At 42.6% G+C, this 72089-nt stretch overlaps 2 protein-coding genes across 2 annotated transcripts; one reads left to right on the top strand and one right to left on the bottom strand.

Moving 5' to 3' along the window:
- The first annotated feature begins 11710 nt into the window (after positions 1-11710).
- Positions 11711-32004, top strand: LOC311111044 (cysteine-rich protein 3-like). Its single transcript, XM_084153739.1, has 7 exons — positions 11711-11839; positions 15549-15643; positions 23153-23210; positions 26916-27041; positions 29867-29941; positions 30300-30394; positions 31579-32004. Exons 1-7 carry the CDS (start codon positions 11797-11799, stop codon positions 31654-31656), a joined length of 570 nt encoding a protein of 189 aa, XP_084009865.1. The 5' UTR covers positions 11711-11796; the 3' UTR covers positions 31657-32004.
- A 367-nt stretch (positions 32005-32371) lies between these two features.
- Positions 32372-41790, bottom strand: LOC311111043 (solute carrier family 22 member 7-like; the record flags this gene model as incomplete). The annotated part of the gene is made up of 10 exons (XM_084153738.1): positions 32372-32944; positions 33835-34047; positions 34320-34428; positions 38531-38745; positions 39091-39200; positions 39509-39632; positions 39751-39919; positions 40069-40223; positions 41011-41114; positions 41413-41790. The coding sequence occupies 10 exons, from the start codon at positions 41788-41790 to the stop codon at positions 32857-32859; spliced, it is 1665 nt and encodes a 554-aa protein (XP_084009864.1). The 3' UTR covers positions 32372-32856.
- Positions 41791-72089: the final 30299 nt, after the last annotated feature.

Raw genomic sequence — 72089 nt, 5'->3', positions numbered from 1 at the left:
CAGCCTATGTGGCAATGATATGAGTCAGAAACATTTATTCTACTGTCAAAATTGACTACAGTGTAAATACGATAATTTTGGTAATAAAGTCAATCTCGTCCAAAATGGAGTAATTTTTTTGATTTTGAGACTGCATCACAATGTAAACGAATGTTGGGTTTGTTTAAATCCTGCCCACATGCCCACAGCTGACAGCACACAAGTAATCATCAATTCGGATTGCAGCTGCATGTGACCTGAACGTAACGCTTGTTGTAAATTTCCCTATGAGGCTAGTTAGGGACCATCGCTAAATTACACACTGTACATTGGACAATATGTTCAAATTCCAATAGCTCCAAATTTCAATGACATAAAAACTAAAAGGTGTGCAACATGAAAACATTGTCTCATTTGCATTGTGTAATTTATTGACTGTCCCTAACTAGCCCCGGAGATAGGCTATCCAAAGTAAAAGTCAGGTCGCACACCAGCCGGCTGAAGCTAACTGGCAAATTAATTTAGCTAACTCTTCCCACCTGCGAACACACACACACACACACGCATGCACACACACATGAGACACCCACATCAAACCACGAACCCCGAAACCAACTCACGTTTGAATTCAGTCATGGCCGGTAGCATTTCTTAATGAAGCAAATCTAAAAATGAGGCCAAATCAGGAAGTGCAGTCACCCTTTAAAACTAACTAATGACATGTTGCACCTTTACCTTGCTACCTTTCAGATGATCCAAGGAGGAGGACAGATGAGAACAGCAGGCCAGTGGAGCACTTAGAACAGCAGCAGCCAGGGGCAACTGGTAGGGAGGAGGATGATTTAGGTGACCCAGACACAGGCCCAAAACAAGTTAAGCAACAGAAGAATAGGATATGATGGAGAGAGACACCAGACAAGACACAGAGACAGCAACAGAAGAATAGGATATGATGGAGAGAGACACCAGACAAGACACAGAGACAGCAACAGAAGAATAGGATATGATGGAGAGAGACACCAGACAAGACACAGAGACAGCAACAGAAGAATAAGATATGATGGAGAGAGACACCAGACAAGACACAGAGACAGCAACAGAAGAATAAGATATGATGGAGAGAGACACCAGACAAGACACAGAGACAGCAACAGAAGAATAAGATATGATGGAGAGAGACACCAGACAAGACACAGAGACAGCAACAGAAGAATAGGATATGATGGAGAGAGACACCAGACAAGACACAGACAGCAACAGACAAGACACATAGAAAGTGACAGAAGAGGGCCGATGGAGAGAGAACAGAGGTGGATTGAGCACACAGTAGACTGTATCACTTGAAGCTGCTCTATAGATTCCTAATTAAGTTGTATTTATTTGAATAAATTATAACAGGTGAAATACAGACAGTGAAAAATTAAACATGGTTTACAAAGAATTTGCAGGTGCGGTGAAAAGGCCTGTGAAATTACTATTAAAACAATGGTTTACTTTTACACTTTTTACAACCAGGAAAGGATGAGAGAGGAGGGTAGACAAGAGACAGCAACATAGAATACTAAGAGACAGCAACAGACGACACAGAGAAAGTGATGGAGAGAGGCAGAGAAGGGGTGAGCACACAGTAGACTATCACAAAGCTGCTCTATTGAGTCTAATTACTGCACTGTGTGTGTGTGTGGTGAGTGAGTGAGTGAGTGAGAGAGGGTGTTTGGGTACTGTGGGATCTTTAATCAGTTTTGGCTCATTGGACAGGTCAGAGTTATGTTTGAAGTTGTTGAGTGGTTTTTGGCAATACACTGTAGATGTACACAGTGTACAAAACATTAGGAACACCCTCCTAATATTGAGTTGCACCCCCTTCAGCCTTCAGAACAGCGTCAATTCGTCTGGGCATGAACGCTACAAGGTGTCGAAAGCGTTCCGCAGGGATGCTGGTCAATGTTGACTCCAATGCTTCCCACAGTTGTGCCAAGTTGGTTGGATGTCCTTTGGGTGGTGGACCATTCTTGATACACACAGGAAACTGTTGAGTGTGAAAAACCCAGCAGCATTGCAGTTCTTGACACTCAAACCAGTGCGCCTGGCACCTACTACCATACCCCGTTCAAAGGCACTTAAATATTTTGTCTTGCCCATTCACCCTCTGAATTGCACACATACACAATCTATGTCTCAATTGTCTCAATGCTTAAAAATCCTTCTTTAACCTGTCTCCTCCCCTTCATCTACACTGATTGAAGTGGATTTAACAGATGGCATCAATAAGGGATCATAGCTTTCACCTGGATTCACCTGGTCAGTCTATGTCATGGAAAGAGCAGGTGTTCCGCTGTCACGTCGGGCTGAAGAACGCTATTTCCCTGTGACTGTATTCATGATACAGCACTGCCTCACGTGCCTTATTGCTTATTTAAATAAAGTAATCTTCTTCTAATTGACCATTTTGATGCCAGAGGGCCTGGATATTGCTTTGGGGGCCTTTGTCTTCCCACCTGTAAAATCAAACTAGGAAACAACTGCTGTGGACTGTGTGACTCACCTGCAGCAGTGGGGGGATGTGGAGGGTGGAGAGAGAGGGAGAGAGAAAGAGAGAGAGACAGAGAGAGTGAGAGACAGAGAGAGACAGAGACAGAGATGGTGAAGTGGAGGTGTGACTCACCTGTATCTCCTGCAGTGGGGGATGTGGAGGGTGGAGGGTGGAGAGAGAGGGAGAGAGAAAGAGAGAGAGACAGAGCAACTAGAATGCTATTTGGCCCTAAACAGAGTACACAGTGGCCTGTTGCCACAAGAAAAGGGCAACCAGTGAAGAACAAACACAATTGTAAATACAACCCATATTTATGTTTATTTATTTTCCCATTTGTACTTTAACTATTTGCACATTGTTACAACACTTTATTGTTTATTTCACTTTTTGTTTACTATCTACTTCACTTGCTTTGGCAATGTTAACATACGTTTCCCATGTCATTAAAGCCCTTAAATTGAAATTGAATTGAATTGAATTGAGAGAGATAGTGAAGTGGAGGTGTGACTCACCTGTATCTCCTGCAGTGGGGGATGTGGAGGGTGGAGAGAGAGGGAGATAAAGAGAGAGCGAGAGAGAGAGAGAGAGAGAGAGTGAAGTGAAGGTGTGACTCACCTATATCTCCTGCAGTGGGGGGATGTGGAGGGTGGAGAGAGGGAGAGAGAAAGAGAGAGAGACAGAGATGGTGAAGTGGAGGTGTGACTCACCTGTATCTCCTGCAGTGGGGGATGCGGAGGGTGGAGAGAGAGGGAGAGAGAAAGAGAGAGAGAGACCACAGCAAAATCACAGTCTACTTGAACAGAGCAATACTCAATCATGAGGCATCAAAGGCAAAGGAACTGAATAATATTAAGAAATGCTATAGATGGAATGAAAGTAGTGTCGAAACAAAAAACAATTAGGCAACAACAAATTCAATCCCTTTTAGACAACTTCCTGGACAAAACCTTCCACTGTAATAGTGAAGGTGTAAACTTGGCAGTAGAAAACCTAAACAGTATATTTGACCTCTCAGCTTCCCTATCAAATCTAAAAAATCTCTAACAGAAAACCAAAGAAAAGTAACAACAGTGACAAATGGTTTGATGAAGAATGCAAAAACCTAAGAAAGAAATTGAGAAACCTATCCAACCAAAAACATAGAGACCCAGAAAACCTGAGCCTACGCCTTCACTATGGTGAATCACTAAAACAATACAGAAATTCACTACGGAAAAAGAAGGAACAGCATGTCAGAAATCAGCTCAATGTAATTGAAGAATCCATAGACTAACCACTTCTGGGAAAATTGGAAAACAAACAACAACACGAAGAGCTATCTATCCAAAACGGAGATGTATGGGTAAACCACTTCTCCAATCTTTTTGGCCCTATAACAAAGAACAAACAGCAAAAAAATATACATGATCAAATGCAAATCTTAGAATCAACTATTAAAGACTACCAGAACCCACTGGATTCTCCAATTACAATGAATGAACTACAGGACAAAATACAAACCCTCCGACCCAAAAAGGCCTGTGGTGTTGATGGTATCCTCAATGAAATGATAAAATATACAGACCACAAATTCCAATTGGCTATACTTAAACTCTTTAACATCATCCTTCGCTCTGGCATCTTCCCCAGTATTTGGAACCAAGGACTGATCACCCCAATCCACAAAAGTGGAGACAAATTTGACCCCAATAACTACCGTGGGATATTCGTCAACAGCAACCTTGGGAAAATCCAAGGCATTATCATTAACAGCAGACTAGTTCATTTCCTCAGTGAAAACAATGTACTGAGCAAATGTCAAATTGGCTTTTTACCAAATTACCGTATGACAGACCACGTATTCACCCTGCACTCCCTAATTGACAAACAAACAAACCAAAACAAAGGCAAAGTATTCTCATGCTTTGTTGATTTCAAAAAACCTTTTGACTCAATTTGGCATGAGGGTCTGCTATACAAATTGATGGAAAGTGGGGTTGGGGGAAAAATATACGACATTATGAAATCCATGTACACAAACAACAAGTGTGCGGTTAAAATTGGCAAAAAACACACACTTTTCTTTCCACAGGGCCGTGGGGTGAGACAGGGATGCAGTTTAAGCCCCACCCTCTTCAACATACAGTGAGGGAAAAAAGTATTTGATCCCCTGCTGATTTTGTACGTTTGCCCACTGACAAAGACATGATCAGTCTATAATTTTAATAGTAGGTTTATTTGAACAGTGCGAGACAGAATAACAACAAAAAAATCCAGAAAAACACATGTCAATGTTATAAATTGATTTGCATTTTAATGAGGGAAAAAAGTATTTGACCCCTCTGAAAACATGACTTACTACTTGGTGGTAAAACCCTTGTTGACGTTTCTTGTAGTTGGCCACCAGGTTTGCACACATCTCAGGAGGGATTTTGTCCCACTCCTCTTTGCAGATCTTCTCCAAGTCATTAAGGTTTCGAGGCTGACGTTTGGCAACTCGAACCTTCAGCTCCCTCCACAGATTTTCTATGGGATTAAGGTCTGGAGACTGGCTAGGCCACTCCAGGACCTTAATGTGCTTCTTCTTGAGCCACTCCTTTGTTACCTTGGCCGTGTGTTTTGGGTCATTGTCATGCTGGAATACCCATCCACGACCCATTTTCAATGCCCTGGCTGAGGGAAGGAGGTTCTCACCCAAGATTTGACAGTACATGGCCCCGTCTATCCTCCCTTTGATGCGGTGAAGTTGTCTTGTCCCCTTAGCAGAAAAACACCCCCAAAGCATAATGTTTCCACCTCCATGTTTGATGGTGGGGATGGTGTTCTTGGGGTCATAGGCAGCATTCCTCCTTCTCCAAACACGGCGAGTTGAGTTGATGCCAAAGACCTTGATTTTGGTCTCATCTGACCACAACACTTTCACCCAGTTCTCCTCTGAGTCATTCAGATGTTCATTGGCAAACTTCAGACGGGCCTCTATATGTGCTTTCTTGAGCAGGGGGACCTTGCGGGCGCTGCAGGATTTCAGTCCTTCACGGCGTAGTGTGTTACCAATTGTTTTCTTGGTGACTATGGTCCCAGCTGCCTTGAGATCATTGACAAGATCCTCCCGTGTAGTTCTGGGCTGATTCCTCACCATTCTCATGATCATTGCAACTCCACAAGGTGAGATCTTGCATGGAGCCCCAGGCCGAGGGAGATTGACAGTTATTTTGTGTTTCTTCCATTTGCGAATAATCGCACCAACTGTTGTGACCTTCTCACCAAGCTGCTTGGCGATGGTCTTGTAGCCCATTCCAGCCTTGTGTAGGTCTACAATCTTGTCCCTGACATCCTTGGAGAGCTCTTTGGTCTTGGCCATGGTGGAGAGTTTGGAATCTGATTGATTGATTGCTTCTGTGGACAGGTGTCTTTTATACAGGTAACAAACTGAGATTAGGAGCACTCCCTTTAAGAGTGTGCTCCTAATCTCAGCTCGTTACCTGTATAAAAGAGACCTGAGAGCCAGAAATCTTTCTGATTGAGAGGGGGTCAAATACTTATTTCCCTCATTAAAATGCAAATAAATGTATAACTTTTTTTACATGCGTTTTTCTGGATTTTTTTGTTGTTATTCTGTCTCTCACTGTTCAAATAAACCTACCATTAAAATGATAGACTGATCATTTCTTTGTCAGTGGGCAAACATACAAAATCAGCAGGGGATCAAATACTTTTTTCCCTCACTGTATATATCAACGAATTGGCGAGTGCACTAGAACAGTCTGCAGCACCCAGCCTCACCCTACTAGAATCTGAAGTCAAATGTCTACTGTTTGCTGATGATCTGGTGCTTCTGTCACCAACCAAGGAGGGCCTACAGCAGCACCTAGATCTTCTGCACAGATTATGCCAGACCTGGGCCCTGACAGTAAATCTTAGTAAGACAAAAATAATGGTGTTCCAAAAAAGATCCAGTTGCCAGGACCACAAATACAAATTCCATCTAGACACTGTTGCCCTAGAGCACACAAAAAACAATACATACCTCGGCCTAAACATCAGCGCCACAGGTAACGTTCTGAGAGGCAAGAAGGGCCTTTTATGCCATCAAAAGGAACATAACATTTGACATACCAATTAGGATCTGGCTAAAAATACTTGAATCAGTTATAGAACCCATTGCCCTTAATGGTTGTGAGGTCTGGGGTCCGCTCACCAACCAAGAATTCACAAAATGGGACAAACACCAAATTGAGACTCCGCATGCAGAATTCTGCAAAAATATCCTCTGTGTACAACGAAAAACACCAAATAATGCATGCAGAGCAGAAGTAGGCCGATACCCAGTATTCATCAAAATCCAGAAAATAGTAGTTAAATTCTATAACCACTTAAAAGGAAGCGATTCCCAAACCTTCCATAACAAAGCCATCACCTACAGAGAGATGAACTTGGAGAAGAGTCCCCTAAGTAAGCTGGTCCTGGGGCTCTGTTCACAAACACAAACAGACCCCACAGAGCCCCAGGACAACAACAACAACACAATTAGACCCAACCAAATCATGAGAAAACAAAAAGAGAATTACTTGACACATTGGAAAGAATTAACAAAAAAACTGAGCAAACTAGAATGCTATTTGGCTCTAAACAGAGAGTACACAGTGGCAGAATACCCGACCACTGTGACTGACCCAAACTTAAGGAAAGCTTTGACTATGTACAGACTCAGTGAGCATAGCCTTGCTATTGAGAAAGGCCGCCGTAGGCAGACCTGGCTCTCAAGAGAAGACAGGCTATGTGCACACTGCCCACAAAATGAGGTGGAAACTGAGATGCACTTCCTAACCTGCCAAATGTATGACCATATTAGAGACACATATTTCCCTCAGATTACAGAGATCCACAAAGAATTCGAAAACAAACCCAATTTTGATAAACTTCCTTATCTACTGGGTGAAAAACCACAGTGTGCCATCACAGCAGCAAGATTTGTGACCTGCTGCCACAAGAAAAGGGCAACCAGTGAAGAACAAACACCATTGTAAATACAACCTATTTATGTTTATTTATTTTCCTTTTTGTACTTTAACTATTTGCACATCATTATAACACTGTAAATATACATAATATGACATTTGAAATGTCTTTATTATTTTGGAACTTCTGAGTGTAATGTTTACTGTTGATATTTATTGTTTATTTCACTTTTGTTTACTATCTACTTCACTTGTTTTGGCAATGTTAACATACGTTTCCCATGCCAATAAAGCCCTTAAATTGAGAGAGAGAGAGACAGAGAGAGAGACAGAGACAGAGAGAGAAGTGGAGGGTGGAGAGCAGCAGCAGGGCACAGCTCCAGGACAGGGCGGGTTTACGCAGCTGGGCAACAGCCAATGACAGGCCCAGATGGGCCAGGACCACGCCCACTCCTTTAATCCGCAACGCACTGCAGGCCGACAGAGATGTCACTCTGAACTGGTGGGTAGGGGGAAAGCAAAAAAGCATCAAAGCTACAATATTTTGGTTCTAATTTGTCTGTAGAAAAAAATGGGGGTAAAACATTTTAAGGTCCCACTTCAGCTAGTGTTTTCCTTGTATATTATACCTTAGGAACGAAGAAGCTGGCTAGTCTGGAGACCACGGCATGGCCCAACAGAGTCCATTGCAGAGCCTTCCTAGCCAAGTGACTCCAGAAACTCCACTCAAAGTCTGTGGGGTCCTGTCAAAGAGAAATCATTTTACCATGAGCCCAGTCTGAAAACATCATGCCACTTCAAAAAAATATACGCACCTTAGGAATGGAAAAAAAATTACGCAACTATGGAAAAAATTTGAAATACATTTACGCAGCTTGGAAAGTCGTGCAATGTTTGTAGACCCCAACGGCCGTAAATGATACTTACCTTTTTATACCCACATATTAGAAAGCCTTTCTCCAGTTGGAACTGTCTCTCCAATCCTGCTTCATGTTCTAGGAAAAGAGAGCATATTTCTCTCTCACACAATGAGACTGTATAAAGCAATCATTCTATTTTCATTCCGGAGTTTTGCCAGGAGGTTTGAAGAACTCTACTATGAAGTATGACAAGCTCTGTGGGGAAATATACAATATTTATAACACACTATAATAATATAATAATCATCAAGGCTTTTTCAAGAGAGCTGGGTGTAATCATTGTGATGACAACACACCAGCGTCTCCCCTACCATTGTACATTATAGGAGGGGAGGAGTGGGCTGACACCAACACTTTCCCCCTGCCTAAAATAATTAGGCTTTAATGGGTTTCAATTGATAATTTTGGTCAAAGATGCCCTGGATGTTGATTTGGGGCCTTTGCACCCCATCTGGAAAATAACCTAGCTAGGAGAAACACGGCAAAACACAGGGAATCCCTGGGCATAGCCTAATACTACCAGTATTTCCCTCCTCCTCCCCACCTCCTTCTCTGCAATGCAGCATCAGCTTGTTTAGCATTCTTCCCTCTATCGCTCTCCTTTTCTCCATTTTTCCACTATCGTTCCATGGGGCGAATTGCCTTATCACCAAAACAAAAGGCATTGCTTCCTGCATAGAAATGCAACACAGTGAGATGGGACTGCACCTCTCCCCAGCCCTGCCCATGTAACCCCTTGAATACCAATATCATCGGCCTAGTTCAGAATGTAGAAATTCAGATCAGAATGGATACAATGAATTATTTTCACCTATCAGATTCTGTCCCCCTTCCTGCCTGGGCATTGTGGTATCATTACGATATATTTCAGCAATAAGGCCAGAGGGGGTGTGGTATATGGCCAATATACCACGGCTAAGAGCTGTGGTATTTTGGCCATATACCACAAACCCCTGAGGACCCTTATTGCTATTATAAACTGGTTACCAACATAATTAGAACAGTAAAAGTAAATGTTTTGTCATACCCGTGATATACCACGGCTGTCAGGCTATCAGCATTCAGGGCTTGAACCACCCAGTGTATTATTTGTTTTGAGTCCTATGGTTTCGTTTTAAACATAACAGGGAGGGACAGAAGTATGTAGTTGTAGCGCTATGGTATATACCAATCCAAACCAATCAGATCTTTGAGAGGGAGTCAACCGTAACAACAGAAAGGGAGTAAATTGTAATCATCCCCAGCTCACTTTTCTACAAGGCGCATGAACCACAGTGCCACAGCCCCACCTAGTGGCAAAACAACACAGTACCACAGCCCCACTTAGTGGCAAAACAACACATCACAGCTGAGGCATCAACTTAGTAATACAGGGCTAGAAAGTCTGGTAAATCAGGTAGGTATCTTGCATACAGCAGACTTAGCAAATGTTGTGTGAAATGACCCAACTGATATACTTTTTTACCAAAGAGACTGTCTTAAGTCAGGTAGAAGGAGTAGAGATGGGAGCCAAGAGGGAGAACCCAGTGTTGAGCTCTGTTTGGCCATCACTACCAAGACTGGAGCGACCCTGGTGAAGAGTAGGTGAGAGACATGTTTTGAAGTTACAGGTTACGTGTAGGCTATTTCTTAAATTTAGTTGATGCATCATTTTTTACAGTCTGCTATGACAACAAAAACAATGGTGTAGACTCATTATATGACCTGGTTATAAGGTTATGGCTATTTAAGTAATATATATATATATATATGTCAGTTGTATTTAGGTTTTGTCATATTTTTCAAAAAAGGGGGTAGCATATGTATTTAATTAATTACTTGAGATTAGTAGACACCTAACAGACTGTGCCTTTAAATAGTTTAATAAAACATCCAACTAATTTTGTGCCAGAGGTGGGATGGGGAACAGCGAGTGAGGACCACGTTTGGAGGAAACAGCCTACATATTGTGGCAAAGACTAGACCCCGCTAATGACTGATCGTGTTTCAGAAACAGGGAATAAAAAGCCCACATGTATGTGTTCGCGTGTGCAGTGCATGGAGTTGTATTCGAAATGAACCGATTTTAGAAGTTTAGCCTGCTCGTTTGACACCGTTTGCACTGTACCAACGCGTCTTATGTGCGAGTGCGACTAAGGCACGAATAGTCCTACAGCTGTTTACTGAGGCCTATTGGTTAAAACAGAGATACACAACTGCTACTCACATGCATTATACAACAAACAAATGCCTCCGGCTACATCTTCCGCCTTGTCTGTACAGTGAACACCGCTACCACAGATAGATTTGACGCTACCTTTGGAAATTGTCGGACCACTCAGGATTCAGGAAATCACTGCCCACATGTTCCTTGGCGCTTGTTCCCAAGGCTTTTGATTGGCTGTTGTAGACTTGGCGACAGTGATTTTGTTCAATTACAATGACCTGAATGAATGAATTCTGTGTCAAAGAAAATGCAGACCCTTTGATGTAATTTTAATATTTGTAATATCAATATGCCAAGATATTTGTTCATGAGAGGATAACGTAAAGCCACAGTCTGTAAAATTAATAGTAATTTCAACGAATAAATTAAATACCACAGGAAATTCCATAGGGTTATTAGCCAATATCAACATTAGGCTACCCTTATAAACATGATTTGATGCTCCTATAATTTCTTTACAAAGTCTACGATCGTATCAATCATACGCAGTTTGTGTGGTGTGTGATAGCGTTGTCCATTGAGTGGGGACAGATAGCCACACACGGTTCGGATTGTAGGCAACTTGGAGGAAATTGGCCTGACTGTAGCATCATCTTGATTTGAGTTCGTCTGTGAGAGCTGATGCTGATGGGAGGTCCTCTTTCCACTGGGCAAAGTGGATACAGTAAAATGTTTTTGTTTCAACGACACATTTAGCTTATTCTGGGTTTCTGATTGTTGATGTTAGGGTATGCCTTTACACTTTCCCTGGTGGAAACATGTTTCTCATGTAGGCTTACAAAATAAATTGGTTATGGACACAACAGCACTGGTGATTGCTGCCGCGAGCCCAGGTTCATGTCAGGGTACCACAGGTTTCCAATGTCCTGTTCTTAATAGAGTGGGTGTGATCATTCAATAGGATGGCACGGTAGGCTACACCACCCATTGCTCTGGGGTGAAATTTCCCCTATGAAGGCCTACAGATCTTGGATCAGTTTCCCTTCCCTGAATCCAAACCTTAACAATAAGTGGGGAAAATGCTAAACTGGCCCAAGATCAGCATCTAGGGTCAACTGCACCCTACTCCAGACCTCCCATTCGGAGGCGGAGCCCCGATGTCCCTTTACTTGAAGTTGAACACAGTTGAAGGCACTGCATCATTAGGCCAACCTCACAGGTCGAATTTTAAGGTCTTTGGAGTGGGAGTAGATCATCAGATGGACAAAGCTTTGTTGAAGAATGACGTCGAGGTGCCCCAGATGCACAAAAAATGTGTTTTTTGGTAAGGAATAATTTTTGTAAATGTATAGCCCGCGCCAATGAAAAATAATCTGAATATTAAAGATGATCAGAGAATTTGGATTGCATATTTTTAAGGGTGATGGTAATGATTTACGATAACTAAATGAAAATTAAATTAAAAATTGAAATGGTTATTGTAGGGAGAATTTGTGCAGATATGAATAGAATATAATTGAATCCAAACCCTGTATGTCTTGCAAATGCTTTTGTGAAGAGGAGAAAAATATGTGTTATGTAAACTGTTTGGCATTGGGGGGACACCGAGAGTGTTGGCGGGCTGCGGAGGCGTGAATGCCAAGTTGTACCGACTGATTACGTTGGATTCGTTGAGTTTTTCATCCAGAACCGTCAGAATAGGCTATACGTGAAGACTTTGTTATCATAAAATAGGACTCTTTTCACACGGTAAAGGTGACGTTTGGTGAAAATTGCGCATACATTCTTTACCAGATGTCTCTGGAATGTTGACTGATTATTGAAAGACATTCAACGAGGATGAGTTAACACTTGACATGTTCCTTTACTTTAAGGTAGCTTTACTTTAACGTAACCTATAGGCAAGGTTACACGGGTTATATCAGTTAAACCACTTGTTGAATCTTGATGATTAGGAAGGAGGCTATAGGCTGCAGCTCTTGGTTGTTTTCACTCTCGTCTCTTTCAGACATTTGTTTCAGGGCAAAATATAGCTATAACGCAAGGTTTTTAACTTGAAGTGAAAAACTGAGCTGAAATAACGTTACACTTTTGTCTATTGATTTATTGTCTGCAAATTGAACCCTTATTTATGCTGGAGCGTGGTGACCCGTTATAGGCAGAGGGAGAGGGGTCGAAATGTCCAATAACATTTCAGGGAGAGGGTAGAGTACAAAGTCTGTGTTGGTTATAGCCTACCCTGTGAAACAACATAAAGGAAACCCTTTGTATAATTTTCCAAAAAGGAGATATACAGTGCATTCGGAAAGTATTCAGACCCCTTGACTTTTTCCACATTTTGTTACATTACAGCCTTATTCTAAAATGGATTAAATTATTTTTTCCCTCTTCAATCTACACACAAGACCCCATAATGACAAAGCGAAAACAGGTTTTTAGAAATCTTTGCAAAAAAAACAAAAAACAAAAAACAGAAATACCTTGTTTACATAAGTATTCAGGCCCTTTGCTATTAGACTCGAAATTGAGCTCAGGTGCATCCTGTTTCCACTGAACATCCTTGAGATGTTTCTACAACTTGATTGGAGTCCACCTGTGGTAAATTCAATTGATTGGACATGATTTGGATAGGCACACACCTGTCTATATAAGGTCCCACAGTTGACAGTGCATGTCAGAGCAAAAACCAAGCCATGAGGTCGAAGGAATTGACCGTAGAGCTCAGAGACAGGGTTGTGTCAAGGCACAGATCTGCAGCATTGAAGATCCCCAAGAACAAAGTGGCCTCCATCATTCTTAAATGGAAGAAGTTTGGAACCACCAAGACTCTTCCTAGAGCTGGCCGCCTGGCCAAACTGAGCAATCGGGGAGAAGGGCCTTGGTCAAGGCGGTGACCAAGAACCCGATGGTCACTCTGACAGAGCTCTAGAGTTCCTCTGTGGAGATGGGAGAACCTTCCAGAAGGACAACCATCTCTGCAGCACTCCACCAATCAGGCCTTTATGGTAGAGTGGCCAGACAGAAGCCACTCCTCAGTAAAAGGCACATGACAGCTCGCTTGGAGTTTGCCAAAAGGCACCTAAAGACTCTCAGACCATGAGAAACAAGATTCTCTGGTCTGATGAAACCAAGATTGAACTCTTTGGCCTGAATGCCAAGCATCACGTCTGGAGGAAACCTGGCACCATCCCTACGGTGAAGAATGGTGGTGGCAGCATCATGCTGTGGGGATGTTTTTCAGCGGCAGGGACTGGGAGATGAACGGAGCAATGTGCAGAGAGATCCTTGATGAAAACCTGCTCCAGAGCGCTCAGGACCTCAGACTGGGGAGAAGGTTCACCTTCCAACAGGACAACGACCCTAAGAATACAGCCAAGACAATGCAGGAGTGGCTTCGAGACAAGTCTCTGAATGTCCTTGAGTGGCACAGCCAGAGCCGGGACTTGAAACCAATCGAACATCTCTGTAGAGACCTGAAAATAGCTGTGCAGCGACGCTCCCCATCTAACCTGACAGAGCTTGAGAGGATCTGCAGAGAAGAATGGGAGAAACTCCACAAATACAGGTGTGCCAAGCTTGTAGCGTCATATACCCAAGAAGACTCGAGGCTGTAATCGCTTCCAAAGGTGCTTCAACAAAGTACTGAGTAAAGGGTCTGAACACTTATGTATTTTTTTTTTTTTTTTTTATACATTTGCAAAAGTTTCTAAAAACCTGTTTTTGCTTTGTCATTATGGGGTATTGTGTGTAGATAGATGGGGGGGGGGGGGGGGGGGGGGGGCTGTAATGTAACAATGTGGAAAAAGTCAAGGGGTCTGAATACTTTCCGAATGCAATGTACACTGTAAAGGGGTTACCGTGATTTTGACAGTAGCTTACAGGCAGCTTGGTGGGAAGTAAAATTCTGTATTTAATATTACAGTACACCTACTGTAATATAAATACGGTATCAAAGCAAGTACTGTGTAAGGTACAATACTGTAATATTGACTGTATTATACTGTAAAAATGTAGACGGTACCATAATCGGAATAAATGTAAGTCGCTCTGGATAAGAGCGTCTGCTAAATTACTAAAATGTAAATGTAAATTAATTAATGAATAAATAAATGGATTAATTAATTAATGAGGGGAGGGGTTTGTATTTCACAGTATTTTAGTGTAATTATAGGGGATTAGTGCAGGCAGGTTGGCTGCTAGGTAAAGTGTTTACAAACATTAAAGCATATTTATGAATATGTTTTATATCTCTTGCACTTCTAGAGGCCTTAACAAAGGCTTCCAAACTGGCAGTGACTACATGGCAAAATGCTCAACCATTTAAGGTTTAAAGGTGCTACAGATACCATTTAGTAAAACAATTGCATTGCAATTTCTGAAAATGTCCATAATATATCTGCAGTAATAGTTGAATGATAGTGTTTCACAGTATTACTAACCTGCCAGTGTTGTGATTGGCTGTGATATTTGCCTATTGTTTTTTTCAAAATGGGAAAGCTGTTTTGACCTTGTGGCTGTGTTATCTAGTGGAAATCGGCTCAAGTGGCCATTGTAGAAATCGCTCTGTCATTTCCTGTTTACTAAAATTCTACACTGTTCGCTCAATTTCAGTTTGTGTGAGAAAACAAGCACTGAATAGTGTAGCGAATTATTGTACCATCTAAATTGCTGGGAAATATATTTTCAATAACAAAAAATATAGTTTTTACAGCTGTTTGAAGCTGGTGGAACAAAACCGAAAGTAAAAGTCTCAAGTGCTAGTCTCCGCCATGTTACGGGGAAATGGGATCCGGGGGAGATGGAGATTGGTTTTGAATGCAGCCTAGCTTCCACACGGGGGAGATTCTAGGTGTAGCATCTTTACTCCTATCTGTCCCCTATACATTTTAAATTGATGAGGCACTATAACCACATTGGAGTTATATTTGTACAGCATTCTCACTCAGGGGTGCAACAAAATATGTTAATTACTGGAAACAATAACTCCATTGTTTATATTTTGTTGTCATTTTCTCTCTCTTTCTGTCCTGCAGCTGAGAAAGTGAGCTCGCTGGGAAAGAACTGGCACCGGTTCTGCCTGAAATGCAAACGCTGTAACAAGACCCTGTCGGCTGGCAACCACGCTGAGGTAAAGGGAACCCTGTGGCCGTAATATCCTATCTACAGAGAGAGAAGGAAGGGAGAGCGAGAGAGAGAGTGTTAGGGAATGGGTGTGCTAACTTACCCCAGAAGGAAGGAAGGAAGGAAGGAAGGGAGGGAGGGAGAGAGGGAAGGAGAGAGAGAGGGAGAGAGAGAGAGAGAGAGAGAGAGAATGTGCTATCCTACACAAGAGCATGGGAGAGAGAGGGAAGGGGTTGCATGGGGACGGAGGGAGTAGGACAGGCCACTAACCCCCATACAATGTAAAGCTATTTGAGCATAAACTGTATCACAACTAAGGGGTGTTGTCAGTTAAGTGAGTTGCTTTTAGACCCATATATCAACTCAAAGTAAAAGTTGCTGTGGCGCATCTGCAGTAGAAGTCAGATAACAGTGGCTGTGAAATTCAGTGGCCTAGAAATTCCAATCATCTCAAGAATGACACTGATTAGTGGCTATGTCTTTGTGTGTCCCTTTGATTGTAGCTGGTCTGTGAACCAAAGCGTGGCTTTAGAATAATCTGACACTCATCCTTTGTCCACTCCGATCCCTCACCAGGCATCGTGACCCAGATTCTTTCTACTGTGTCTGCGTGGCACCATATTCCCTACACTGTAAAAAATTAAATCCTGTTGTTTTTTTACGATAACTTACAGTGAATATAGGGCACTACATAGGGCACTATATAGGGAATATGGTGACATTTAGAACGCAGCCTGTGTCATACCACCTTTCATTGTCCCGCTCAGAAGACTCAGAAGACTTAGGGAATTTTCTAGCTCACTGAGCTGAATCGTTCTAGTTCAGAATCTAGGACTTGTATATCTGACTGCACCCCCATCTCACAGACATGGGACCCACACACACACACACACACACACACACACACACACACACACACACAAACACAGTGTGTCCTCCCCTAAGCATGGCAGTTAGCCAGCCCAGTAGTGGAATGGAATGTTAGCTCAGGGGACGTCTCTAATTCGAGTGAATGTTTAATGGAACGGTCAAGAGGATTTGTCTCTTGTTTCACCAGGGTGCTTCTTCCTCAAGGCAAATATGACACTGAGGATGATGGATGGAAATAACGAAGGGTTGGGGAATGCAACTATTACGACTTCAGTAAGGGTCAGGGCCAGTATTCACAAAACGTCTTAGAGTAGGAGTGCTGATCTAGGATCAGGTCCCCCTGTCCATGTAATCTTCATTCATTATGATCTAAAAGGCAAAACCGAGGCTATATCAGCACTCCTAATTTGAGACTCTTTGTGAATATGAGCCCAGATGTTTGAAACGAAGTAATTCCATTAGTACCTAGAAAGTGTAGGGTTATGTTATTCCTAGTACAGTATTAACAGTGTAATCCTCTTGTATGATCCCCCAGGACCCCACGCTTCTGCCTAGTCATGCACAGTATATCCTGTAAAATGAAAGAAAGCAGCTATACTGTACAGTCATAGTAACCGTACCTGTTAAAGGATGCCTCATCCACACAGTCAGATAAGCAAATAAGCAAATCCCAGAAATAAACGTATCAGAAGTAGTCCCCTATCATTTACCATACCTGTCTACCTGATTCAAGATGTCCCCTATCATTTACCATACCTGTCTACCTGATTCAAGATGTCCCCTATCATTTACCATACCTGTCTACCTGATTCAAGATGTCCCCTATCATTTACCATACCTGTCTACCTGATTCAAGATGTCCCCTATCATTTACCATACCTGTCTACCTGATTCAAGATGTCCCCTATCATTTACCATACCTGTCTACCTGATTCAAGATGTCCCCTATCATTTACCATACCTGTCTTCCTGATTCAAGATGTCCCCTATCATTTACTATACCCGTCTACCTCCCGAGTGGCGCAGTGGTCTAAGGCACTGCATTGCAGTGCTAGCTGTGCCACTAGAGATCCTGGTTTGAATCCAGGCTCTGTCGTAGCCGGCCGCGACCGGGAGACCTATGGGGCGGCGCACAATTGGCCCAGGGTAGGGGAGGGAATGGCCGGCAGGGATGTAGCTCAGCTGATAGAGCATGGCGTTTGCAACGCCAGGGTTGTGGGTTAAATTCCCACGGGAGGCCAGTATAAAAATAATAATGTATGCACTCACTAACTGTAAGTCGCTCTGGATAAGAGCGTCTGCTGAATGACTAAAATGTAATGTAAATGTAAGTAGGATAACAGAGTTTAAAAAGGAGCGCAAAATGAAGGAAGCACAGGTGGGCCTGAACAATGAAGACTCAGCTTGGTGCATTGATCCCCAGTGAGGGTTTATTGTACTAAAACTAGTAAAATACAATAAATAAAACGATCAATAAACAATGGATAAAAACTAGGCAGTGTCAAGCTAGCGGGGGACCACATATCCCCCTGGCAGTGGCAGAAGGGGATCAGAACTATTCTAGCCAGTGTCTGGAAATGCTTTAACACATTCATCCAAATGTGCACTCTAAATTATATTTTTCACTTATCACAGACTCCTGATAACTGGGTTTGATATAATTATAGTTATATGCCCCCGTAGTCTGGTCAGGTATGGTTGGTCACCTGACTAGCGTTCACCAAGTCTCACAGGGCAGGATACATGTCAAAGGGCTATCATTGATTTGGAAGCCTGTTTGATACCCTAACCCAGGGGTAAGTCATTGTCCTGGCCCAAACACTGGAGTCTTTGAGTTGATTGATTCTAGGGCTTCTGAGGCCACATGTAGCTAGTGGCACCTTAATTGGGGAGGACGAGCTCATAGTAATGGCTGGAATGGAATAAATGGAATGGTATCAAACACATGAAACATATGGCTTTCATGTGTTTGATACCATTCCATTCACTCCATTTCAGCCAATATTATGAGCCTCCTCCCCTCAGCAGCCTCCTGGGACTGAGGCTACTCATTCAGGTCATCTCAGATCAGTAAGAGACAAAGTCAAGCCTTGTTTCAGTGTACACTAGTTTGGAGACTGTGGGGGAGTTGGTTCAGTGGGCCAGGGAAGAGACAGTTGGTTCAGTGGGCCAGGGAACAGACAGTTGGTTCAGTGGGCCAGGGAACAATAAAAAATTGTTTAAAACGTTCTGAAGGTCTCGTATGTCTTTCTGAGAAGCAGGCTTTTGTTAAAAACATCTTTCCATTTTTTTCATATAAAAAAAATACTTGTTGATATAGTCAGAGTTCAAAGGAAGCAGAATTCATGGCATGCCATGGTTGTATTATTTAGAGTCTAGTAGTCTTACCCTCCATGCTGTCTTTGTCCTTTCATCTTAAGACTAGCTGGATTTTAAAGCTGCAATATGTAACCTTTTGGGTGACCCGACCAAATTCACATAGAAATATGTGTTATAGATCTGTCATTCTCATTGAAAGCAAGTCTAAGAAGCGGTAGATCTGTTCTATGTGCAGGATTTCTATGCTTCCCGTCTTAAGTTTCATTTTTGCGTCTTTTACTTTCGGTTTTATACACCAGCTTCAAAACAGCTGAATATACAATATGTTTGGTTATGGAAAATATATTTCACAGCGGTTTAGATGGTACAATGATTATCTTCTACACGATACTTGCTTGTTTTGTCACGTAAACTTACATTCGATTTCTGCATAGTGCACCTATAAGGGTTACTTGTGGATGGAAGGGTTCATATGCTTAACCTTTGAGAGGTAATTGTTCTTACACAGGTCTTCTGTACAGTATGAGATATACATGGAATAATGTACAAACACTGCTAGTTCACTTTCACCAGCCCATGTACAGTCTACTTCAGGGGTGTCGGTCTTCAATGAGGTCCTCGCCGTCAAAACTTTTTCGATGCTCCCTAGCTGTCTAGCTTTCATTTTTGTGATTATTAGCGAGCTGGACACAGTCAAGAAAGTGTATGAATGTAGGTCCATTACCATTTCTGCACAGTTTCGATTTGGTTTTAGTCATTTTAAAGTATAAACAATTCTCCCCCTCTCTCTCTCAGGGGTCAAATACATTTTTTCATCAGGGAGGGACAGAGAGGGGAGAATGGCATTTGCATTCCTGAAAGGGAATCTCATTCAGGGAACTCTCAGTACTTCTGGCTTTTGAGATCATTGAAAATACAGACATGCCAAAAGAAATGGGTACCTGATCTTAGCATCTTTAAAGTTAAGTAGACGTTAAAAGACCTTGTCAGAGGCATATTCTTAGTTCCTGGACTGTAGCCTACAATGCTAACACATTTATCACACTGAAAAACGCCTTCTCCATGACATCACGCCCTCAGTGACAGTGTGACAATCAACAGCCAAAGTGTGACATCACACCAGACTGTCAGGTCTGTAACGAATGCTTGCGGTATCAAAGGTCGCGTCCCATTTGGGAAACACATTCACTCTCCAGAAAAAACATGATTTCAGATTATTAGACATGGGACGAGCTGAGTCACAGGCTGTCCTAGATGCAACGTTCCAGACCTCATTGTCCGTATATAGATAGACTGAAATAGGTACAGTGGCTTGCGAAAATATTCACCCCCCTTGGCATTTTTCCTATTTTGTTGCCTTACAACCTGGAATTAAAATTGATTTTTGGAGGGTTTGTATCATTTGATTTACACAACATGCCTTCCACTTTGAAGATGCAAAATATTTTTTATTGTGAAACAAACAAGAAATAAGACAAAAAAACTGAACTTTTCACCCCCCCCCAAAGTCAATACTTTGTAGAGCCACCTTTTGCAGCAATTACAGCTGCAAGTCTCTTGGGGTATGTCTCTATAAGCTTGGCACATCTAGCCACTGGGATTTTTGCCCATTCTTCAAGGCAAAACTGCTCCAGCTCCTTCAAGTTGGATGGGTTCCGCTGGTGTACAGCAATCTTTAAGTCATATCACAGATTCTCAATTTGAATTGAGGTCTGGGCTTTGACTAGGCCATTCCAAGACATTTCAATGTTTCCCCTTAAACAACTCGAGTGTTGCTTTAGCAGCATGCTTATGGTAATTGTCCTGCTGGAAGGTGAACCTCCGTCCCAGTCTCAAATCTCTGGAAGACTGAAACAGGTTTCCCTCAAGAAATACCCTGTATTTAGCACCATCCATCATTCCTTCAATTCTGACCAGTTTCCCAGTCCCTGCCGATGAAAAACATCCCCAGGGACAGTGTTCTCGGGGTGATGAGAGGTGTTGGGTTTGCACCAGACATAGCGTTTTCCTTGATGGCCAAAAAGCTCAATTTCAATCCAGCTCTGTGGAGTGTACGGCTTAAAGTGGTCCTATGAACAGATACTCCAATCTCCGCTGTGGAGCTTTGCAGCTCCTCCAGGGTTATCTTTGGTCTCTTTGTTGCCTCTCCGATTAATACCCTCCTTGCCTGGTCCGTGAGTTTTGGTGGGCGGTCCTCTCTTGGCAGGTTTGTTGTGGTGCCATATTCTTTCCATTTTTTAATAATGGATTTAATGGTGCTCCGAGGGATGTTCATAGTGTCGGATATTTTTTTATAACCCAAACCTGATCTGTACATCTCCACAACAAAGGTGCCCCTTGCTTAGTGGTGTTGCAGACTCTGGGGCCTTTCAGAACAGGTGGATACATACTGAGATCATGTGACAGATCATGTGACACATAGATTGCACACAGCTGGACTTTATTTAACTAATTATGTGACTTCTGAAGGTAATTGGTTGCACCAGATCTTATTTAGGGGCTTCATAGCGAAGGGGGTGAATACAAATGCACGCACCACTTTTCCGTTATTTATTTAAATTTCACTTAACCAATTTTGACTATTTTGTGTATGTCCATTACATGAAATCCAAATAAAAATCAATTTAAACTACAGGTTGTAATGTAACAAAATAGGAAAAACACCAAGGGGGATGAATACTTTTGCAAGACACTGTATACACGAAGTGATGATTTAACTTTGAAGTTAACAGTGTGTATATGCGACACATGCAGTGATTCACTATCAAAATCATGTGCGTATTTTGGAATACTATAGCTTTTTTTTTGCTTTCTAAATGTTACCCTATGGTCAGTTTTTGCTGTATTAATGGTGCAAGCATGACGCTAATGAATCTACGCTCGGGAAACTATGGTACAGTGAGGCCTTATCATTACAAAAATGATTATGAAAAATAAATGTACAAAATATTTGTTTTGTTTTTTGTCGCATGGTGCTCACAAATTAAAACACCAGGTCGCACAGTTTAGAGCCCTGTGTCCACGTCAATGCAATTGACCCGCAAACAATTCCACTGTAAATGTCATTTATGAATATGTACCTACACGGTGTTACCACTGTTTCTGACAATGTAATAACCTTATATGTTATACTGGGATGATCTAAAGCTTTTTACGCAGTGAACAACTTTGGCACCAAAGAGTATTTAATTAGAGAGTGACTTCAGTGTTTTTGGAGAATATAATAATATGCCATTTAGCAGACGCTTTTATCCAAAGTGACTTACAGACATGTGTGCATCAATTTTTTTGTGTATGGGTGGTCCCGGGGATCAAACCCACTACCTTGGCGTTACAAGTGCCGTGCTTTTCCAGCTGAGCTACAGAGAATCTTATTTGGAGCTTGGGTTTTTCTTACTTTGTTGTTCTTGAAGCGTAAGGGAGTTTATAGAGTAATTAAATACTATTCTGCTTGAGGACACACATACACATATCACACACACACAAGAGCCTGCTGAGGTCACAGCATCCTAAATCTCTCCTATCCTCCTATCAGACGGGTGTTAGTTGTCTAAATATTGTTTTATGGGCCAGTTCATGCCCCGAAATGCGAGGGAGCTAGCTAGAGCATATGGAAGCAGTTTGCTCAAATGAAAGTCTAAATTGGGGAGGTGTTTGACAGGAATTTGGGTTGGAAGGATCTCTCTGCTCTGCTCGGCCCAATCCATTTTAGGACTGACAGAGAGAGCTCCTCCATAATTAACTTGAAGGGGTCAGGAGGAGAAGGCATTTGTATACATTTGAAAGACAAAGGCTGCCCTATGGCCCAGGTCAAAAGCAGTGCGCTATTTATTTATTTTATTTTTATTTAACTAGGCAAGTCAGTTAAATAAAGTTCTTATTTACAATGACGGCCTACACCGGCCAAACCCGGACGACGCTGGGCCAATTGTGCGCCACCCAACGGGACTCCCAATCACGGCCGGTTGTGATACAGCCTGGAATCGAACCAGGGGGTCTGTAGTGACGCCTTAAGCACTGAGATGCAGTGCCTTAGACCGCTGCGCCACTCGGGAGCCTATAAATGTAATAGGGTGCGATTTGTGATGATGCCAGTGACCGGTCAGCGGTCACATTCCTGAAATATAACCGCTGTCTGATTGGTTTAAACCCAATGCTTTATACTGACGCTGACTGACTGTAAAGTTCAATTTCAGTGAATTCTGAACTATTTCAGTAGTTTCAGCTTCAGTAAACAGTTTATTTTTGTTTTTATTAATTAATCATATTCAGCTATTACTTATGATAATATATTATGTGTTAATATTAGACATTCTCTGTCTTTCAGCATGATGGACTGCCCTACTGTCACAAACCATGCTACGGAACTCTCTTTGGACCCAAAGGTAAGAGATTACTGTTAAAAAAGCCTCATCACAAATACAGTACCAGTCAAAAGTTTGGACACACCTACTCATTCAAGCGTTTTTCTTTATTTTTACTATTTTCTACATTGTAGAATAATAGTGACGACATCAAAACTATGAAATAACACATCTGGAATCATGTAGTAACCAAAAAAGTGTTAAACAAATCAAAATATATTTTAGATTCTTCAAAGTAGCCACCCTTTGCCTTGATGACAGCTTTGCACACTCTTGGCATTCTTTCAACCAGCTTCACCTGGAATGCTTTTCCAACAGTCTTGAAGGAGTTCCCACATATGCTGAGCACTTGTTGGCTGCTTTTCCTTCATTCTGCGGTCCAACTCATCCCAAACCATCTCAATTGGGTTGAGGTCAGGTGATTGTGGAGGCCAGGTCATCTGATGCAGCACTCCATCACTCTCCTTCTTGGTCAAATAGCCCTTACACAGCCTGGAGGTATGTTTTGGGTCATTGAAAAACAAATGATAGTCCCACTAAGCGCAAACCAGATGGGATGGCGTATCGCTGCAGAATGCTGTGGTAGCCATGCTGGTTAAGTGTTCCTTGAATTCTAAATAAATCACTGACAGTGTCACCAGCAAAGGACCATCACACCTCCTCCATGCTTCACGGTGGGAACCACACATGCAGAGATCATCCGTTCACCTACTCTGCATCTCACAAAGACACGGCGGTTGGAACCAAAGACCTCATCAGACCAAAGGACAGATTTCCACCAGTGTAATGTCCATTGCTCGTGTTTCTTGACCCAAGCAAGTCTCTTCTTTTTATTGGTGTCTTTTAGTAGTGGTTTCTTTGCAGCAATTCGACCATGAAGGCCTGATTCACGCAGTCTCCTTTGAACAGTTGATGTTGAGATGTGTCTGTTACTTGAACTCTGTGAAGCATTTATTTGGGCTGCAATCTGATGTGCTGTCATGATCGTCAGGGAGAGACCAATGCGCAGCGTGATGAATGAACATGTTTACTTTATTAAATTAAAGCACGAACAAAACAACAAACGACTCGTAACGTCCACGGTGACAATGACCGAACACGGAACAAAAACCCACAAACACAAAGGGAAAACATACAGTTTAAATATGGCTCCCAATCAGAGACAACCAGCCAACAGCTGACACTCGTTGCCTCTGATTGGGAGTCACTCAGGCAAAACATAGAAATCAACAAACTAGAACCCCCAACATAGAAATAAACCACATAGAATGAACACACCCTGGCTCAACATATGGAGTCCCAGAACCAAGGTGTGACATGTGCAGTTAACTCTAATGAACTTATCCTCTACAGCAGAGGTAACTTGGGGTCTTCCTTTCCTGTGGCGGTCCTCATGAGAGCCAGTTTCATCATAGCGCTTGATGGGTTTTTTTTTCCGGATTGACTGACCTTCATGTCTTAAAGTAATGATGGACTGTCGTTTGTCTTTGCTTAATTGAGCTGTTCTTGCCATAATATGGACTTGGTCTTTTACCAAATAGGGCTATATTCTGAATGCCAATCCTACCTTGTCACAACACAACTGATTGGCTCAAACGCATTAAGAAGGAAAGAAATTCCACAAATTAACTTTTAACAAGGCACACCTGTTAATTTAAATGCATTCCAGGTGACTACCTCATGAAGCTGGTTGAGAGAATGCCAAAAGTGTGCAAAGCTGTTATCAAGGCAAAGGGTGGCTACTTTTTAGAATCTTGTTTAACACTTTTTTGGTTACTACATGATTCCATATGTGTTAATTCATAGTTTTGATGTCTTCACTATTATTCTACAATGTAGAAAATAGTCAAAATAAAGAAAAACCCTGGAATAAGTAGGTGTGTCCAAACTTTTGACTGGTAGTGTATATGATGAGGAAGAATGGCTATAGTGTGCCATATAGGATGCGGTAAACTTTATTGTCCCAGAAGGGGAAATTGTCTTGGATACTCAGTGCTGCTTATAAAAAATTGTTTACACTATACCCAGTACACACTACTCACGCACACACTACATACAGTAGCACAAATGCACTTCTTTCCCAACTCACACAAACAGCCATAAAAGTAGTTGATTGAATAAGTAAACAATGTTAAAAACATTATACCATTTAATCACACAGATACTATACGGTCATACAAGGCATTTCCCATGCAGCAAAGTGCATGACCTCCTCAGGGGCCCAGATGGATATTTATAGATCCAAAATGACCTCCTGCCTTGGTGCAATGCTGCCTGGCCAGAGCCTATTCAATCGCTACTCCTAACCAGGTGGACCTCATTTCTTAAAGTTGCTTAAATTTCAAAGTTGATTAAGAAGTTGGCCTTGTTTCAAAGTTAATGAAATCTTTGACAAAAATTTGGACCACCCCAAAATCCTATGATTTGTGTGTGCCATTAAAAAAGTTGATTCATAATTTTGGTGTACACATCACACCGCACCACATTACATCACGTAGGTCTACGCAATGGAAGAAATACATACAACTTTGGGTTTATGAATGCATGAATGAACTCTGATGTAATCTTAGGTGCTTCCCTTTTAAAAGTAAAAAGAACCACAAAAGGGGATTTTATAAGCTCATTATAACATTTTTGTCTGACTACAGCGGGGGTGTACTTAGAAATATAGGTATTATTCTGGGTAATTATGACATGGCGCGCATCTCTATTGGCACCCTATTCCCTGTATAGTGCACTACTTTTGCCCAAAGCCCTATGGGCCCTGGTCAAATGTAGTGCACTATAAAGGGAATAGGGTGCAGTTCGGACAGGAGACAGACATGATTTCACTACTAAGACTTTAATTGGATTATTCCCCAATGTGATGCTTTAATCGTTTAGTAGTGTATGAACCCAAGAGCTTATTGAAGAACTGAAAGAAAGATAGATATCCACACACTGTTGAAAGCTACCACAGTTTATTGAGTGCAATGTTTCGAAACCAAAGGTCTTAGTCACTCTATTGAAAAAATGACTACAGAGGCAACCACCAACCTAATATTACCATGCCTGCATATCACATGATTGTTGTGGGGTTGCCACAGAACCTGGAGGAGAAAGTTAGGCGGCAACATCTAATTTCCAATACATAGGGGAGGCCAATACATAGGGGAGGGTAATTAGACTGGGGAAGCTAAATGTAAAGTGGGTTACATATCTTACAAACTTCCACTCATATCTAAGAAAATGATTTTGAGTAGCTTCATAGATTATCCATAAAGAATGAGATCATCCTACATTACAGTTGAGTTGACCCAATCCATACATACAGAAACAAGGAATTTGTCTGGAATGTGTGTGCCTCTGGTGGTTTGGGTAGGATGGGGTCGTGGTTTGGTTCTGGATGTTTAAATAAAGGAACCTCAAACCCAACTGAAAAACAACAGGCATTTCCCCTTGGCCTCTTCCTCCTCTGTTTTCTGTTTATCATCCAAGATGGAAGTTATGTAGTAGGACCTCTACTGGGGCTTAAAAAGTTTCATTTTTTAAAATAAAACACTGGCAACCAAATTCCTCTCCTCTCCTCTCCTCTCCTCTCCTCTCCTCTCCTCTCCTCTCCTCTCCTCTCCTCTCCTCTCCTCTCCTCTCCTCTCCTCTCCTCTCCTCTCCTCTCCTCTCCTCTCCTCTCCTCTCCTCTCCTCTCCTCTCCTCTCCTCTCCTCTCCTCTCCTCTCCTCTCCTCCAGGTGTGAACATCGGAGGGGCAGGCTCCTACATCTACGACACTCCTCAACCCACCTTCGACTGCCCCTCAGAGGGATCCCCCACCACACCATGGACCACCATGCAGGTCACCTGGAACCAGCCCAAAGGCAAGGGACGGTAGCCTGATCCCAGATCTGTTTGTCATGCTAAACAATGACCATAGCAGTTGAGCAAGACAGCACAAATCGATTTGGGACCAGGCTAAAGCGACGGAGGGGGAGTAGTGGTATTATTAATTAAGGGAGCTTAGAGTAGCATATTGTCTTGAGGAAAAACAAATACCCTCCTTAGCTCTCACAACCTCACACACACGTGCACACACACATACACACACATTCATACAAACACACACACACACACAGGAACCAGTCCTTTTAATCAGGGCTGCTCAAATAAACTGGCCTTGCCAAGTACTCCAAGTGCTTCTACATCTGCATTGCTTGCAGTTTGGGGTTTTAGGCTGGGTTTCTGTATAGCACTTTGTGACATCTGCTGATGTAAAAAGGGCTTTATAAATAAAATGTGATTGATTGATTGAAGTTTGACCATTAAGGGTTAAATATAGCAACATAAATGGAGTAGAGAGAGGGTTACTCACCACCAAACAGTTGTAATGACTGTCTTGTTTCACACACAAACACACACTTGCACGCACACACACACACACACAACTGCAAACACACACACACTTGTAATGACCCTCTCTCTCTTCGTCACTTGGGGAGGAATGAGGAATTTTCATTGGCCAGCATTGATTGGCTCACTTCCTGAAATATTTTCCCTTAATGAGGCTTTTCCGAGAGACGGGCCAATTTTGTTAGTGACACTGCACATGTGACAAGGGACGCAATGTTCCATGTAACATTGACACATTACTTTGAGTTATATAAAAGGCTGACTTGTATTTAAGGTACGTTTATAAAATATAAACCCTCTAAATCATGACCATTGATGAACTTTGAAGTGATTTGCAGCACAAGAGATGTCTAACTCTATGCCTTTAAACAACCATCTCTGATTACAAGATTGACCAACAAATCTTTTTAAAAGATATTCTCCACCTTTTGTTGGGTTTAGCATTTCCTTTGGAGATTCACATTATTTTGAAAGAAGGGGTGGGGGAGTTGCCGATTGCTCGATGTCATGATTATAATGATTTATAATCTGTTGAAGCTTTGCCTTTTGATAAAAAACATACACTACCAGTCAAAGGTTTGGACACACCTACTCATTCAAGGGTTTTTCTTTATTTTTACTATTTTCTACATTGTAGAATAATAGTGAAGACATCAAAACAATGAAATAACACATATGGAATCATGTAGTAACCAAAAAAAGTGTTAAACAAATAGCCAGCCTTTGCTTTGATGACAGCTTTGCTTCATGAGGTGGTCACCTGGAATGCATTTCAGTTAACAGATATGCCTTATTAAAAGTTCATTTGTGGAATTTCTTTCCGTCTTAATGCATTTGAGCCAATCAGTTGTGTTGTGACAAGATAGGGGGGTATACAGAAGATAGCCCTATTTGGTAGAAGACCAAGTCCATATTATGGCAAGAACAGCTCAAATAAGCAAAGAGAAACGACAGTCCATCATTACTTTAAGACATGAAGGTCAGTCAATACGGAAAATGTCAAGAACTTTGATGAAACTAGCCACCAGAGTTACCTCTGCTGCAGAGGATAAGTTCATTAGAGTTACCTGCCTCAGAAATTGCACCCCAAATAAATGCTTCACAGAGTTCAAGTTACAGACACATCTCAACATCAACTGTTCAGAGGGATCAGGCCTTCATGGTCGAATTGCTGCAAAGAAACCACTACTAATGGACACCAATAAGAAGAAGAGACCTGCTTGGGCCAAGAAACATGAGCAATGGACATTAGACCAGTGGAAATGTGTCCTTTGGTCTGGAGTCCAAATTTGAGATTTTTGGTTCCAACCGCCATGTCTTTGTGAGACGCGGTGTGGGTGAACGGATGATCTCTGCATGTGTAGTTCCCACCGTAAAGCATGGAGGAGGTGTTATGGTGTGGGGGTGCTTTGCTGGTGACACTGTCTGTGATTTATTTAGAATTCAAGGCGCACTATCACAGCATTCTGCAGCGATACGCCATCCCATCTGGTTTGGGCTTAGTGGGGCTATCATTTGTTTTTCAACAGGACAATGACCTAACACACTTCCACACTGTGTAAGGGCTATTTTACCAAGAAGGAGAGTGATGGAGTGCTGCATCAGATGACCTGGCCTCCACAAACCCCTGACCTCAACCCAATTGAGATGGTTTGGGATGAGTCGGACGGCAGAGTGAAGGAAAAGCAGCCAACAAGTGCTCAGCATATGTGGGAACTCCTTCAAGACTGTTGGAAAAGCATTCCAGGTGAAGCTGGTTGAGAGAATGCCGAGAGTGTGCAAAGCTGTCATCAAGGCAAACGGTGGCTATTTAAAGAATCTTAAATATAAAATATATTTTGATTTGTTTAACACTTGTTTTGGTTACAACATGATTCCATATGTGTTATTTAATAGTTTTGATGTCTTCACTATTATTCTACAATGTAAAAAATAAAGAAAAACCCTTGAATGTGTAGGTGTTCTAAAACTTTTGACTGGTACTGTACATCCAACCTTTTTGCTATGTATCACATGACGTTACTATTCAAACTGCAAACTGTGGGTTTATGTGTGGTTAACGTGAATAGATAAATTGTGTATATTGAATAAATCTGTAAAGTAGCAGATTACATTTATTTTACAGTAGCAGCTGGATTTGGTCACTAGTATGTTGAGTTTGTGTCTGTTGCAGTGGTTTGTCCTTATATTTGCTGTCTGGTTGGAGGAATACAATCTGCAAGTTTCTGTGGGGTTAACATATGAGTTTATGTGGGGTGAATTTATGAATAACCTCCAGTCACTGTTGTTTTCCCAGTTCTTCCCCCTCAGACCAGGACATTTGCTGGAGAGACCTCACTCTGTCCTGGCTGCGGAAAAGTGGTCTATTTTGGTATGTTTTGGTCAGACTGTTTATGTTTGATTTATGATATGCATTTTTTAAAATAGTTATTATTTTCAACATTTGCTTTCTTATGTTTATTTTCTATGTTGTCTACTACAATGGACTTGTACTGATAGGTCGTTCTCTTAGCAGACCGTTATATTTTCAAAGCGACATACAGTACAGTGAGTGCATACATTTTTGGTATGTGATTCCCTGTGGGAATTGAACCCACGACCTTAGTGTTGCAATCGCCATGTTTTTACCAACTGAGTTCACAGAACCATGTGCACTGGTTATTAATTATCCTGACATGCCAGCTGAATGAGGTGGTCGTAGCGACGTGTTTATCTGTGTGTCTCTGCAGCAGAGAAGGTGATGTCCCTGGGTAGGAACTGGCACAGACCCTGCCTGCGCTGTGAGAGGTGTAAGAAGACACTGACCTCTGGTGGACATGCTGAGGTATTACATCCACATTATTACTGTAGATCAGTGGTTCCCAAACTGTTGGGTGAGCCCATGTCAGCTAACGTTCTTTTAGCTAGGTTTTCTTTGCCCATTGATTTTGTTGTAATTTTTGAGTCACTCAGATATCACATAAACACACATAAGACATGGCAAAATGTGTAGAATTGCAAGAAATTAGCTTTAAAACGCAGGTTGACGTTTATTGTCATGAATCTTGCCCTGGAGCCAGACCTGAGTGATTTCTGCTAGATGGGCCAGCTGCAAAGTCAAAATTGGCTTAATTTAAGGTTAGGGTTAGGCATTAGGGTTAGCAGTGTGGATAAGTTTAGGGTTAAAGGAATACTTCTAGATTTTGGCAATGAGGCCCTTTATCTACTTCCCCAGAGTCAGATGAACTTGTGGATATCATTTTTATGTCTCTGTGTCCAGTTTGAAGGAAGTAAGAGGTAGTTTTGTGAGCCAACGCTAACTAGCGTAGCGCAATGACTGGAAGTCTATGGGTATCTACATATACCCATAGACTTCCAGTCATTGCGCTAACGCTAGTTAGCAATTGCGCTAGCGCTAGTTAGCAACTTCCTTCAAACCGCACGCAGAGACATAAAAATGGTATTCACAAGTTCATCTGACTCTGGGGAAGTAGTTAAAGGGCCTCATTGCCAAAATCTCGAAGTATCCCTTTAAGGTTAGGATTAGGATTCAAATCAGATGTTATGGCTTTGTGGCTGTGCCAGCTAGTGACCACTGCAGAGCTGTGGGAAGGGCGGCCTGAGTGAAAAAGTTTGGGAACCTGTAGATGATAGAAGCCAAGGGTGCTTTTAAGACCCGCATCAGTATTTTTGTAATGAAATGTGCAAGTAAGGTGATTTGATTAATTTTATTATTAACGTCTCTTGCATCTTCAGGATGCAAAGCCAACATGGATTTATAACACAATCTGAAGATGCATTGATGTTGGTAAATTAAATCAGACTGAATCAAACCAATATACGTGTATTCATCCCCTCAGGGAGGGGCAATTAAGAAGAGCTAAATGCCCCTTCATGTATGTCTTATTCTGACAACTGTAGTCTAGGGTCATGATAAAGCCTCATGATAAAGAATGGGTTTTAGAATAATAATACCTCAATCAGATTAAAAACTAAAACATGACATTGCTGATGTTTCCCTTGCTGCAGCATGAAGGGATACCTTACTGCCACGTCCCTTGCTACGGCATCCTATATGGACCAAAAGGAGTGAACATCGGCAACTGAGTGACTGAAGTGATTCATTGACTGAATTGACAGGTATTGCGATGGAACCGACCACGCGCTCGCAGATCAACATGAGGTCATGTTTCTTTATTTGTTTTCATGGTCACAGAAATTATATCACACGGACTGGATATTTACAAAAAACGGACTGCATTTTATTCTAATGTATTAACGTAGTAATGATTAAGAATATTGAAATCACTTTTACAACCTACTTAGCACACTGATTCATAAAATATGTATTTAACAATAGGCTCATATTCAATATTAAGGATTGATTGCATACATTTGCCAATGGTAATGGTGAGGAATAATGCATAAAGAGTTATGATACATTATCAAAGATAATATCTTGTTCCTCGTTTATATGAAACAGAAAGGGAGTCTTTTCTAAATAAGATAATGTAATATTGGAATTAAGTGTAAATTATAATTTGTATATGACGAATACAATTCTAATTATTCTTCACACTTCAGGCTTTCTCTTTCTCTTGTATCTTTTGTTCTCATGTATCTCGTTTCTCTTGTTTTATAAGATCAGTGCTAGGTTTTAATGTTGTTTTTGATGTGTAGCAAACACACTGAGTGTACAAAACATTAAAGAACACCTTCCTAATATTAAGTTGCACCCCTCCCTTTTGCCCTCAGAACAGCCTGAATTCGCCGGGGCATGGACTCTACAAGGTGTAAAAAGCATTCCACAGGGATGCTGGCCCATGTTGACTCCAATGCTTCCCACAGTTATGTAAAGTTGTCTGGATTTTCTGGATGTCCTTTGGGTGGTGGACCATTCTTGATACACACGGGAAACTGTTGAGCGTAAAAAACCCAGCAGCGTTTTGCAGTTTTTGACACACAAACCGGTGTGCCTGGCACCTACTGCCATACCCCGTTGAAAGGCACTTACATATTTTGTCTTGCCTATTCACCCTCTGAATGACACACATACACAGTCCATGTCTCAATTGTCTCAAGGCATCTACACTTTCTTAATCTACATTGATTGAAGTGGATTTAACAGGTGACATCAATAAGGGATCATAGCTTTCATCTGGATTCACCTGGTCAGTCAATGTCATGGAAAGAGCAGGTGTTCATAATGTTTTCTACATTCAGTGTACAATGAGGTTACTTGAAAAGATGTTCTCTTAAATTGTTGGTGCACATTTGGGCATATCAAAAATACATACAGAAAGAATCTTAGTATCCATTTTCCACCTCAACGTTGTCCTTTGATTTGAGAGGGATATCCGTCATTTCCAAAACTTGCGATCCAGCCAAACTTTTCCTAGAATGATACATTAAAATAATAGACACACAAATCATAAAACATTTACTATGATATTCATAATGATCAACAATCATGTTTAGAAAGAAATTACAGATTGCAACCTGGCAAAATGCTTGCTTGAGAAATAGTGGTTTGTAAAACAGCTATTTAATTAAATTCTTGACCATTTTGACTAAAAACTATACTAAGTAACTTTACTGTTACCCCGAAATGATTTGATATGGAGATCAAGTCCGTTGGTCTGGGCCTAAGGCTGGGATTCAATCCAAGGTAGGCTATAACGCAGCCCATAATAACAGACTTTTAAAGGTCATTTACGCTTGAGGCGACATGCGAAGTGTTTACCATGAATGCGATCTCCCCAAACGTTGGGGAAAATGCCTTTAAAGGCGCAATATGAAGCATTGTGTTCAACCCAACCAAATTCATGTAAAAATGTAAGTTATAGACCTGTCATTCTCATTGAAAGCATGTCTGATAAGTGGTATATCCGTTCTGTGTGCGCAAGTTTTTATTCTTCACTTCCTTAAGTTTAGTTTTTGCATCCTTTTACTTTAGGTTTTGTACACCAGCTTTAAAAAGTAGAAAATACTATATTTTGGGTTATTGAAAATACAGTATATTTCACAGAGGTTTAGATGGGACAATGATTCTCTATAAATGACTGAAATGTAATGTAAATGTACATTGTTTGTTTTGTCACATAAATTGAAATTATAGGAAAACATTTTAGAATTTTAGCAACCACGCAATGGCGGAGTGATTGCTGCATATTGGACCTTTACAAGGCTCGTTGTTAGCAGTCTAGTGCGCTGCTCTATAATGTACTCTATTGAATCCAACCTTAAGTGTCTGTATCACAGAGGCTATCAGAGTCTATATCGTACCCTGTCTGCCCGTCCTCGACGTCCTGGATGGTCTCTGGTAGACAGCGGTCCCGTGTCTCAGGCAGCATCCTGGCCACCAGGCTAGCCAGCAGGGCTATGGAGCAGAGAAGGACCTGGGGAAGGTCCCTCCACACCTCGTCCAGCAGCAGGATCAGAGGGGCCAGAGACACTCCCAGACGACCCATAGATGAGTTGTAGCCCATGCCATTCTGCCTGAGAGACGGAGAGAAAGATACCGAACACACGTTTTGACCGGTCTTTAGTTACACTTTAAATCGGAATCCCAATCTCCCGATGCTGATCTCTTACTGTATTTTCTCCATTCTTAATGGCATTTCCACAGGAAAGTTGAAAGTAAAGGGGCATAGATAGGAAAGTAGCCGAGGTGGGAACCCCCATTGCCGTGGGGATGTGGTTTGGAGTCGTCAGTGCAACCACTACGCTAGACAAATATCCCTCTGAGAGGAGACCGGAGAGGGATTTACCTGACCACAGTAGGGAACAGCTCAGAGCTGTACAACACGACGGTTGTGAAGGATGTTGCCGAGCAACCCTTCCCCAGCACCGCCACCACCGTCCTTAAAACAGACATGTCTGAAAGAGAGGAGGGGAACAACATGACCTTTCATTTAACTCAAAGTTACACACCTTATTTCAATCTTTAAGATGAGACCAAAAATAACTGAAACAGACTGGAACAGACCCCAGCATTACTAGATGTGATAACTCCCGTAGAGTCGTGATAACTCCTGTAAAGTCGTGATAACTCCTGTAGAGTCATGATAACTCCTGTAAAGTCGTGATAACTCCTGTAGAGTCGTGATAACTCCCGTAGAGTCGTGATAACTCCCGTAAAGTCGTGATAACTCCCGTAAAGTCGTGATAACTCCTGTAAAGTCGTGCTAACTCCTGTAGAGTCGTGATAACTCCTGTAAAGTCGTGATAACTCCTGTAAAGTCGTGATAACTCTTGTAGAGTTGTAATCTAGTACAGTGAGGGAAAAAAGTATTTGATCCCCTGCTGATTGCGTACGTTTGCCCACTGACAAAGAAATGATCAGTCTATAATTTTAATGGTAGGTTTATTTGAACAGTGAGAGACAGAATAACAACAACAAAATCCAGAAAAACGCGTGTCAAAAATGTTATAAATTGATTTGCATTTTAATGAGGGAAATAAGTATTTGACCCCCTCTCAATCAGAAAGATTTCTGGCTCCCAGGTGTCTTTTATACAGGTAACGAGCTGAGATTAGGAGCACACTCTTAAAGAGAGTGCTCCTAATCTCAGCTTGTTACCTGTATAAAAGACACCTGTCCACAGAAGCAATCAATCAATCAGATTCCAAACTCTCCACCATGGCCAAGACCAAAGAGCTCTCCAAGGATGTCAGGGACAAGATTGTAGACCTACACAAGGCTGGAATGGGCTACAAGACCATCGCCAAGCAGCTTGGTGAGAAGGTGACAACAGTTGGTGTGATTATTCGCAAATGGAAGAAACACAAAATAACTGTCAATCTCCCTCTGCCTGGGGCGTGGAGTTGCAATGATCATGAGAATGGTGAAGAATCAGCCCAGAACTACACGGGAGGATCTTGTCAATGATCTCAAGGCAGCTGGGACCATAGTCACCAAGAAAACAATTGGTAACACACTACGCCATGAAGGACTGAAATCCTGCAGCGCCCGCAAGGTCCCCCTGTTCAAAAAAGCACATATACAGGCCCGTCTGAAGTTTGCCAATGAACATCTGAATGATTCAGAGGAGAACTGGGTGGAAGTGTTGTGGTCAGATGAGACCAACATTTAGCTCTTTGGCATCAACTCAACTCGCCATGTTTGGAGGAGGAGGAATGCTGCCTATTACCCCAAGAACACCATCCCCACCGTCAAACATGGAGGTGGAAACATTATGCTTTGGGGGTGTTTTTCTGCTAAGGGGACAGGACAACTTCACCGCATCAAAGGGACGATGGACAGGGCCATGTACCGTCAAATCTTGGGTGAGAACCTCCTTCCCTCAGCCAGGGTATTGAAAATGGGTCGTGGATTGGGTATTCCAGCATGACAATGACCCAAAACACACGGCCAAGGCAACAAAGAAGTGGCTCAAGAAGAAGCACATTAAGGTCCTGGAGTGGCCTAGCCAGTCTCCAGACCTTAATCCCATAGAAAATATGTGGAGGGAGCTGAAGGTTCGAGTTGCCAAACGTCAGGCTCGAAACCTTAATGACTTGGAGAAGATCTGCAAAGAGGAGTGGGACAAAATCCCTCCTGAGATGTGTGCAAACCTGGTGGCCAACTACAAGAAATGTCTGACCTCTGTGATTGCCAACAAGGGTTTTGCCACCAAGTACTAAGTCATGTTTTGCAGAGGGGTCAAATACTTATTTCCCTCATTAAAATGAAAATACATTTATAACATTTTTGACATGCGTTTTCCTGAATTTTTGTTGTTGTTATTCTGTCTCTCACTGTTCAAATAAACCTACCATTAAAATTATAGACTGATCATGTCTTTGTCAGTGGGCAAACGTACAAAATCAGCAGGGGATCAAATACTTTTTTCCCTCACTGTAACTGCCAGGGTATGTTCCAGCCCAGCTACACACCTGATTCAACTAAGCATGGTCTTCAATTGAGCTATTAGTTGAATCAAGTAGTATGTTACTGGAACAAAAGCCTGCACACACTGCAGCCCCTACTGCCAGCACCCGTTTTAGATTATAACTCCTATATTTAAGCAATAATGCCTGAGGGGGTGTGGTATACAGTGAGGGAAAAAAGTATTTGATCCCCTGCTGATTTTGTACGTTTGCCCACTGACAAAGACATGATCAGTCTATAATTGTAATGGTAGGTTTATTTGAACAGTGAGAGACAGAATAACAACAAAAAAATCCAGAAAAACGCATGTCAAAAATTTTATAAATTGATTTGCATTTTAATGAGGGAAATAAGTATTTGACCCCTCTGCAAAACATGACTTAGTACTTGGTGGCAAAACCCTTGTTGGCAATCACAGAGGTCAGACGTTTCTTGTAGTTGGCCACCAGGTTTGCACACATCTCAGGAGGGATTTTGTCCCACTCCTCTTTGCAGATCTTCTCCAAGTCATTAAGGTTTCGAGGCTGACGTTTGGCAACTCGAACCTTCAGCTCCCTCCACTGATTTTTTATGGGATTAAGGTTCTGGAGACTGGCTAGGCCACTCCAGGACCTTAATGTGCTTCTTCTTGAGCCACTCCTTTGTTGCCTTGGCCGTGTGTTTTGGGTCATTGTCATGCTGGAATACCCATCCACGACCCATTTTCAATGCCCTGGCTGAGGGAAGGAGGTTCTCACCCAAGATTTGACGGTACATGGCCCCGTCCATCGTCCCTTTGATGTGGTGAAGTTGTCCTGTCCCCTTAGCAGAAAAACACCCCCAAAGCATAATGTTTCCACCTCCATGTTTGACGGTGGGGATGGTGTTCTTGGGGTCATAGGCAGCATTCCTCCTCCTCCAAACACGGCGAGTTGAGTTGATGCCAAAGAGCTCGATTTTGGTCTCATCTGACCACAACACTTTCACCCAGTTCTCCTCTGAATCATTCAGATGTTCATTGGCAAACTTCAGACAGGCCTGTATATGTGCTTTCTTGAGCAGGAGGACCTTGCGGGCGCTGCAGGATTTCAGTCCTTCACTGTGTATTGTGTTACCAATTGTTTTCTTGGTGACTATGGTCCCAGCTGCCTTGAGATCATTGACAAGATCCTCCTGTGTAGTTCTGGGCTGATTCCTCACCGTTCTCATGATCATTGCAACTCCACGAGGTGAGATCTTGCATGGAGCCCCAGGCCGAGGGAGATTGACAGTTATTTTGTGTTTCTTCCATTTGCGAATAATCGCACCAACTGTTGTCACCTTCTCACCAAGCTGATTGGCGATGGTCTTGTAACCCATTCCAGCCTTGTGTAGGTCTACAATCTTGTCCCTGACATCCTTGGAGAGCTCTTTGGTCTTGGCCATGGTGGAGAGTTTGGAATCTGATTGATTGATTGCTTCTGTGGACAGGTGTCTTTTATACAGGTAACAAACTGAGATTAGGAGCACTCCCTTTAAGAGTGTGCTCCTAATCTCAGCTCGTTACCTGTATAAAAGACACCTGGGAGCCAGAAATCTTTCTGATTGAGAGGGGGTCAAATACTTATTTCCCTCATTAAAATGCAAATCAATTTATAACTTTTTTGACATGCGTTTTTCTGGATTTTTTTGTTGTTATTCTGTCTCTCACTGTTCAAATAAACCTACCATTAAAATTATATACTGATCATTTCTTTGTCAGTGGGCAAACGTACAAATTCAGCAGGGGATCAAATACTTTTTTCCCTCCCTGTATGGCCAATATACCATGGCTAAGGACTGTTCTTATGCAAGACACAACGCGGAGTGCCTGGATACAGCCCTTAGCCGTGGTATATTGGCCATATACCACAAACACCCGAGGTGCCTTATTCCTATTATAAACTGGTTACCAACGTAATTAGAGCAGTAAAAATAAATGTTTTGTCATACCCGTGGTATACGGTCTGATATACCACGGCTGTCAGCCAATCAGCATTCAGGGCTCGAACCACCCAGTTTATAAAATATGATATTGTTCCTGGATGGGAGTTGCCCACCTCCCTGATCAAAAAAAAAAGAGGTCCTCACCTCTGGGTATAAAGATATTGATAGCGAGACAGACTCCAGCTCCTAGCAGAGATCCCACTTCAGTGTTTCTCCTGCCCACCTTATCCAGAAGGTAGTACGCTGACAGTTTGGCTGGCAGCTCTATGGCACCGTACACAAACTGGGTTAGATAGATGTTGAGTCCAAATCCAGTGATGTTGAAGCTAATGCCATAAAATGTTGACGCCACACCATACCTTTGGGAGGAGAAATCAGGTTGGCATTGTTGGTGTTGTTAAACTGTGTAGACTGATGTGATGTGTCGTGACAGTTTGAGTTGAGCTAAACATTTACATTTCATGACATTTTCAAATGAAAAGTTACCCAACTTAAATTCATCAATACATTCTTACATTACTCTTACATTGTTATGTTTAGCCAGACTTGATGAACACGGATCTACTAAAGCGATTTGTAACAGACATCATGAGACCGGGGATACTCACCACACTATGCCTGTTAGTAGAGCCAGATATGAGAGCGGGGATACTCACCACACTATGCCTGTTATTAGAGCCAGATATGAGACCGGGGATACTCACCACACTATGCCTGTTAGTAGAGCCAGTCTCCTCATCTTTGGGGTTCTGACCAGGTCCAGGTAGGAGTGAGTTCTGTCTTTTCTTTCTGTCACAATGATACTGGACAGAGTCTGGTGGGGAGAAAAATAGAGGCGGATCAGTTGCTGAATCCCAAATCAACCCCTAACCCTTAGACTCTACCACCTAGGCCTCGTGTACATCTGAACCATTTGGATCAGTATAAGCAACATGGCAAAAATATATCCCACCCAGCCCAGCAGAGGGAAAGTAACCTGGTCCCAGATCTGTTTGTGCTGTCTTGCCAACTCTGACCATAGGAGTTAGCAAGAAGGCACAAACAGATCTGGGACCAGGCTAGAAGGAAAGGTGAAGGAATTACCATATTGCTAAAATTTATCCGATCCTGACATTCGCTCACCTCTGGTGTAATTTTGGATCCAAACTCCTCCTTCTGGTTCATCTGGGCACATTGTTGCAAATAAAAGTAAGCTTTCTCAAACTTCCCATTGGCTATGAGCCACCTGGCTGACTCAGGAATCCACCTATTGGAGGAGGTAAAGATGTCATTCACAATTACACAGCAACGGTTAACTGTCCATTCCTTTTTTTGTCAGTCCATCAGTCAGACCCTCCCTCCCTCCCTCCCTCCCTCCCTCTAACCTCCAGATGAGTATGGCTAGAGCGAGAGGTGAGGTGACCGCTATGGTCAGCTGTCTCCAGTCGGTCACACAGTAGGCTATGGCTGGAATCATGCAGTAACCAAATGTCCAGGATAGGCTATCAATCACTCCCACCAGCTTCCTGTGCTCAATGTCCACCCACTCCACACCTGAAGAGATGGGACAGCACCACAACACAACCCCAGATGAGGAGAGGGTAGTATCTGTGGTGCAACTTGGGTTATCTGTATTTGTCTAGTGGGTGGGCTTCATATTCGAGTGTGGGTGTGTGTGTGCCTGTGTGCGTGTGCATAATCACTGAGCACTGATGAGACGATGACAATGCCGGTGATACCGAACCCAGTGAAGAACCTGAGCACAGCGAACATGATGAAGGAGGTGGAGAAAGCACTGGCAATACCAAAGAGCATGCCAGAGATATAGGACACCAGGAGCATGGTCTTCCTACCAAACCTAGAGACAAAAGACAACATTTGAAGAGAAGGTGAACAGAAACATCTACATACAGATGTAGGATCTTAATTTGATCACCATGTTGCAGGAGAACTTCCCTGCAATGCAGGAAATGTAAAACTTGTAGTGTATTTGAGGTTTAAAAAGGCTTCTGATTTCCACTTTGAAATTTCAGACTTGATGTTTTACTTACAAAAAAAATGATCAAACCCTACAAAAATGTCCATTAATTATAATCCACATAATAATTCACATTTCCTGTTGCTGCAGGATTCTTTTCTATAGAAAACTGGCTCAAATTAAGATCCTACATCTGTACATTAAGTAGCCTTGTCCGAGCCAGAACGGCCCATAGGGCAGGAGCCTATCTCCTGTTTCTGTAGTGCGAGGCAGTTCCCCTCTTTCGATTAAAAAGATAATAAGATAAGAGTTTGTAGAGAGAATACAAATACAAAATTCCTCTTAATTTGATTGATTTAAAAATATTAAAGTCAAAATGCAGCTGTTTTTATATCAATATCAAACCATTTCTAGGTAACAATTAAGTACCTTACTGTAACAGTATTCTATTAAAATGGTCAAAAAGAAACAAGGCTATGGGCCAAAAGCTGCTAACACCTGCAAAATCGTGATTTTTCCAAATGATCAGTGACAGTCGTAGCATCCCACAGTCTGTTGACAGACACTACCATAGCAGTTATGTTACGTGCGTCTGTACATCAGAGATTAGGTTTAAGGTGACTCTAAAATCCACTGTCTGTGAATGAATAAATGACTGTTAACTTACCTGTCACTCAGACTTCCAAAGGTCATAGCTCCGAACATCACGCCTATGAAGAAGATGGTTGTTGTCGCCTTATTTTGCCCTTTCTGGTCACACACCAAGTCCCACTGATGAGAGAGGTAGAAAGAAGAATAAACAGACAACTCCTTCAACATGAGAACGGCCTCTCTACTTACCTTTTGTGAAATACTTTCATTGAGTAGCTAGCAATGCAACAATATTCAAATATGCATTCAAAGAGATTTGAAACTACAAATAACACTTCATTTCTATGCAACATCTGTCGTGGTCAAAGAATGACATTCAATGAGTACAACATTACCTTTCATTCAATGAGACATTCAATGACTACAACATGACCTTCCGACTTCTATAGTCTAATGACAAAGAGACAGAAAGACTTACCTCTGTAGCCAGAGTGGATTTGAAGGTGCTGTTGTCATATGCCCATCCATTCTGACAGGGGACTGTAGCTAGGTCACTGTTATTGGAGTTGGACAGGAGGTGGAACTGGGGCTCTGGGAACATCTTACAGGAGCTTGGAGTCCCGTCTTCCTGTACTGGAACGCTGACAGTCAGTCTCTGCTCCTGGGTCAGATTCCCAAAGACGCTGCCATCATCCAGAGCGCTGAGATCACAGTGGTGAGAGGGCACGGCCGCTATGAAGTTGTTCAGCAGGAAGTGACACGGCAGGGTGAATCGACCAATAAAGCTGATGATAATGATCATCATCTGGAACCGTCCAAATCCATTGACAAGCGAGAGTAGGTGTTCAAACTTCATCTTTGTCTTCCACTTGGTCCACACAGACTTCTTGTCCACAGACTTGTAATATCAACAGCAATCACTCTCTCATTCACTTACCAACGTTGAATCCAAGAAAATATGTAATAATCTTTGACCAAGTCTAAAGGTTGTCTGTTGGTCCCATTGTCTCATTGTTAGGTAAACCATCCGAAATGGATCAATCTTTGACAGTGCAAAACCACTTAAATAAACCTCCTTTGTTTGTGAAAGAATGCCTTCATCTACATTAATTGGTGACGCATTGACAGCAAGGAGTTGCTTGAGCAACTAAAGAATATTTCACAATTTCAAAGTTTCTAGAATTCAATAATATGTTAACATTTCTAAGTTCAAAATGAGAATAGGACATGATTTTTGTGCTCTTGCCAACTCCATTGCTCATTGTCAAGCCAAACATACACTGTACCATGACAATGGGTGGGTAACAAGGACTTGATAGCATGATGGTAGTTCCCACACAAGTTTGTAGAAAAAAGCGAAAAGAGGCGAAGGCTAGATATACTGAAACGCATCACATTTTAAAAAATATTTAGTTCTATGCCACCACAATAAAGGTATTTAACTGCATGGAATATAGTATGCTGTCCGAATTATCCGAAATACAAGTTCCAACTCGTGACAGCGGTTTAAGAGGAAGGAACTAACCCTAACCCTTAGGGTAACTCAGTATAGAAAACAGATCTATAGAACATGGGTTTATTGCCAAGCCACATAGTAAGACACACCAACACCAGTATTTATGAAAAACAAAACAGTAGATTAATTGATGACCATGTGAGAAAAATGGGCTACAATTCATTTTACAATGCTCTTTCACCGTGTTATAACCAGGTAAGTACTATTACTAATTGATAGTTCAGAGGTTAACAAGGACTTTATCAAGCATGTTACTTAAACGGTTATATTGTTGTTTTTTGGTTGTTTTGAGTTGTTTTGGTTACGTTAGTAGGGCCCTAGTACATCTATGCTTTGGTCCATTCATTATCTTTATTCTAGGTAGATATTCTGCTTTGTGTTCATCTTTCATGCACTTGCTTGAAAACTGCCGTCTCTCTGAGTGACATGGATTCACATAGAATTACATATAGAATCCCTTTGTAATTTAATAGAATCTCTGTGTGGATTCATGTAACTTCAACTGTTCCATTTCTGTTTTCATCAGAAGTGATTTGCTTCAGTGGAATGGCACTCTCTCAATCCAGTTCTGCTCTGCAAAGCAGGAAAGGTGCAATTAGATGTTAGATGGCCATTCATCCAATTCTGAATACTGATTAAATACTGGGTAACCTTTATTTAAAGCATCAAGGTATAATGCTTTACAACTTGTTATAAGCATGTATGAGCCTTTATAATGTCTTATAACCAGGCTCATGACAAGTCTTACAATGCATTATATAACCTCATCATAAATGTACAATTTAAGAACTTGATGAATAGTGTGTTATAAGCCCATATGAGCTGGGCACTAAATAGTGTATGACACTAAAATAAAATAAATAAATAATCAATCAATCAATCAATCAATCAATCATATAGCTGGAGGCTTTAAATACAGTGTTAGCAAATACAATTTCTGCTCTACCTTGGTCACCTTATGTCCTCTTTGAACTCTGGCAGGCGAACATTGAGTGTTTCTGGGAGGAGCAAAGCCACTAGTCCGGTACCAACAGCCACCAAGCTATATATTACAGCAGGGAGGACCTCCCAAACATCGTCCAATAGTGCGATGAGGGGAGCGATGGATACGCCCGGCCGACCCACAAACAAAGTGTAGTCAATGCCGCTCTGCCTGAGGGACCAAACTAACAAGTTATTTAGGGTGCAAAAGAGGACAGATCTGTGAGAGAGAAAAAAATAGAGTAAACCTCTTTATAATGTAGCAGCGTGATTTAATTAGAAACTTCAAATCAACAATGTAAAATCAAGTCAAATCAAATCAAGTCAAATCAAGTCAAATCAAGTCAACAATGTGTGTTATCAAGAGGCAACTTTAAAGAGCAACCCAACAAACCAGTCCTGATATTGGGTTTCTGTTTCTATAAACATCATAACCCAAAAGTGGTCCAGTTCAGGATGACAACAAACAACGTTACAAAACAAAAACGTTCAGATAGAAATGTATGATTTAGAACAGAGTTGATTGTCTGTGAAGTAGGGGTCATGTTAGCTCTAGATGTTACATTTCTATCTGCAACATTGTGAACAACGTTTCACCACACTGAATACACCCCAGGACTACTGGTCATTACATTAAGTGAACAAATGTGATATAGTTTATTGGTCACTCACCGAACTACTGTTGGGTAGAGCTCAGTGGTATAAAGGAACATTATTGTGAAGGACGTTTCTGACAGGCCCAAAAAGACCCATGATGGTACGAAACACCCACATACAGTGCATTTGAAAAGTATTCAGACCCCTTCACTTTTTCCACATTTTGTTACTTTACAGCCTTATTCTAAAATGGGTTAAATTGTTTTTTCCCCTCATAAATCTACACATAATATCCCATAATGACAAAGCAAAAACAGGTTTTTAGAAGTTTTTACAAAAGGAAATATCCTATTTACATAAGTATTCAGACCCTTTACTGAGTACTTGGTGGTCTAAGACACTGTGCCACTAGAGATCCTGGTTCGAATCCAGGCTCTGTCGTAGCCGGCCGCGACCGGGAGACCCATGGGGCGGCGCACAATTGGCCCAGCGTCGTCCAGGGTAGGGGAGGGAATGGCCGGCAGGGATGTAGCTCAGTTGGTAGAGCATGGCGTTTGCAACGCCAGGGTTGTGGGTTCAATTCCCACGGGGGGCCAGTATAAAAATAAATAATAATAAACATACAAAAAAAAAAAAAAAAAATGTATGCACTCACTAACTGTAAGTCGCTCTGGATAAGAGCGTCTGCTAAATGACTAAAATGTAAAATGTAAATGTAAAATGTACTTTGTTGAAGCACCTTTGGCAGCGATTACAGCCTTGAGTCTTCTTGGGTATGATGCTACAAGCTTGGCACACCTGTATTTGGGGAGTTTCTCCCATTCTTCTCAAGCTCTGTCAGGTTGGATGGGGAGTGTCGCTGCACAGCTATTTTCAGGTCTCTCCAGAGATGTTCGATCGGGTTCAAGTCCGGGCTCTGGCTGGGACGCTCAAGGACATTCAGAGACTTGTCCCGAAGCCACTCCTGTGTTGCCTTGGCTGTGTGCTTAAGGTTGTTGTCCCGTTGGAAGGTGAACCTTTGCCCTAGTCTGAGGTCCTGAGCGCTCTGGAGCAGGTTTTCATCAAGGATCTCTCTGTACTTTGCTCCGTTCATCTTTCCCTCGATCCTGACTAGTCTCCACCACCATGCTACCACCACCATGCTTCACCGTAGGGATGTTATTGGCCAGGTGATGAGCGGTGCCTGGTTACCTCCAGACGTGACGCTTGGCATTCAGACCAAAGATGATCAATGGAAACAGGATGCACCTGAGCTCAATTTCGAGTCTCATTGCAAAGAGTCTGAATACTTATGTAAATAAGGTATTTCTGTTTTTATTTTTAATACATTTGCAAAAATGTCTAAAAAACTGTTTTTGCTTTGTCATTATGGGGTATTGTGTGTAGATTGATGAGGATGATTTAAAAAAAATCAATTTTAGAATAATGCTGTAACGTAACAAAATGTGGAAAAAGTGAAGGGGTCTGAATACTTTCCAAATGCACTGTACCTCAGTGAAGATATGAAAACATGGATGACTGAATGAAAGTGCACAATGAAAACATACTGCGTCGATGGCCTAAGTTCCACAAAGAACTCAAAGGTAAGTAAGTAAGTATACAAAAAATGTAACACATGTAGCACACTGTTGCAAAGTCGAATAATACATTATTTGTTAACAATATATTTTAGCAACCAACAAATACCTTGTTAGAGGGCGGGGCGCGCGTAGACAAGATGGCGTATTGAATAGAAAGCGGTACAAACCACCTCAAGATAAAAACATAATATTCAAAATCAGTAAGTTAGACTAAATATTAGCATTTCATATATTCGCAGTTAATATAATTCAATCTGGATAATAACACAAAACAGATCATAAGGCTAGAGAAATATATCGACAAATATTACAACAACACGCAACACCCAAACATGGCGGAAGATAAGCGTGGAGAGCCGATCTCCAAGAGGAAACGTGACTCATCGACTGATACAGATGATATATGTTTTTCACCACTGGGTCTGGTAAGTGTGGAAAGCGACCTGTTGAAGTCGATAAATGACAAATTGGGCATACTAGAATTGGTCAGTAAGGACGTAAAAGAGTTGAAAGAGAGTCTTCAAATGAGTGACGAAAAAGCTTTGGTAATGGAGAAAGAAACCAAAAAATTAAAAGTGACAGACTCTAAGATGGAAACGGACGTTAGGGAACTTAAAAAGGAGAACAACCTTCTGAGAGAAGCCTTACTAGACATCCAAACTAGATCGATGAGAGAAAATCTAGTACTTACGGGTATTCAGGAAAAGGAGGGAGAAATGACAGAGAACATTATGAAGGACTTCCTGCATACAGCGCTACAAATCCCACTCGAGGCTGTCGATAAAATCCAACTCGAACGTGTACACCATTTCGGAAAAAGAGGACAGAAATATGAGCGCCCAATCGTTGCCAAATTTGCTTTTTTAAAAGATAAAGCAATGGTTAAAAGCCTAGGGAAAAGACTTGCTGGCACGAAAATAGGCATGAATGATCAGTTCCCGAGGGAGATTGCAGAAAGGCGCAAAGTTCTATATCCAATCTTCAAGGAAAACAGATTAAAAGGGAAACGTGTTGCACTCGGGGTATGGGATGGACCACGGGAATTATTTGCTAGGATAATAATTGCTTGTCAATAAATTAAATGTAATACAATGGCAATCCGGGTTATATGTTAAAATCCTACGCATGAACTGCCGACATTATTGCGCATATTAATTGATAATGATGGAAAATAGGATATGCATAATTTTTTATAAATAGTTATATATATATATATATATATATATATATATAGAGAGAGAGAGAGAGAGAGAGAGAGAGAGAGAGAGAGAGAGAGAGAGAGAGAGAGAGAGAGAGAGAGAGAGAGAGAGAGAGAGAGAGAGAGAGAGAGAGAGAGAGAGAGAGAGAGAGAGAGAGAGGTGACAGCATTGGAAATGCTTTTGGCGGTTAATCTGCTTCTGTTTTGTGGGTGGCACTGTGTGCTGTTTTCGATGGATGGGTCCTGGCCTCTCGGGGCCTTAGGGATCCGGAGGGACGTGGGTGGGATGCCGATCACTGGGATGATGGCTCAACTTGGGATGGGGAGGGGCTTTAGCGGGGGAATTAGTGGAGAACAATTGAAGGGTTACTCAGTAGTAATGCAAATATCACGGTACAGCTATATGGACACTCAATCATTACGTTATTTTTTTATTGGTACATTTACAAACATATATAATGATAAATAGACTTGAAACGTGTATCTCATTATGGTGTATGGTGAAATAAGTATAGCCAGTTATAATTGTAATGGCTTAGCTGATAATAACAAAAGAAGAACAATATTTACAAGGCTCAAAGAGAAGGAATATAATCAGGGATGCACATAACTGGTACGCAGGTACGCAAGCGCGACAAAAATCAGGAATGCGTAATGCCACTTGTGTTACTACGCGCCTTTGCGTACTTGACCGATCTTCTCATCTAACCTTACACATGACATGTTGCTTGTCAACTACTGTCCGGGATGTCCAAAAAGCAACAGACATTAAGCAGCTTCTTTGGCGTTTCGCCACCTACAAAGAAACGCCAACTGGAGCCAGAGCCGAAGAAAATATTTTTTCCGGAAAAGTGCCTCCAAGATGTGCAGTGGCTTGAAGCTAACGATGAGCGCACTGAAATGTGGTGCAAGATTTGCCGCTCAAATCCACATCTAGCAGACAAAACAGGTGCATTTTATAAAGGCTCAAAGAATTTCAACCATCCTTTATTTGACAAACATGAAAAGAGCAAGGAGCACACGAATGTGGCGCAAGCCATTGCTAAACAAGCTAGCCGAGAAGAAATGTCCAGTCGCCCACTTGCCAGATGGCGAGACAAGCTGAATGAAGAACAGCGGCAAGCTCTGTTTAATATTTTTCTCCTCGCCTTCCATAAAGCTAAACACGCACGTCCCATGTCTTCCTATTCTGAGGATGTTCCTTTACTGAAGCGGCTAGGAGTAAATGTCGGAGGTGCATATCATTCACGTGAAGGGGGCACACGGATCATGCAGAGTATCGCTCACACCATCAGCGGGAAGTTACGAGCCAAGTTGCAGTCTGCTGAATTTTGGGGGCTGCTATTTGATGGATCTGAGGACATCACAGAAACTGAGCAGGAAATCGTTTACATTGTGTCTGTGTCCAGCAACGGAGAGTTTACTTCGGACTTTATTGGACTGATTGAATTGGGTGCTGACCGAACCGCGCAGGCCATAACAGACGGACTTGTGAGGCTTTTCCAGGACACAGGCTTGGATGACTGAACAACAAAGTTGGTCGCTGTGTGCACAGACGGGGCTGCTGTTAACGTAGGTATCTACAACGGCGTTGTGCCAAAACTCCGGTAACTTGCTGCGGTTGGAGACTCCCTTGTGCACATTCTGTGCACCGCACACACACTGGAGAATTGCGCGAAATCAGCTGATCGCAACGTTCCTTACTGTGAGACATTTAATCGCTCTGTGGTCAAGCTGCTGCAGTTTTATTTACAAAAAGGTGCAGCAAAAAAAACTACTGCACTGAATAAGCTATGTGAAGAGAATGGGATCTCCTTTGTGAAACTGGGTAAGTTTCATAATATCAGATGGTCTGCATGGAGGCATGAAACACTTAAAAATATCAAGACTATTGCCAGCCATTAAAATGCAACTGGTTACGAGCGATAACAGTGACTTGCAGCATTTCTGCACAGAGCGTTTTCAGTGCTTTCTGTCAAACATGCTTGACATTTGCAACATTTTGAAGACCACATCCATTAGGTTTCAGAAGGAAAAGCTGACCATTGGAGAATGTAAGGATGAACTCATGGTGGCCATTGGACAGTTCACACTTCTGCTTGATGGTGAAAGCCACAGGGCACACACTGTTTCCAATGCTGATGCTGACAGAGACAAGACACACTTACTCAGGGGGTTAATTGAAGAGTTTGAAATCAGATATGACTCCCTCAAGTCATGTGATCATTTCTTAGTATTTGATCCTTCAACATGGCCTCAGGAAATGCAAGACCTCCACAGTTTTGGAAACACAACAGTTTGCAGCATTCTCAAGAAATATGAGGCCACTTTGCAACTTGACAAAGATACCACTGTGACAGAATGGATGCGCTTAAAGCAGGCAGGAAAACACCTGGGAGCCTCTTCTGTGTATGACTTGGTCCAAATAGTAAATACAAGTAACCTAGATGCTTACTCCAACATCAACAAGGTGGTTAAGCTGTCTCTTACACTGCCTTTAAGCAGTGCAGCTTGTGAGAGGGGATTCTCACATCTCAACATAATAAAAACCAAGTACAGATCTCGTCTGTCACATGCTCGTCTCTCAGCCCTGATGCACATTCACCTGTCAAAGCAGACCACAGAGACATTTGACCCAAAGCCTGCTGTTGACCAATCGGAGGCTCAACCAAGGACAGGGAGGTGCATCTGCAGCATCTTCATCATCTACCATGCAGGAAGCTGAAGCAGAGGACAGTGGGGGCGACACTGAAGAGGACAGTGGTGGCGGCACTGAGGAGGACAGTGGGGGCGACACTGAAGAGGACAGTGGTGGCGGCACTGAGGAGGACAGTGGGGGCGACACTGAAGAGGACAGTGGGGGCGACACTGAGGAGGACAGCGAGGAAGACTGCACTTATTAAGACCACGCTACATATGGGATGAGTACCAGACACCATCTGCTGGTACTCACCTGAGTAACTCACTGAAAAAGTTATGTGCACCCTTGAATATAATATCTATTGTATACAGGAAACTCATTCAACAATTCGAGATGAAGTTGGGTGGGAAAAGGAATGGGGGGGGGGGGGTATACTTCTCCCATGGGCAAAGAAATTCAAAAGGGGTGATGATATTAATTAATAGTAATTTCGATCCGAATGTGCAAATTGTCCAAATAGATACGCAAGGTAGATGGATTATTTTAAATATGTAATTGGACCATAAACAGATATGGCTCATTAACCTTTACGGACCAAATAATGATTATCCACAATTCTTTGACAATATATATAATAAATTATCAACCCTGCAAGCAATTCAAGACAATATTATTATGGTGGGGGATTATAATACTGTTTTAAATAGCTCAATGGACCGTAAAGGAAATCACACCACAAACAATCACCCACATGCTCTTAAGGAAATTGTGAATGTCATGGATACATTAGAACTAGTAGATATATGGAGGCTTAAATATACTGATCTAGTGAGATATACATGGCAGAGACTCAATCAAGCTAGTCGTCTTGACTTCTTTCTTATCTCATTCTCGTTGGCACCAAAAGTTAAAAAAGTGTTGATAGGGGACAGAATGCGGTCGGACCATCATATAATTGGCATATACATTACTCTTACTGAATTTCCACATGGGCGAGGATATTGGAAATTTAATCAAACCTATTGGATGATAATTTATTCATAATTAGAACAAAGGAATTTATAACTGACTTTTTCCGACATAACATAGGTACAGCAAATCCCCTTACTGTATGGGACACCTTTAAATGTGCCTTTAGAGGCCATGCAATTCAGTACTCATCTCGAAAACAAAAGCAATTTAGGTCAAAAGAGTTAATACTAACAAAGGAAATAGAAAGTCTAACAGAAGAGATAGATGGCAATAAAAACTGTAACATAGAGGCTCAGAATAAATTAGAGGAAAAGCAAAAAGAAATGGAGAAACTTATTCAAGAAAGATCAAGTGTAATATATTATAAAAATAAAGCAAACTGGATGGAATATGGGGGAAAATGCACAAAATTATTTTTTAATCTTCAACATAGGAATGCTACCAAAAATAACTTTATGAAACGGGTTACAATTGACGGAGTCACCCATGATTCACCAAATGATATTTTGAAGGAGGAAACAAAGTACTTTAAGCATATGTTTTCTTTTCAGTCGCCTCCATCTCCTCTAACTGAAGGTAATTGTAGAGATTTTTTTTCTATTGATAATGTCAAATTAACAGCCATACAGAAAGACTCATGTGAAGGTGAAATTACAGAGGAGGAACTTCTGGATGCAATTAAAGACTTTAAGTCCGGGAAAACTCCAGGGTTGGATGGCATACCAGTCGAGGTATACCAAACCTTTTTTGATATACTAAGAGGACCGTTACTAGCATGTTTTAACCACTCCTATGTAAATGGTAGATTATCTGACACTCAAGAAGAAGGTCTGATCTCATTATTACTGAAACAGGACACAAGTGGAAAATATAAAGATCCAGTCCATTTAAAAAATTGGAGGCCCCTTACACTTCAGTGTTGTGATGCAAAAATTCTAGCAAAATGTATAGCGCATAGAATTAAAAAGGTATTGTCGGATATTATTCATTCTAATCAGACAGGTTTTTTACATGGAAGATACATTGGAGATAATATAAGGCAAGTATTGGAAACAATAGAACACTATGGAAAATTTGGGAAACCAGGCCTGCTATTCATAGCAGACTTCGAAAAGGCATTTGATAAAGTACAACTGGGGTTTATATATAAATGCCTGGAGCATTTCAATTTTGGAGAATCTCTTATAAAATGGGTCAAAATCATGTATAGTAACCCTAGGTGTAAAATAGTAAATAATGGCTATTTCTCAGAGAGTTTTAAACTGTCCAGCGGAGTGAAACAAGGTTGTCCACTATCAGCATATCTATTTATTGTGGCCATCGAGATGTTAGCTATTAAAATCAGATCCAATAATAATATCAGAGGATTAGAAATCCAGGGCTTAAAAACAAAGGTGTCATTGTACGCTGATGATTCATGTTTTCTTTTAAATCCACAACTAGAATCCCTCCACAGCCTCATAGAGGATCTAGATACATTTTCTAACCTCTCTGGATTACAACCAAATTATGACAAATGTACTATATTATGTATTGGATCACTAAAAAATAAAATTTTGACATTACCATGCAGTTTACCAATAAAATGGTCTGATGGTGATGTGGATATACTCGGAATACATATCCCAAAGGAAATAAATGATCTCACTTCAATAAATTTTAATAGAAAGTTTGCAAAAATTGATAAGATCTTGCTACCATGGAAAGGATATACCTGTCAATTTGTGGAAAAATTTTACATTTACATTTACGTCATTTAGCAGACACTCTTATCCAGAGCGACTTACAAATTGGTGCATTCACCTTATAGCCAGTGGGATAACCACTTTACAATGTTGTATTTTTATTTATTTTGTTTAATTTTTTTTTGGGGGGGGGGGGGGTGGGGGGGTAGAAGGATTACTTTATCCTATCCCAGGTATTCCTTAAAGAGGTGGGGTTTCAAATGTCTCCGTAAGGTGGTGAGTGACTCCGCTGTCCTGGCGTCGTGAGGGAGCTTGTTCCACCATTGGGGTGCCAGAGCAGCGAACAGTTTTGACTGGGCTGAGCGGGAACTATGCTTCCGCAGAGGAAGGGGAGCCAGCAGGCCAGAGGTGGATGAACGCAATGCCCTCGTTTGGGTGTAGGGACTGATCAGAGCCTGAAGGTACGGAGGTGCCGTTCCCCTCACAGCTCCATAGGCAAGCACCATGGTCTTGTAACAGATGCGAGCTTCAACTGGAAGCCAGTGGAGTGTGCGGAGGAGCGGGGTGACGTGAGAGAACTTGGGAAGGTTGAACACCAGACGGGCTGCGGCATTCTGGATGAGTTGTAGGGGTTTAATGGCACAGGCAGGGAGCCCAGCCAACAGCGAGTTGCAGTAATCCAGACAGGAGATGACAAGTGCCTGGATTAGGATCTGTGCCGCTTCCTGTGTAAGGCAGGGTCGTACTCTCCGAATGTTGTAGAGCATGAACCTACAGGATTGGGTCACCGCCTTGATGTTAGCGGAGAACGACAGGGTGTTGTCCAGGGTCACGCCAAGGCTCTTCGCACTCTGGGAGGAGGACACAATGGAGTTGTCAACCGTGATGGCGAGATCATGGAACGGGCAGTCCTTCCCCGGGAGGAAGAGCAGCTCCGTCTTGCCAAGGTTCAGCTTGAGGTGGTGATCCGTCATCCATACTGATATGTCTGCCAGACATGCAGAGATGCGATTCGCCGCCTGGTTATCAGAAGGGGGAAAGGAGAAGATTAGTTGTGTATCGTCAGCGTAGCAATGATAGGAGAGGCCATGTGAGGATATGACAGAGCCAAGTGACTTGGTGTATAGCGAGAATAGGAGAGGGCCTAGAACTGAGCCCTGGGGGACACCAGTGGTGAGAGCACGTGGTGCGGAGACAGCTTCTCGCCACGCCACTTGGTAGGAGCGACTGGTCAGGTAGGACGCAATCCAAGAGTGAGCCGCGCCGGAGATGCCCAGCTCGGAGAGGGTGGAGAGGAGGATCTGATGGTTCACAGTATCAAAGGCAGCAGACAGGTCTAGAAGGACAAGAGCAGAGGAGAGAGAGTTAGCTTTAGCAGTGCGGAGAGCCTCCGTGACATAGAGAAGAGCAGTCTCAGTTGAATGACCAGTCTTGAAACCTGACTGGTTTGGATCAAGAAGGTCATTCTGAGAGAGATAGCAAGAGAGTTGGCTAAAGACGGCACGCTCAATAGTTTTGGAAAGAAAAGAAAAAAGGGATACTGGTCTGTAGTTGTTGACATCAGAGGGATCGAGTGTTGGTTTTTTGAGAAGGGGTGCAACTCTCGCTCTCTTGAAGACGGAGATCACCCTGATTAACTCTTTAGTATTATCCCAGTTTACCTATTTGTATGGTTGATTTTGATTTTCAAGTACATATGTTGTAGAATTAAACACCTATATGCCTTAAAATGTTTATGGATTGAGAACCAGTTGAAGGGCAGAGACATTTATGTGTTTTTCATAAACTCCCTGCAGCTGGTCTGGGTGTGTCAATGACATGTGATGGCTGTGTGGAGATTGGAGTAACAATGGACCTAGTGTTATCATTTGTTTTGCTTATGACCCTATGACCTGACACATGGCCACATGCACATAGCCTCAAGGGCCAGGGAGGATGGTAAATGATAAATGCCTTAATGTATGTACGTGTATTATTTGTAAAGAAGGGGTCTGCAACCATATAATGAGATTAGGGAAAGGGTCTGCTACCAATATAATGCGATTAGGGAAGAGGCTTCCTGTGGAAAAGCGCCCATGACCTTTTGGAGTACATTATAGGTGACATCTGGACGTTGAAAGCTAAGGTAGAGTGGTACTAAAATAAGTTAATCATTTGCCCTAAGGGGAGGGACTGTATATGCTATGTAACATGATTATGCATTTGTGTGTATAAAAGGGAGCTCTAAGCTAAAGGAAGACAGTTGTTCCATGGAGCAAGCTCGGCTTTGTTACGCAATAAAGTCTAAATCTTGGATTCACAAGCTCCGGTGTTTTGAGAGATATTTTTGAGTTGATTATTTATTAGTCAAATATTTCTACGACATAATTGGCGAGCTTGGCCAGGAGTTGAAAAATAGGGATCAGAGACGGTGTACATCTGCAGTTGTGAAACGGCTTGGACGGACCATACAAACAAAAGCGGCCGCTTTTAAGAGGTAAGCCAAGTTCTTACTTATATAGTATAACGTTTGTGTGGTTCGATCTGGGGCTCGGCAACATCTGCAGAAAAACCTAGTAGGTCTCTCCAAATATAAGAACCAGAAAATTAGACACTGGGAGCTTTTGAATTTAAAATACATGCTAAATGATAAAAAAGCCTCGAGGGTTGCAATAAGTAGAAAATAGTATAAATAGGTCTGCCTGGGTTGGGGTAGGTCAGTCATTATGGTTGAGTGGGGTGGGTTATCTGTCTCGTTTGAGTTGATCATTTGGTCAGTATGAATGCATCTGTTTGACTAAACCGACGGTTTGACGCGTCTTGTACTTGTCAATGACACTCGGTTGTTCATCTGAACCGTTTTTTCAAAAACATCTGATTCAATTGTTCATCCTGCTACTAATTCTGTTTAATCCATTGAGATTTGATAGATTGTGGTCAGGTTGGATGATTAATCTGTCTCATTCGGGTTGCTGAGTTGGACAGTCTGATTGATCTGTTTGATTCGACTGCTCAGCTCGTGCGTTCAATCGTCGGGGTCACTCGGTTGCTCATCTGATGCGTCTGTTCGATTCGGTCGATTCATTTGATTCATTGTGCTGATCGCTCTGTCTGGGTCATTTCGACACGGACGGCTGTCCAGCTGGTTGAGCGATCAGACAATAACATGTTAAGTCCTGCGAATATCGCTATAAACGTGTAGCGAAAGTGTATCGTTTATAGGCTGCTTAGGTAGGCAGAAATCCTGTGTAATACCGCTCCCTTTTCTGTGTTGAGGAAGTGTAACAGAAAAAATAGGGCCGAATTTACAGGTCGCTTAGGAAAGCGTAGTAGAAGTCCAGGTGTGTAGAGGAAGTGTAACACCTAGGGGGCTAAATAAATAGAAATCCTGTGGATACCGCTTTGGAGAGCTAAAATTAGCACTCCAGAGGTCTGAACGGGCAGGTAGGGCATCATCCTGTGTTGTGGTGATGCCAAAATTAGGTAGGGTCAATCAGGTAAAAAAGTTAGGTCATCCGGCATAGGTGACACCATAAATTGGAGTAACACCGGTCATCCTGAGTAGGTGAACGGGTTAAATAGTCACAAGGGCTTAAAATTTTGATAAAGTGTTAAATAGAGTAGGTCTGCTCATCTTGTGTGAGTAAGTGGTTTGCTTTGGCGGCTGTGAGTCATTCAACTGTCTGATTCATTTGGGCACAAGTGGCTGCTCATCTGTATGAATGAGAATAATAAGAAATCCTGCAGATAACAGCTTATTTTCTGTGTTGAGGAGAGAAGCTGTGTTTGAGGTCGTTTGAAGTGTCGGAGTTTGGTAGAGAAAGGTTGGCGCACCCTCTCTGGACCGTTACTTAAGTGTGACCTGGTAGGAGGGATGCACCCGGTCTCACACCAGGAGTGAAAAAGTGAGAGTGCAAGTGAGTGTGAAAATCTCTGTCCTTGGTGGGGAAAGGTTGGCGCACCCTCTCTGGACCGTTACTTAAGTGTAACCTGGTAAGAGGGACGCACCCGGTCTCACACCAAGAGTGAAAGAGTGAGAGTGCAAGTGAGTGTGAAAATCTCTGTCCTTGTAAGGGAAAGATTTATGAGGTGTCCACACAAAAGAAAAGTGGACATCAGGAAATATTATTATGATATAAGGAGACTGTCAAATGCCCATTAATAATAAATAAGTTCTAACCAAACAATAATCAAAGAAGCACAAATAGTCTAACAATAAAAGCAAATACTAATATAAGAATAATAAAATAGATTAAAAAAGGAAGTTAAAAAATATAGGCCATAAATATGAATAAAACGGCGGTAGAAATACTGAGTGCCAGGTATCCCTTAGGCAAGGAAGAAATAGCGAAAACATCTGAAAAATGGGAGAAACGCACCAGGAAAATGGGCACCAAATGGCCAGAAGGAGGAACATTTGATGTCTCGGTGTGTGAGGAAATGGAAACACTGATAAAGAATCATAAAGCAAAAAACACAGGAAAGAAGAGAAGCGTCAAAAAAGAAAGAGAAAAAGAAGTACTCAACATGTTCAAAATGGAAGGAGAAGGATTGCTAAAGAACATGCGAGAAGCCAGAAACATGTTGAGAAAATATGATGAGAAAACAAACAAAAAGAAAGCAGATTGGTCTGTGGGACCCCCACCATATGTTGGTGGACAATATCCCCAGGTGTCCGGAGTAGTATCAATAAAAGGAGAAATAGAAATGGAAGAAGAAAGACCTTTGTTTACATCCTCCCAAAGGATGGAAAAAGACTCAAAGGAAACAGAAGGAATCAAGCGAAGGGTAGAAATCAAGCCAAATAGATTGGACTGCTATGGAGAGCTGAGGGAAGCATTGGGAAGAATGAAAATGACGAAGAGAGATGATGGAGAACTCTCAGATGCAGAAATGGCAGATATTGAAGCAACAAACGAACAAATAGAGAGAGAAATGGACAGGATGAGGCGAATGTTGAGAGAAAAGGAAGAAAAAAAGAGGGAGCAAAGTGAGGTAAGACAGCATACAGGCAGAGAGCTAGAGGGGGAAGAAGGAGCATCAGCTGAAATATGGGGAGATTGCAATCAAGGCGTAAGGGAAGAAAGATTGCGCAATAGGAGAACATTGAGAAGACCTGAAAAATATAAGGGACAATATCCAATTCTAATTAAAGGTACCCAGGCTCACTATGTTCCGTGGGGATCACAGGACCTGGAAGGATTGGTTGCCCGTCTGCCAGATTTGCATGATGGGGCGGGAAAATGGATTAGGATTTTTGAGGAACAGACCATGGGGAAACTGCTGGCTGTGGGGGATCTGAAGGCACTGTTGGCGAGGGTGGTTGGAAAGGCAAAGATGGAGGACATACTGGGGAACAGTGACCTGAGTAGAGAAGTGAGTGACCCACAAGGAGATGGGATGGACTTTGATTCACACCGCCCCGAAGTCTGGCAAGCACTAAGACTGGAATACCCGGCGAGAATTGACCCCAAGTCATTGAAAGGGGGGACATTGGGAGAAACTGAGAATCCAGCTGCCTATCTACATGAACAGATGAAACGATGGAGACTGGAAACGGAACGAGATCCAGAAGGGGACCCACTGATGACAACTCTATTCCGAAACGCCATAATAGAGGCAATGCCCCAATCAGTGAGAAGCAGGCTGGAGGATGTGGTGGGACTAACCTCAAAGACACACAAAGAATTCTGTGATCATGTGATACATGCAGTAGAAAAACACAGAAAGGATGAACAGAGACTTATGGAGCAGGGGAGAGACATTCAGAGGAAACTGACTCAACTCCAATTGGAAGAACTGACAAACAGAGGGAAGAAGAAAATCCAGGCCCCAGTAACAACACCTGCGAATGAAACAGGAATGATGGCTGCAGTCACTCCAGGAGGGCCATATCTGCCTCCCGCGCCACAGGCCCAAGTACAACCCACAGTACCAGTAGTGAATGTGTATGCACAACAACCCCGGCAATGGAATAATAACAATAAACAACAAAGATTTCAGCAAAATAATCAAAAAGGAGGAAATCAGGGCCCACAAGGGCAACCTGGAATTTGCTGGGGATGCCAGCAGCAAGGGCATATCAGACGAAACTGCCCCACAAACCCCTGGCAACAACAGGGAAACAAAAACCAAAATAATTGGAAGCAACCTGACGGCTGGCAACAAAATCAGCAACAAATCCAAGGTCCTGTGAATCCATGGGCTGGGCCCAATCAGGGGTATTAGGGGTGCCCAGAGAATCCTACCGGGGAGGGTCAGTTTACAGTACTAACTACACGAGCTGATCAAGAACCTATGCTGCAGGTTCAAATAGAGAACAGAGGCACACCCATGATGGTTGACACTGGAGCCACTTACACTTGCGTAAGTCCAAATTATGCCTCTCACCTCCCCATGTCTGGCAAATATGCCAAAACTATAGGATTCTCGGGACAAACGCAGTTAATTCCAATGACAGCTCCAGTTCGCCTGACAGTGGATGACAAATCCGCAACCCTCCCTATACTTGTATCAGAACACACCCCTGTCAATTTATTGGGAAGAGATGCCCTATGCAAAATGGGTATACAAATTCGATGTTCCTCTGACGGGGTAATTATAGACAGGGCAGGGTTAAACTTACAAATGGTAATGAAACAGGATACAGCAAATGTCTATTGGTTAGGGGATATCGAGACAGAAGTGGATAGGGTAGTAAAGAAATGGGGTAGGTTTATTCAGGCTCAGATACCAGAAGCAGAAAGAGGAAAGTCAGAATTTCACTGCACCATGCAATATGATCCCTATCGTGATGATCTTTTAGAGCAACTGTGGTTGTTAAATGCAAATGGGAAATCAGTACCTATAATGTCTCAGTACATAATTATAGGAAAACAAGGAGCAGCAATGGAGGTGACGGACATGGATGGCTCAGACTTTGTGGCAAAATGGTACAATGTTTCTGAAGCTGCCCCACACATTACTTTACTAGTAAACAAGGAAATGGAGGCAAAGGATTTGGGCCCCATGATGAAGCGAGCAAAAACAATTCAATGGAACAAGACAGAAAATCCACTGATTTATCACTCAAAAGATAAAGCCTTCATCAAGATACACCATACTACAATAATGACTGGAGACCCAAGGGAAGTGGAAGTTACATCCCAACAGCTAACACAGCTAGGGGAAGCTACAGAATTTGAGGACCAGCAAAGACAGGAAATGGAGAAAAACATACCTCATGAGGTATGGTCACAACATGATACAGATGTTGGATTGGTAAAATCAGCAAGTCCTGTGTTTGTCAAAATAAAGCCAGATGTTAAGCCCCCTTGGAGGGCTCAATACCATATGAAACCTGAAGCAGTAGAGGGCATCAGTGCCACAATTGAGGGACTGATAAAAGCAGGAGTATTGATAGAAACGCAAAGTTGTTGTAACACACCTTTGCTGCCGGTTCTTAAAGCAGATGGGAAAAAGTGGAGGCTGGTACATGACTTAAGGGCCATAAATGACATAGTACAAGATTGGCCTGCTGATGTTCCAAACCCTCATACGCTACTCACCAATGTTCCCCCAGAAGCCAAGTACTTCACAGTGATTGACCTATGTGGAGCATTTTTTAGTGTGCCCCTGGCGGAAGAGTGCAGACACTTGTTTGCATTTACCTACAAAGGTAAGCAATACACATATACTCGGACGCCACAGGGATTTAAGCATTCTCCTCATGTGTTTAATCAGGTGTTAAGAACAGACCTAGAAGATCTAATACTTGAAGGAACATTGATCCAGTATGTGGATGATCTGTTGATCTGCACCCCCTCCTTGGAACAATGCCATGCTGACTCTATTAAGGTTTTAAAGCGACTGGCAGAGGGAGGACACAAGGTGTCAAAAACGAAACTTCAGTACTGCCAATCTCAAGTTGAATATCTAGGAAGAACAATTGCGCATGGGACAAAGGCAATAGCACCAGGACAATTGGAAGGAATCAGCAAGGCACCACTTCCTCAAACAGTTGCTCAGATGATGACGTTCTTAGGGATGACTGGATTCAGCTCAGACTGGATAGAGGAGTATGCAGTTAAAACTGCTCCTCTGCGAGAAATCATGAAAGAAGCAGGACAACTAGACCTTAGAGCAAGCCTGGAATGGAACAGTGATGCATTGACTGCGTTCGAAACAATAAAGAAGGAAATACAGTCAGCTCCGGCTCTAGCAGCCCCAGATTACACAAAACCATTCTTGTTGTATGTGGCAAATAGATGTGATAGGTATGCAACAGCGGTACTTATGCAAGAGACATGCAGTGGAAGACGAAAACAACCTATTGCGTATTATAGTTCTAAACTAGATTCTGTTGCCCAGGGATATCCACCCTGTTATCAAAGTCTAGCTGCATTACAATATGCATATGACAAAGCGTCCATAATTACTATGGGATACCCGGTAATAATATATACACACCATAAAATAGTGGAACTAATAGAACAAGGGAAGTTTGTCCTTACCAATGCTAGAACTTTGGAATACATGACTCTATTGACCTATCCAGATGTTTCCATTAAACGATGCAGTACAGTAAACCCAGCTGAAAGAATCCCCTTAGAATTTGAGGGGCAAGCACATGACTGTGTAGCAGATTCATTGACATTTACTCGACTAAGGCCAGACTTAGAGTCAACCCCGTTGTCCAGCCTGGGGGAAGAGTGCATAGAAGAGTATTTTGTTGATGGATCCTGTTATAAAGATCATGTGGGAAATCATGCTGGCTATGCAGTAGTGCAAAAACAAGGAGACATATTCAAAGAGGTGATAGCAGAATACTGTCCACAGCCATGCTCAGCCCAGTTGGCTGAACTAAAGGCACTCACTGCAGCATGCATCCTAGGAAAACGAAAAACTGTTAATATCTATACTGATTCAGCATATGCACACGGGGTGTGTCATCTATTTGGGGCGGTCTGGAAGCAGCGAGGGTTTAAGAAAAGTGATGGTACACCCATACAACACCACGAGCAGATTGTGGAATTAATGATGGCGTTAATGTATCCCACTAAATTGGCGATAGTGAAATGTCAGGCGCATAGAAAAGGAAAAGGATTTATAACCAAAGGAAACAATGCAGCTGATGAAGCTGCAAAGAAGGCATCTAGATGCACCATCCCGGTGTTAACAGCACCAATGGTCATTATTGAATCCATACCACAGCCAGATGATATAATAAGGATGCAGGAAAGAGTAGGACCTTATGAACAGACAATGTGGCAACAAAGAGGGGCCACCAAAGATGTGAAGGGATTATGGAGGTCTCATGAAGGAACCATAGTAGCACCCATTGTGTTGCTCAACTTACTGATAACTGATGCGCATGGTTTTGACCATTGCGCAAGGGGGGAAATAGTAAGGAAAATTAAAAAACAAGGATACTGGTCTCCATACCTACAGGCAACAATAGATGAGGCATTAGCAAGATGTGAGGTGTGTGCACAAAACAATGTAAGAAAAGGAATAAAAACGCCGATAGGGCACATACCAGTTCCTGATGGACCATTTCGACACTTAGTCATGGACTATGTAGATATGATAAAAAAGGTGAATGGCAAAAGGTACATGCTAGTGATCATAGATAGATTCAGTAGATGGGTAGAAGCGGTACCCTCAGCAGATCTAGGATCAGGAACAGTAATCAAATTTCTAACCAGAGAAGTAATACCCAGATTTGGAATACCAATAGAAATCAGTTCAGACAATGGATCAGCGTTTATTCAGAAAACAGTGAAGCAAGTATTACAGCAGCTAAGGATTAAGCAAAGATTAGGGTGTGTGTATCATCCGCAATCTCAGGGGATGGTTGAGAGAATTAATGGCACCCTCAAGGCTAAACTGAATAAAATCTGTGCTAGTGCAAAGCTCAATTGGGTGGATGCACTACCACTAGCATTGATGAGTTATCGCATGCAAACTAACAGAAATACGCATCTAACCCCGCATGAAATGCTTACGGGTCGACCCATGCCAGTGCCAGGTCTAAGAGGGCCCTACAAAGGACCCTCATTGGAACAATTAGAGATGGAACTTAAAGCATATGTAAGACAACTAACTGCTATACATAAAGTGATCTATCTCCAGGAAAAAGGGCGAGAACCGGAACCTGGACCAGAGGAGCCAGGGCCGGTGATTCCAGGAGATCAAGTCTACATCCGAGTGTTTCGCAGGAAGTGGAACGAGCCCAGGAGAGAAGGACCATATACGGTGATCCGAGCAACGCCCACAGCAGTACAGGTGGAAGGAAGCACGACGTGGTACCATCTAAACCACTGCACCAGGGTACCGAAGAGAACCGGTCTGCCATTGGCGAGCCATGGGGAAGAGGAGGATGTCGAGGCATCAGATGGAGTCCAGGAAGAAGAAGCATGCACGAGTCCAAGTGCCAACGTCGAAGGACAACAGGCACTCCCACCTGAAAATCCGGAGAGTGGGGAGGTGGGGCCTGATGATGTGGGGAATACTGCTGATAGGATACCTGCCATGGCAGATCCCCCAAACACAAGCAGACACCCAGGGAATGGCGGGACAACAGGAGAAGGAGGAGGAAGCGATCTTTCTACTATTGAAGGAAGAGGCTCCTCTGCTGTTGAGGAAAGGGACTTTCACACAATTGACTTCTCTGCCCTCACCTGATCTCCGACAATTTAAGAACTGTGGAATTGCTCTAACAGTAATAGCAGTTAACCTAGGAGAGATGGTGGTGAGTCTGCCTACAACTATACAATATTCTAGAGATAGTCTTACTGAGCCAGGAAGAATTGCTGTTGTAAACAAAGAACAAGTATCGTATACAGGATGGCCTAGATTGGGGAAATGTCAGATTGAAGGATATGCAATGTTTAGAATAAAAATGCCAAAAAAATCATTGTGTAGAAGTTGAGCTAAAAGGGAATGGACATGAAAAAATAATGGATATAAAACAAGCCAATCATCTCATGATTTCGTCAGTATTTAAGAAATTGGTTCCTGAAGCTAAAATAAGGAATAGAATAAAAAAACATGTACCATTGGGGATAGCTCGAACTAGTATTTCTATTCCAGCGCAAGTACTGACAGTTGAAGAAACTCAAAGATCCTTTTCAATACGTAGGATAAAACCTCTGCCAGAAAGATCACTTTGTGGGTGGGCTAAACATCAAACAAGAGGAGAAGCAATCTGGGATGAATATGGCTGCCAAATAGAAGTTAACAAAGGAGACACTAGTTGGGAAATTACCTTTAAGGAATTGACTCAAGAAAATAATGCAAAGTACATATTGGAAATAGATAGTGTTAAAGGGTTAGAAGGAAATAGTATAACAACAATGGACATTGATCCTATTTCCAAACACCAATCTAGACAGGAGGAAGAACCTGAAATAGTTAATGTAACTATGACCACTACCCAAGGACCACTAATTACTATAGCAGTTGAACCAACAAAGACAGGATTAGAAAAAATAGGAACAAATGGGTTTTTTCAAAATGTATGGGATTCTTTAACTAACTGGGGAAGTCAGGAAAATAGACAATCTACTCTAGCAACAGTAATACCGAAAGTAATGATAGCATCACCAAAAATAGAAAGGCTATGGGAGGGAGCCATGCAAAATGATTGGTACAAATGGGCACAATATTCAGCTAAAATAATTAATAGAAAAACTAATTGTTTAGTATGTGCTCCTTCTCCATTAAAAGAATTGATAGTAATACCAAGTCCACACAGTTACAAGGACTGTGCTAACTTCCAACGAAGCTACTGTCATCTTAAAAGAGGAGAAAGGCCCTACTGCCCTGCAGAATGTTTATCATTTTTGGGAAATCCCTATCATTACAGATTCTATAATCAAACAGGATGGGGAGAGTGGTGTAAAAAATTAGATATCAGAATAGAGCCCAGAAAAATGGAAGCACCGGAAAAATACCGTATAGACTATAATCTAAATTATGAATGCTACAATAAAACGGATGGGGAGCACGATTTGGGAAAATTTAAGGGAAAGTGTGAGACCACATGGCACCTAAATAATGATACGTCCTGGAATGCAGATACCCCCCACAGAGCAGTTTATCAGGCAGCAGGATCAAGTACTGGGGCAATAGCTACAAATGGAGGGCCGGGTGACCCTGGGGAATGTGAGAAGCAAACACTAGCAATGCCATTGATTTCTCCTTATGAGGATCAATCGGTGGCAGTGGCAGATTTCTTTTGGGTGTGTGGAGAACAAAAGATTAGAGCTACTTTGCCTAAAGGATGGAAGGGAGTATGTGCTAGAGTACAAATGCTTCAGGAGGTGGTTATATCAGAGTGGGAGGTAGACAAAACAACAAATAGGGATGCACAGAATAATAATAAAAGGGTAAAAAGATCATATGAACATGACCCCAATGTTTATTTAGATGCAATAGGTCAACCCAGAGGAATTCCAAATGAATATAAGGCAAGAGATGAAATTAAAGCAGGATTTGAATCAATACTTGTCTGGATTTCAGCCAACAAAAACCTAGAATGGATCAATTATATTTATTATAATCAACAAAGGTTTATTAATTACACAGACTCTGCATTATCAGCTCTAGGAGAGCAAGTACAGGCTACCAGTAGAATGGCATGGCAGAATAGGCAGGCTCTAAACTGGCTATTGGCGGAAAAAGGTGGAGTTTGTGTTATGTTTGGAGATGAATGTTGTACTTTTATCCCCAATAATACTGCCCCGGATGGTTCTTTCGCTGAAGCAATGACTAAACTCAAGGGACTACGAAAAGAGGTTAAGGATAATGCTGGGTATGATGCTCATGTTTGGGACTGGATGGAATTGACTTTGGGAAAATGGGGTGCAATGTTTACAAAAATGTCAATAATGATAGGAATATCACTTGTAGTAATGGGAGTAGTGTTTTGTTGTATACTGCCTTTGTTAAAATCACTTTTGATTCAAACCACAGTAAAACAAATGACTGTACAGACAATTGTTACTAGTTCAGCCAAAGAAATACACCCAGTTCAGGGAGCTCCAGGACAGTATGTTAATAAATATGGGAAATCTTGTAATGTTAAAGGAGGACCAATGGACTGTCCATTTGGGAATCCTCAATGTCTGTATGGAGTTGTTCCTGGGGGTGGATGGGCCTGCCATGGTTACAAAGCCCAACAGGAAAACTTGGAGGTTAATATAGAGGAAAACCTTGCAGACTTGTATCCAATACCTGACTGGGCTATGGGGCCTCATCAGGATGGGTCAAGTAAAGAGGAAGATATATTGGTTTAAATATATGCGTGTAAAATGAAACCACATATGGCAAGGCTAAGAATAAGTAAATGCGCATGCTTACATTCATTTTAAAATTTATCTTTGTATTAATGGGACATTATTGGAATGTCCCAAAGGGGGGAATATATGGTTGATTTTGATTATCAAGTACATATGTTGTAGAATTAAACACCTATATGCCTTAAAATGTTTATGGATTGAGAACCAGTTGAAGGGCAGAGACATTTATGTGTTTTTCATAAACTCCCTGCAGCTGGTCTGGGTGTGTCAATGACATGTGATGGCTGTGTGGAGATTGGAGTAACAATGGACCTAGTGTTATCATTTGTTTTGCTTATGACCCTATGACCTGACACATGGCCACATGCACATAGCCTCAAGGGCCAGGGAGGATGGTAAATGATAAATGCCTTAATGTATGTACGTGTATTATTTGTAAAGAAGGGGTCTGCAACCATATAATGAGATTAGGGAAAGGGTCTGCTACCAATATAATGCGATTAGGGAAGAGGCTTCCTGTGGAAAAGCGCCCATGACCTTTTGGAGTACATTATAGGTGACATCTGGACGTTGAAAGCTAAGGTAGAGTGGTACTAAAATAAGTTAATCATTTGCCCTAAGGGGAGGGACTGTATATGCTATGTAACATGATTATGCATTTGTGTGTATAAAAGGGAGCTCTAAGCTAAAGGAAGACAGTTGTTCCATGGAGCAAGCTCGGCTTTGTTACGCAATAAAGTCTAAATCTTGGATTCACAAGCTCCGGTGTTTTGAGAGATATTTTTGAGTTGATTATTTATTAGTCAAATATTTCTACGACATTTGCTTATGGTCTTGCCTACGCCTAGCGAACAGTTTTTTAAATTATATGAGAAAATAATATTCAATTTTATTTGGAACAGCAAGCCAGACAAAATTAAAAGGGCCTATTTATATAATGAATATGAATTCGGAGGACAGAAATGATTAAATATTAAAGCATTATACGTATCACTAAAAGCTTCAGTCATACAAAAGTTATACTTAAATCCGATGTCACGATCGTCTAGAACAGGAGACCAAGGCGCAGCGTTGCGAGTGAACATAGTATATTTATTAAATGCTCACACGAGCAAAACAAATAAACAACGAATCCGTGACGTCTGTGGTACAACACGCACACACACGAACAAAATCCCACAACCCGAAAGGAAAACAGATAGATTAAATATGGCTCCCAATCAGAGACAAACAGCCGACAGCTGACACTCGTTTGCCTCTGATTGGGAGTCACACCGGCAAACATAGAAAATAAACCACCTAGAACACCCACCAGAGAAACAGAAAACATAGAATGAACACACCCTGGTTCAACATAATGAGTCCCCGAACCAGGGTGTGACAGTACCCCCCCCTAAAGGCGCGGACTGTGACCGCGCCTAAATACGAGCAAAACAGGGGAGGGCTGGGTGGGCATTCTTCCTCGGCGGCGGCTCCGGCTCCGGGCTTGATCCCCACTTCCTCTCCAACCCCCCAAAGTACTCCTGGTCCTGTTTAGCCCCGCTGGCCGGAGCCGGACTGACGACACGCGCCCCTGGCTTGGTGCGTGGAGCAGGAATGGACCGGAATGGGCTGGCGACGCACACCACCGACTTGGTGCGGAGAGCAGGAACGAGCCGGACAGGGCTGACGAGACGCACCACAGACTTGGTGCGTGAAGCTTGGATGGGCCGGACTGGGCTGGCGACGCGCACCACAGACTCGGTGCGGAGAGCAGGAACGGGCCGTGCCGGACTGACGACGCACACCACTGGCTTGGTGTGGACAGCAGGAACGGGCCGATCCGGGCGGCCGAAACGCACCACAGACTTGGTGCGGGGAGCAGGAATGGGCCGGACCGGGCTGGCGACGCGCACCACAGGCTTAGTGCGGGAAGCAGGAACAGACCGGGCCGTACTGGAGACACACACCACTGGCCCCACGCAGAGATCAGGAACGGGACGGACCGGACTGGACACACACCCCAGTACCTCTTGCCGTGCCTCCACACTATCCCTCTCCTCCGTGACCAGTGGCCCCCTTAACCTGGCGGCCTCCTCTTCACACCCGCTGGACCGCTCCATCGCGGCCTCCTGCTGCCCCGTCGTCCACGTCGTGAGCCCCCCCCTAAAAATTTTCTGGGGTTCTCTCCTCCCCGTGGACCAGGCCTCCCTAGCTCTCGCCAGACTCTCGATCCATTGCTTCATCGACCAGCCTCTCTCCTCTTCACTTAGCGTGGCCCAGCCGAAACTCCTACTCCCCTGATCCCAGGTCCTTCCTTTCTCCTCCTCACGCTGCTTGGTCTGGTACTGGTGGGATTTTCTGTCACGATCGTCTAGAACAGGAGACCAAGGCGCAGCGTTGCGAGTGAACATAGTATATTTATTAAATGCTCACACGAGCAAAACAAATAAACAACGAATCCGTGACGTCTGTGGTACAACACGCACACACACGAACAAAATCCCACAACCCGAAAGGAAAACAGATAGATTAAATATGGCTCCCAATCAGAGACAAACAGCCGACAGCTGACACTCGTTTGCCTCTGATTGGGAGTCACACCGGCAAACATAGAAAATAAACCACCTAGAACACCCACCAGAGAAACAGAAAACATAGAATGAACACACCCTGGTTCAACATAATGAGTCCCCGAACCAGGGTGTGACATCCGAACTGGTTCTCAAGCAAATTAGTAAGATTGTCTCACCCAATGTTCAAGAATGGCCTTTTTCTCTTTATTCAGATTACAACTCATTTTCAGTTATTTGAGAAGGAAATCATCGTAAATGATATCATCGGCAGGACTGGTGGAATTATGTCGCACATGCAGCTAACAAAAACATATGGAAATGTCTGCTCTACCCAAAATTACAACCAAATAATTGCAGCCTTACCGCAAAAGTGGAAGAGGAAAGTGGAAGGGGGAGAAAGTAAGGAACTTGTCTGTCGGCCTTGCATTAAAGAACATAATTGGTTAAGGAAAACTGTGATAAATAAAAAAGTATATCAGTTTCACTTAAGGACCAAAGGATTGACAGCCGTCCCATATAGATTGCAAAATAGTTGGGAAGAGATTTTTGACGTACCGATCCCATGGCATAGTGTTTATGAACTGACACGCAAAACGACACCGGATTCAAAAATTAGAATCTTTCAATTTAAATTATTATATAAAATTCTTGCTACCAATAGAATGTTATTTATATGGGGGATACAATCTTCCCAGCTCTGCAGATTTAGCTGTGAAGAGACAGAATCATTAGATAATTTGTTTTGGTTCTGTCCATTTGTAGCTTGTTTTTGGACACAGGTCCAGGAATGGCTAAAGGATTGCAATATTTACCTGGAGCTAACCTTGCAGATAGCATTACTGGGTGATCTGAAAAGTCATAGTCAATCGATCAATAATATAATACTTTTAGCAAAAATGTTCATTTTTAATTCACAATCTGTAGAAGCAATGAGAATAGAAAGGTTCAGAACTTTTGTAAAACATCACGGTTGAAATATATATGGCAAATAGAAATCCTAAATGGATAATGTTAAGAGATAGATGGGAGGTATTGAATGGAGTTGAAGGATGGGACTAATAACAAATAACAACAAATAATAACAAGATAACTAATAATGTAAGCATACTGTGTCCATAATAAGTATATAGGTTGTATGTTGGGAGCTTTTGGGAAAGAGCACAGTTAGAAAGACATGGCATATATGTCACGATCGTTGGAGGAAGTGGACCAATGCGCAGCGTGATGAGTGAACATACTTTTAATTTAGATTCACCACACGAAGAAAACAACAAAACGATACGTGAAGTCCTAAGTAACAGACACAAACCATACACGGAACAAGATCCCACAAACACTGTGGCAAAACAGGCTGCCTAAGTATGGTTCCCAATCAGAGACAACAATCAACAGCTGATTCACGTTGCCTCTGATTGAGAACCACACCGGCCAACATAGAAAACACATCAGCTAGATAATGAACCTAGAACACAAAATCATAGAAACTACACACCCTGGCTCAACATAACAGAGTCCCAGAGCCAGGGCGTGACAGTACCCCCCCCCCCCCCAAAGGCGCGGACTGCGACCGCGCCAAACATAAACCGAACAGGGGAGGGCCGGGTGGGCATTCCTCCTCGGAGGCGGTTCCGGCTCCGGGCTTGACCACCACCCTCCAACAATCCCCCCGTAGCGCCCCTGGTCCGGTCTGGCCCCGCTGGCTGGAGCTGGACTGGACATCCGTGGAGCGGATTGCTTAGGCTCCGATGTGGAGCCTAAGCAGGCACCGGTGACCCAGGCACGGGCTGTGCCGGACTTACAACGCGCACCACAGGCTTGGTGCGGGGAGCAGGAACGAGCCGGACCAGGCTGTCGATGCGCACCACAGGCTTGGTGCGGGGAGCAGGAACGGGCCGGGCCAGCGACGCGCACCATTGCCTTGGTGCGGGGAGCAGGAACAGGCCGGACCGGGCTGACGATGCGCACTACAGGCTTGGTGCGGGGAGCAGGAGCAGGCCGGGCCGGGCTGGCGACGCGCACCATTGGCTTGGTGCGGGGAGCAGGAACAGGCCGAACCGGGCTGACGAAGCGCACTACAGGCTTGGTGCGGGGAGCAGGAACAGGCCGGGCCGGGCTGGCGACGCGCACCATTGGCTTGGTGCGGGGAGCAGGAACAGGCCGGGCCGGGCTGGCGATGCGCATCATCGGCTTGGTGCGAGAGGCAGGAACAGGCCGGACCGGGCTGGCGACACGCATCACAGGCTTGGTGCGAGGGACAGGAACAGGCCGGACCGCACTGGGAACACACACCACTGGCCTTACCCGGGGATCAGGAACGGGCCGGACCGGACTGGCAACACACCTCAGTACCTCTCGCCGTGCCTCTACATTCTCCTTCCCTCTACTCGCCAATGGCTCCCGTAACCCGGTGGCCTTCTCTCCTCGTCCACTAACTCGCCCCTTATCTGCCTCCAGCAGTCCCGTCGTCCACGGTGTGAGCCCCCCCCTAAAAATGTATTGGGTTCGTCTCTCCCCCGTGGCTATGGCCTCCATGGCTCTCGCCAGACTCTCCAGCCTCTGCTCCCAAGTCCAACCTCTCTCCTCCTCACGCGGCTTGACCCAGTCAAGGTGGATATCCGCTAGAGTCCTCTCTGGCGTTGGCTCCTGGACACGCTGCTTGACCCAGTCGAGGTGGATATCCGCTAGATTCACCTCTGGCGTTGGCTCCTGGACACGCTGCTTGGTCCAGTTATGGTGGGATCTTCTGTCACGATCGTTGGAGGAAGTGGACCAATGCGCAGCGTGATGAGTGAACATACTTTTAATTTAGATTCACCACACGAAGAAAACAACAAAACGATACGTGAAGTCCTAAGTAACAGACACAAACCATACACGGAACAAGATCCCACAAACACTGTGGCAAAACAGGCTGCCTAAGTATGGTTCCCAATCAGAGACAACAATCAACAGCTGATTCACGTTGCCTCTGATTGAGAACCACACCGGCCAACATAGAAAACACATCAGCTAGATAATGAACCTAGAACACAAAATCATAGAAACTACACACCCTGGCTCAACATAACAGAGTCCCAGAGCCAGGGCGTGACAATATAGAAGCAAACCGGATGGACATCATGAAAATGATCAGAGAGGTTGAGAGTAGAAGAAGTTCAGGAGCAAAACCAAATAAAATAGAATTATTGTAAAATTGACTGTGTCCTTAAGGTGTATAGGCTGGAAGTAGAGGCCTTGGCATTGTTGTTCACTAATTTACCCCAAGTAGGGAAAGGATGGCGGGGTTGAAAAGTAATAAAGGGGAGTATATATATAAAAAACATGGGGGATTGGAAGTGATGCAGACAATTACATTGATATAAGTTACAATCTATCTGCAATATTAAGCTGATCTATCCCCAGGAGAAAAATAAAAATAAAAATACATTGAGGAACAAATATGTTGATGAAGACACAGGCTCCAGTCAAAAGCAGTGTCCGAACCTGTCCAGGTTTTCGGCCAATCTTGTTCAAGAAGTAATAGACTGCAATCTTTCCAGGCATCTCCATGGCAACATATATGAACTGTGTGAAGTAGACATTCATGCCAAACCCAGTGATGTTCAGGCTAATTCCGTAAAATGTGAACGCAACTCCATACCTACAGGTCACAGAACTTACAGTACCACAGTATCTCAGTGCAAATGACAAGTTCCCTTATATATGGAGTTCTCACAATGTCCACAAAAACGTACTTCTTGTCCTCATTTGCAACGCTTACAGCATTCGTAAGGGTCTGTGGGCAATGAAAAAAGTATGTTTGTATGCAAAACTTTTGGTTAAAAAAAGCATTTCTACGTTGACCTTATTTGCTTACCTAGATGGGTCAGAATTGTATTTGAACTGCCGTTATTAGTAATCAGTTTCACCATTGTCATGAAGGCATGCATGCTAAAATGAGGAGCATTTTTTGAATACGGCGTCTATATTAGGACAGCCTCAGTCTCAGCAGGAATAGAAAAATGTCCTGCTGAGACTGAAAGAAGCCCTGCTGAGACTGAGGCTGTCATAATATGGTATCGCAAATGTAAGCATTAAATGTACCTGTGGTGTGATATCAGCCACTTGGATCTGTTGTTCCTGAGGAGCGATGGGGTGAGGTTGTGTTCCTCTAAGTGGGGGAGGTAAG

This window comes from Coregonus lavaretus (assembly GCF_964263955.1).
Source record: "Coregonus lavaretus genome assembly, chromosome: 36".
NCBI lineage: Eukaryota > Metazoa > Chordata > Actinopteri > Salmoniformes > Salmonidae > Coregonus > Coregonus lavaretus.
Note: the sequence above shows the minus strand (reverse complement) of the source record. Positions and strands in the feature narration are given on the sequence as shown.

Excerpts from the sequence above, each read along its gene's own strand:
- LOC311111044 (XM_084153739.1), top strand. The coding sequence starts at position 11,797 with ATGACGTCGAGGTGCCCCAGATGCACAAAAAATGTGTTTTTTG. Across the intron at positions 27,042-29,866 it reads CACCTGGAACCAGCCCAAAG|TTCTTCCCCCTCAGACCAGG; the intron begins GCAAGGGACGGT and ends TTGTTTTCCCAG. Across the intron at positions 29,942-30,299 it reads CGGAAAAGTGGTCTATTTTG|CAGAGAAGGTGATGTCCCTG; the intron begins GTATGTTTTGGT and ends GTGTCTCTGCAG.